Here is a 72,089-nt window from a genome sequence, read left to right on the forward strand (position 1 = left end):
ACTTCTGGCACCCCATGTTTTGTCAAAGGAGTACTGTGTTCCCAAGCGTTTTCTTTCTTTCTTTGTGTTCCCCCAAGCATTTTCAATGGCTGATATTTATGAAGTTACTCATCAGGCCTTTCATTAAATGTCCCCAATAGGGAAGCATTGCTGTTTGTTTCGTAGAAGGCCCCATCCCTGCTGTATGCGTCCATTGACCATAGTTATGGGGTCAGCCTTCTGCCAAACTCTCAACTCTTTTAACTTCCCAACCCCTTAGCTTCTGTGCTTGTCATATCTGCTTCCTGCTGTGCACAAGTCTAAGCATGGGGACTCGTGCCCTTCTTCCTTTCCTCCGGGCACGTAACATGTGCCTACTTCTGAGCGCTTCTTCAGTCTCGCTTGTCTGCTGAGTGCCAAAACACTGCATCAGAAAGTTGTGCAAATATCTATCTATGTAAAGTTCCTTTGGGTGCTAGAGGGGAAGGAGAGGAAGACAAGGATTATTCCTTCTGTTCTCAGCACCCAATCAGCAAAGATGGAACAATCAGATTATAATAGTGCGAGAAAAAACAAACCACTTACCAAGAAAATTAGGATTAAGAACAACTCTCCAAATCTGGCAACAGACCTTCAAGGAATAATCTAGAAAAACCTATGTCTGAGGCTCTTAAGTTACTGTTTTAGGCTGAAGGGTAATTCAAGACTCATCTATGTGACTGTTTATTGGACGAAGATCATGTTACTTTTTCAAAGTTCACTTGTTAAAAGGGACCTGTTTTGATCTATGGACTTATTAGGGAACACCCATTTCACTACTGTCAACTTAAAGAAACAACAAGGAAACAGTGACAAAATCACCCCAGCCTGGTTTCTCCCCCACCTCTCCTAGTTGTCCTGGAGACAGTTGTTGAATAAATAAGATAGAATATTTTTTGTTTTCCCTAATATAGCTGTGAATAATAATGGCCACCTATGTTCCAGCCTAGCCAAACACATCACATCCCTGCAAGTCCCAAAGGCAGTTTGAAATTCTAAGAGGGTCAAGTGGAATGGCTGGGGCTCCTGCCAGCATCGCATTGAATGATGTGGGAACCTTCAGGTCTCTCCTGCCAAAATATGTTTTTAAGCAATATGTATATAATAATGTATAATATAATTTTAAATTATTTTTTAGATTTTTAACATAATGAGTAAGAAAAGAGGATGCAAATACAATGATGATCTAAGAAGTGAATTTCCTTTTATTAAAAAAAACAAAAGCGATTACCTGGTAAAATGTGAGAAATGTAATGGTGAGTTTTCTATTTCGCACGGCAGGAAGAATGATATTTCAAAGCACTTGGAGACACAGAAACATAAAAGATATTTAAATACTGCTGCATCTTCCTTCAAAATACAGGAAATTCTTTTTTCGGAAAATAACTTATGGAGATGAAGAAAAGAAATTAGCATTAGCAGAAGGACTTATGTCTTTTCATGCTGTTAATCACAATCATTCCTTCAGATGTATGGACTCTACATCACAAGTTTTCAAAAAGTTGTTCAACAAAAATTTGCCTGTGCTAGAACAAAATCCAAGGCAACTGTGTGTAATGTGCTTTCCCCATATGCATTTTCAGAATTAAACAAAAATATAGAAAATAATTTTATATCCATATATTCTGATGCATCTAATAAGGATATAAAGTTATTTCCAACAATTATTAGATTTTTTGATTCGGAAACTGGAATAAATTAAAATTTTAGATTTCGTTTCTGTGCCTGGTGAAACTTCTGAAATAATTTTCAGTTCCATTATTAATATTTTGGGAAAAAAAACCAATTTAAAACATAAAATAATTCCATTTTGTGCAGACAACACAAACACAAATTTTGGAGGAAAAGTAAGAAGAGGAACAAATAATATTTTTTATAAATTAAACAAAAACCTTAATCAAAATATTGGTGTTGGTTGTGCAGTGCACATAATACATAATGCCATTCAAACAGCTGCTGATTTGTTGCCCATAGATGTGGAAAATATTGTTATTAAAATATATTCTTATCTCTATATATACACTGTGTGCGTTGAAATACTTCAAGAATTTTGTGAAACTGTGGAAGTCGAATATCAGAAAATACTTGGATACAGTAAAACACACTGGTTAGCTCTTTTGCCAGCTGTCAAAAGAATTTTGAAAATATACGATCCTTTGAAGTCCTACTTTCTATCATAGGATAAATGTCCTAGAATTTTAGAAGAGTTTTCTGAAAAAGAATCTTCAAAAATTTGCCTAGAGTTGGAACACAATCAAGCAGCTCTTTTTCAAAATGCTATAAAACTTACTGACGGTGACAAAATTTCAGTAATCGAAGTAGCAAATGAAGTTAATAATTTAACATTTCAATATCAAGAGAGTTAGAAAATAATTTTCTCCCATTAATTATCCGTAATAGTATAAGCCAGCTAGAAGAACAAGGTGCAATAAATCGTGCAGATATAATGAATCACGTTAAAAAGTCCTATAGTAACTGGATAGATTACGTAGAAGACTGGATGGTACATTTCAGTGATATTGAACATTTTCATTGGGCTACATTAAAACAACAACTTAATTGGAATGATGTGCAAAAATCATTCGATTTCGATCATATTACTCAAAATTTCCCATATAGTAATATTTCAAAAAATGATCTTTTAAAATAGGTATCATTACTTTAAAAATAAATTGATAAGGAAAAGATTAAATATGGGCATCAGCAAAAATCACAAAAGAGAACAAATGGTTAGAAATATTTTATCAATTTGAAACAAACCATGTTCCATACAATAATGCACTAAAAATTGTGGAATATGCGGATGCTGTCGTTACCAGGAACTAATGCTGTGACTGAATGCGTTTTTTTCTACAGTAAATAAAGTGTGGACATCAGAAAAATCGCAATTAAGTATTGAGACATTGAAACCATTTTATGTGTGAAATATAATTTAACGAATTCTTGTGAAAAATTTCATGACCTTTTAAACAACAGCAGCAATCTACTAAACAATTCACTCAAATGAGAAATATGCCAAAGAATAAAATAATACTATACATAATTTTTAATGTATTATATTTGTAAATTGTACTCATATTGAAATTAAAAATATATTACAATACTATTTTGTGTTCTATGCAAATTATTGTTGCTCCATATAGACCAAATTTTTAATCAAGAACACCCGCTCCCCCCCCCCCGCCCCTGTCAATGATGTTCTGCTTTACCAATGTTAAAACCTGGACACCTTATAAAAAGAGTAATACAGAACCCACAGATTGTGGGGAAATAAATCTTTAGCAGTGAGGAGAGGGAGAGAGCAGGGGAAGAGAAGAAGAGGAGATGACAACTGGACAACTGTGGCATTTTCAGGAATTCCCCATATTGATGCTCACCTGAGGAGACTTGAGTCTCAGTGCTGCAGCACTGGGAGCAGAACCTGAAATCAGTGTCTGAGTCTGAGAGGCATTCAGGTGAAAACCAGGAGAGAGATGGTCAAGTGGAGCAGATGGCATCAGATGCTGTCAAGTGTGCGTCTCTGTGGCCCCAGCAGCTGGCTTGTCAATTGGGGAAATTCCACTTGGGTAGCATGCCTTCCACCCACCACTTTTCTTTTTTTGTTTTCCACCATTTTTCTTTCAGTTCTTCTTTCTGTCTGGGCTTGTGTGTTGTTTCGATTCAAATGCAAATGTGTTTCAAATGCAAACAGAGCCATCCAAAGAGAACAGGTGTCAACAGGGTTTCCAGCCTAAAAAGATTAAGAATGAATCCATTGCCACTCCAGGCCCAGAGCCTCACCTCTAGGCCCCTCCCTCCACGTCTCCCTCATTATCTCCAGGCCCCACCCCTTCGCATAGACACCACCCGACCCCCCTCCCCAAGTGATGCAATTTCCTGCAGAACTCACTTCTGAGTGAGAAGGATCCGAGTGAGCATCCCACGACTTCCTACGGGTGAGTTTTTGTTTCTGTGCTGATCCCCGGCGCGGAATCGCCCGCAGGCCTGGCCTCCCCAGCTGTGTCTGGGTTCCTGCGGACGTTATGGATCCCGCACCTGGTGTTCCATTGTTCCAGATCGCCACGACCCCCCTGGGACATTTCCAGTTAAACCCTTTCTGAGCTGGCTACAGGCCTCTGCCTTCGGGCCCGGGAATATTCTGGCTGAATTTCTTGCTCAGAGATCCTCCTGCACCCTCACCTCTCACTCCAGAAAGGCGTGATTGGGGGTGGGTTCTTGCCAGGGCCCGGTCCCTTCAGTGTCAGGTCGCGGGCATGAGAGCATGGGGACCTTAGAGTGGCCTTTACTGAAAGGACAGGGCAGCCTTGCAGGCATCAGGTCACCCCCTTGGTGACTGAGGTCTGTATTAGAGTTTAACTTCTCAGCACCTTGTTTTGCAAAAGGGTGACAATAGCAGTGACAGCCCCAAATCTCGGCACAGATTAAATCCTCACATAGATTGCAGTCCCCTCAAAGAGTAAGCCTCCATTGAATGGTTTCTGCCTAGGAACAAAGGTAGTAGGTAATTGCCCTCAGGCTTTGGAGTGTGGATTACCTTCACCTCTACACAGGCAGCCCAGGGAGAAGCAGTCTTTCTTGGAGGTTTTTTGTCTGCGTGTGTGTGCCTTTGATGGAGGTCACCAAACTGTAGAAAGTACTGGGGGTCTCCTAAACCGCAGCCATGTGCTACAGTCTTGCCCTGACTGCATTAGTCAGGAGGCCCTGGACCCATTTGTAAACCCTCAATCTAAGGATGGAATATCTGTCATTGTGATGCATTCATTGGCCACCAGCCATGCTTTTGTCTGTCATTGTGATGCATTCATTGGCCACCAGCCATGCTTTTGTGAGTTTCCTTTGCCCTGCCCCTCCCCCAATCCCTCTTTAGCTCCCATCTCAATTGTGAACCTGGGAAGCCATTTCCTCCTCCTTTTGGTGGCTTCCCTTATTCAGATGATCTGTTTGTCTTTGTGCTATATTTGTCTCATAAGATTTAATAAATGTTCTCTTTAAACTGTATTTAAAATGGGGTCTCCTTTTTACTCTGTAACAGATCTTGCTGCATGATCCTTCTTAACCATTTCTGCTTTTGGAAACTAGCTTCTGCTCCGTTTTAGACAGTAAAAGGAACTCCAATCTCAAATATAATTTAAGAAGAACATTTATTAAGTTTTAAAAGAGACAAAGAGAATACAAAGACACAGACCTGTCACTGGATGAAGGAGATCGTTAGCACAGTTTAGGGAAACATTCAAGTCGAGAATCTAATTAAGTAAGATTGCAGTGTTGTACATGAGCTGGACCAGAACAACTGAGATGTGAGATTGAAAGAAATAGAAAAGTTTATAAACAAAAAAGAAGAAGAATCAGCGCAAGGACCAGCAGCCTGAAAGGGAAAAAAAAAAGCTTGGCTGGATGGTTCCCTCCTGCTTACAGACTTGGGTTTTTATAAGGTTTCATTAATCTGCTGAGCTGTACAGAAGCAGAACTTGCTGTTAAGCAGCGCAGCTGATCAAGCTGGTACAGAAGCAGACTTTGCAGTTGCACAATTTCTTGGTCCAGGATAGTTTTTTGCTGATTTTAAGAACAAGGGGCTATTTTTTTTTTGAGAATGCTGTAAGGCCTGTGGTTGCATTTTAGGACTGGGGCAGAATGTTTGCTTAGTATAAATGGCTTTACTTACGCTAACTTTTACAGCAGCAGAGGAAACTGTCACAAGTTTATGATTGGTGGAACTTCAGTACAGCATTGTTATAAATGGGACTACAAAAGCAGGGACAGGACCATAACTGAGCCACCTTCGTTGCCAGATAGAGGATTTTACAAGATTGCTCCAGGGCCATCTGACCCAGGCAGTCAGGGCTCAATTGATAAGCCATGGCTCCTGACTCTAGGACCCCCTGGACTGGCTGGAGATTGGTGAACGGTATCAACTTTCCAAGTTCCTCTGCTCCTGGGGAAATTTAATCTATATGCTTGCTTAAGGATCAGAAAGAATTCAGTGGAGGCTTAAGCTGCACAGCCATCTATATCCCTTTCCTCACTGGAGTGCTAAGACTTTACTCTCTACTACAGCTCCTGAGATTGGTCTCTGTGATGCTGTACCTTTCCACTTGGAGTGTGAAGAGCCCCACGTGGGGATGTTTCCCCTAATAAACCTCCACTCAGAGATTAGTTGTGTGAATGGCTCATCTCTATCAATGCTTTCCACCACCCCCTTTATCATCCCTTTTGACTCTTAGAGCAATGCTGGCCCAGATTTAGTGTCCACTCATTTTATAAACAGGGAATTTTGCTTTCCTTTTACATCTTTTGATTTGCAGAATCCAGAAATTATTTATTTTTAGGTCCTTTTTTGTATTAATCTGGAGAAATAATAGGCTTCAGTGTCTTGGTTTTGAAAATCCACAGGGTAGTACTTCTCTGTCCTATAGGGTCACTATGAGTCAGAATTGGTTTATTTTCGTAGTATATGCTCTCAAGGTCAGCACTTTTTTGTTAATTTGCTAAATTTAGCTTCTATATTTTCCAACTTATGCTTAATTGAGTTGGTCCTCAATTCCCCCAACCTCTTCTCCTCACAAGACTGAGTTTGAAATCATCAGTGGTGGGCCATACATCCACATCCTAACAGCTGCATACTTTGACTGAAGGACATTAAGTCTCATTTGCTAACTTGCTGACACTCTCCTCTCTATTTTTTTATTGCTTAAGCTTGCTATTTCTGCATTGGTCCCCAGACCCACCAGATTCAAAATTTTGGTGGGCTGCTGCCCATGCCCATATTGGATACCAGCAGGAAGTTCCCAGCTGGTCCATCCCCCTAGTCAGTGTGTACAGCTGTGATTGGAGCCAAAAGTGTTCCCACCCACTCAGGGTGTGTTGCTTTATAAACCAGAATCCGAGTGGTGCTTGGGGCCCAGATGTATTGAGAGCTAGCTGTTGCCTGTTTCTTGGCAGCTGCCTCCAGTAAAGCTTTTCATTTGATGCTTTTCGATGTGGCCCTCATTGGTCTCGAGGCCCGGATATAACAGTTTCTTGGAACCAAATTCAAAGTAGGTAAATACTTTTTATCCTTTTGATTGGTTTCATATGTTAACTATTTCACCTTCAATTTGTTTGAATTTACTGTGCAAGAACTGTGTCCTACTAATAGCTCCTCATTTTAAAAAATTGTGTCATAACTATTCCTAATAGAAGGCAAGATCCAGACATATAACTCATATACAGTAGATATGATCGTATTTAAAATAAGCTACCATTTTCTCTGTGCCCCACTGCATGGTAATGCTTGAATGTTGTAGCCTTTTAGCCAAGTGGTCTTGATAAGAAGCTTAATTTTATTCACTGTGACCAGATTGCCATATCACGGGCCAAAACTGCTTTCATTTCATGTAGCTGCTAAACATTTAACCACTGGATCAGTAGGACTTCTTCACTGACTAATTTAGATATGCCAAGTTCTCACCAGGCTTACATGTTTCTTATTATAGACATGGTGATTCTTAATGAGTATTGTTTTAGTTATTTAATTATATTTTCAACATAATGCCAATGTGCATACATAGACTTGAATATGCTATCATGTTTAATTTTCCCTTTGGTTTGGTACCTTGGAGCTAATTCCATCTTGTGGAAAATTCATGTGTTATAAAGCAGAAAAGTTCCATAGTGTTTCCAGAGTGTCACATTTGTGGAAGCAGATCTCCAGTCCTGTCTTCTTCCACAGTAATGCAGACTGTTTAACCCGTCAATCCTCAGTTGAACAGTGCAGTGCAAGCTGTTTGTAGAACCCTTCATTGTTTCTGAGCCCCCAAACTAACTCACTGCCACAAAGTCAATTCTGACTCACAGTGTTCCACTATAGGTGTCTGAGATTCAAAATCTATACCGGAGTAGACAGTCTCGTTTCCTCTTACAGAGCTGCTGGTTGCCTTGAAGTGCCAGCCTTGAAGGTAGCAAATGAAGCCAGAATTCTCTATCTCTCTAAATGAAGCAAACCAAGCAGATGCCATCAAATCCACACCAACTCCTGGAGGCTCCATGTTTGTCATTGCACAGGGATGTTGCAGAGGGGTTTCAGTGACAGGTTTCTCAAAGTGCATCACCCAGTCTTTCTTCCCTGGAGACTGACTGAGTAGAAACAAACGTCCAATCTTTCCATGAACACCTATCCATGTTAACCATTTGTAATGCTCAGGGACATAAAAAACTAAACAAGGCACACATGCTTGTTTGTACACACACTTTGAAAAGTCAGTACTGTGGTTGCTTTTTCTTTCTTTTTAAAATAATTTTATTGAGGGCTTGTACAGCTCTTACCACAATTCATACATACATTCATTGTGTCAAGAACATTTGTACATATGATGACATTATTGTTTTCAAAACATTTTTTTCTACTTGAGGCCTTGGTATCAGCTCTTCATTTTTTACCCTCCTCCCCTCATGAACCATTGATGATTTGTACATTATCATTATTTTTTCATGTGTTACACTTACCAGTGTCTCCCTTCACCCACTTTAGTGTTGTCTGTCCCCCTGGGAGGAGGTTATATGTAAATCATTGTGATCAGTTCCAAGGCTGAGTTTTTTAACTATAACATGAGAAACTACACACTTGAATCTGTCAAATTTCAAGACTCAGAAAAATAAAGTCCTTCTGTTAATTTCCAGCTCTCACAAGTTTCTATGTGAATTGTACAGATATACTGTAACCTAACTGGACTCTACAGTAACTTGAGAATGAAATTAATATCAACTTTAATAGATCTTGAATTGAGATGCTATATGTAAAATGCTTAATACTCTGAGTTTTCATGGAAGATCAAAAGGCATCCCAAAGATTTTTAAGATGTACAATATTTGAGGAATTATCAAAGATTTATTACATTATTCTGTTTAACATAAAATATTAGGAACAGATATGCCGTGAATTCAAAACGTTCATGGATAAATTCCATAACCTTTATCATGGAAGGGTCATGACCTTTTTGAAGGCCTTTTGTGCATTCGTGGCATAAAGGATTGGCTACCAGTAAGCTCCTTGTATTTTTCACTCAGGTTGCGGGCTGTGTAGAAACTATCATATTAAATGGAAAAATTAAGGATGTATCTGAGGTTGGGCTTAGCATGAAGGCTGGAAATCAACTCACTGTTGTCTAGTTGATTCCTACTCAGCAGCTGTTGAGAGCTAGGGTGAAAATTGCCCGTGTGTGTCCAAGGCTAGCGCTCTTTGTGGAGGTAGAACATCTCCTCTTCCTGCAACAGGGATGCACAAGTGAGCAGACATGTGAATCTCCTGTGTAACATGCCTGCATGTTTGTGTCATCTGGGCATGCAACAGCGTTCTTTGGGACTGATAAAGGCACAACACATTTGCCACTTTGCTCTGAGCCTCAACCCAAAGGTGCTCAGTTCCAGCTCCATAGATTAGCAAACCCAGCTTTAAGTGCCCAGAGACACCCACTCCACCAGTGGATTCCAGCTTATAGTGACCCTGAAGGACAAGGTAGAATTACTGACCTTGCAGTTAGCAGCTCACCACAGTTTCCATCAGGGATAATCTAGTGAATAAAAATGTAAATTCCAAGATGAGTTAATCAAAATTTAGCTATAAAAACTCTCTGAAATAAAGTTTTATGAAAATTGGGAGTTTTCAGGTGTTATATTATTTCTTTTATATTATACTATTTTTAGCACTTTTATTGTCAACTATGTGATAAACAAGAGGTCCATAAACTATCCATTCTTCATTTATAGGAAATGAAATCCCTGCTAATACATAGAAACCATTAGGGTTTTTTTGTCCTTCCAGTGTTCTACTGTGATCACATTTCTTACCTGCTTGGAGATTATGATTATATGCCTTTGAGAAGTTTTTATTGCAGTACATTATTATTATTATTGGTCTTATAATATGTTTCAATCTGTGTTAGTGCTGGTGGACTAGAGAAACAAATTCATAGACACTCATGTGTACAAGAAAGGTTTATATACAAAAGCAATTGAATATTGAGAAAACAGTCCCAGCCCCAGTCCAGATCAAGTCCATATGTCTGATATTAGTCCATATTGCCCAATTCCAATTTATAAAGTCTTCTTCAGACTCACAAAACACATGGAATAACACCAAATGCAGAAAGATCATAGGCCAATGGGTAGGAAGTCTTGTCGATCCGGTGGCACTATAAGCATCTCAGTGCTGACAAGGGGTCTCCACGTGATTCTCCAGCTCAGGGCACTAGCTTAGTTCCATGAGTCTTCTCAGCTGCAATGTCTCCAGGGAGTGAGCAGTGAGAGAGTGTTTCCACCTTAAAGGAGGAATACCAGGGCTCCCAGAATCAGGAGAAGGCCATGCCCACACAGAGGCCTCATTGACCTGATTGATGGGCTAGACTCCACCCCTTCACCATTAATCTTCTCAAATTGATAACAGATTCTATAACTACCACACATTCGGAGGTTTTTGTTTGCTTGTTTGTTTTTACCATTTGACTGTTTATTTTGGTTTTTCAGTCATAATTTAGACAGCAGTGTGTTTTGTCACTCAACATTTTCTACACAAAGTGTTCAGTGACATTGGCTACATTCTTCATCATTTGTAAAACATTCTCAGCATTTCTGTTCTTATTGTTCTCTTTTAGTTAATCTAGTTTCCCTGCTCCCTTTCATCCTCACCTCTACTTAAAAATAATTGTCCTTTGGTTTCATAGAATTAACTTTTTTAGTGGAGGAAAGTACTCACAGGCACTCTTAAAGTACTCTCTTATGAGCCAATCCATTATTTAGCTAAAAGGTGACTGCAGAGGCTAGTTTGGGTTCAAGGTTTAAAGAGTGTCTTAAATGATTTTTTTTAAAAGTGTCTCAACTCATTGTTTGTTTGTTTGTTTACTTGGTTTTCTTTTTCAGGAATTTGAGATACTATTGGACATTTTACTCCCATTCTGTCCAGAACTTAATTAGAATGATCTGTCATGGTAACCGGCACAATCCCATCTAGTTCTGGTTTCAGGGTAGATGAAACCAGACTCGATACTGTAGACTAGATTCTTCATTGAATCTTTGACTTCTATCTTTCACTTTAATGCCAGTTGAGTAAAGACCAATAATTTATCTCAGATGGCCACTCACAGCTGATAAAATCCCAGACATGACTCTCCAAAGTAGAATGTAGAATATTACACTTTTGGATGATTGATATATATATATATATTTTTTTTCAGAAAGCCAGTCTTTGAATTTCAAAAAAGCTGTGCCACACATTTCTACCGGGTGCTGATGGTCACCTGCCATACTCGCACGAGGTTATCTGTGTAACCTGCAAACAGAGTCTGGCCATCAGCAGACCAGGTCAGAGAGGTGCACTGGGGTGATTTGGCCTTGCTGCTGGTGCTGATCACTTCTTGCTTCAGCTCATCAACAATGATCTTGCCCTCCAAGTCCCAGATCTTGATGCTGGGGTCAGTGGCAGCACAGAGCCAGTAGCGGTTGGGACTGAAGCACAGGGCATTGATAATGTCTCCTCCATCGAGGGTATAAAGGTGCTTGCCTTCATTGAGATCCCACAGCATGGCCTGGCCATCCTTGCCTCCAGAAGCACAGAGGGATCCATCCGGAGAGACTGTCACAGTGTTCAGGTAGCCTGTGTGGCCGATGTGGTTCGTTTTCAGTTTGCAATTAGCCAAGTTCCACACCTTGACCAACTTGTCCCAGCCACAGGAGACGATGATGGGGTTGCTGCTGTTGGGCGAAAAGCGCACACGGGACACCCATTCAGAGTGGCTCTCGTCCTGTACGGTGCACTTGCAAACGCCCAGAGTATTCCACAGCTTGATGGTCTTATCTCGGGAGCCTGAGACAATCTGCCAGTTGTCAGAGGAGAAGGCCGCACTCAGCACGTCCTTGGTATGGCCAACATGGCGGCGTGTGGTGGTGCCCATTGTAAGATCCCAGAGACGTAGTGTTCCATCCCAGGAGCCTGAGAGCGCAAACTGGCCATCAGAAGAGATGACCACGTTGCTCACAAAGTGAGAGTGACCACGCAGAGCACGTTGGGGAATGCCATAGTTGCTCTCATCCCTCGTGAGCTTCCACATGATGATGGTCTTATCTCGCGAAGCAGACAGAATCATGGCGGGGAACTGTGGCGTGGTAGCGATCTGCGTTACCCAGCCGTTGTGGCCCTTGAGGGTGCCACGAAGGGTCATTTGCTCAGTCAGGGTGGCAGCGGGTGCGGGGGTCGCAGCAGTGACAAGGATGGCTCCGGATAGCTCCCACACCAGCTCCTGCTGCTGTTCAGCGTGGAAACAAAAGCTTGGATGATATTAAGACAAGTAACCTAGCTATCCCGTGAGACTATTTTATGTCCAAGAAATATTCATAACTGTGACACCCATGTCTTAATCCATAAACTGTGCAGTTTAGTTTTGCCTCTTTTGAGCTTTCTGTATATTCCATGATAAACTGTGTCTGGGTTCTCATTGATTTATTTTCTTCAGAATGCTTTTGAGTTTTTCACATGTTGGTTGTTTTGTCTTTGGTCTATCAGTGTTGACTCATAACACAAGTTTCCAATGTGTGATTGGCCCAGGCTATACCTACCTATTGTAGCGCTTCAAGGATTCAAGTGGTTCAAATGTAATTTTACTCTTGTGAATGTTACTGCCATTATTCTCGTCATTTCCTTTCTGAACTTCTGTTGCTCTGGGGAAATCACTTTCTGGTGAGAGGAAATTGTTGAGTTGAACATCATATCCAAGTTAAAATTTACTAAAAGAGCCGAAGTATTTAATATATTTTCCTGCCCAAAATGTGCATGTATAGTTATTCCATTTGCTTATCTGATGAAGTACTTTAAGGGCTTGTGATCCACGTGTACAGTGATTTCTTAGTTTGATTTTGTACTTCAAATCTCTTAAAACTACTACTGAGAAGACTTCTCATATTTTTGCACACTTAGTTTATTTTTCTCTGACAACTTACAGCAGATTTATAAACTTTGTAAAATTGCCTCAGGATATTTGTATCTTCTTTTTTATTTTTAAATTGTCTTATTTGGGGCTTGTACGACTCTTATCACAATCATATACATGCATCCATTGCATATCTTCTTACTCTTTTTTGTTGCCTTCTGGTAAATTGTTTTGAATGTTAATACAGATGAAATTTTCAGTCTATCCTCTTATGTTTTCATCTTAGTTTTTCTCTGTCCTGCTGTCATTATTTTTTAAATTCTAAAGTAGTATAGTTTTACATGATCATAATTATGTTTATCTATTTGGAGTTTATTTTTGCATAGGAATAGACTCTCCAAATTAGATAATAATTTGATAAATATCAGTCATTTTGCCTACCACTTAATTCCATATGGTGACTGTATGTGGTTCCAGAGTAAAACTACGCTGTAAGGTTTTCAGTGGCTAACCTTAGGAGTTGGTTGCCATATCTTTCTTCTAAGGTACTTCTGTGTTGTCTTCATCCTCCAATCTTTTGTTTGGTAACTGAGCACTCAGCTGTTGGTGAGTTGGTACTACTCAGGAACTTCCATTTAGGGACCCACACCTTAAAGTGTGAGTACTTGCTGTCAGAGCCTGATGTGTCATGAATTAGCTTCCCTTACAAATTGGTAGGCCTTTTCTAGGGCTGCTTATCTTTCTCTGTTGGCCTTTCTTGTGTTCCTGTATTGATACTTGATTGGGTAATGTGTATAATATATGAACAAAGGAGCCCTTTTGTCCAGTGGGTTACACATTGAGCTGCAAATGTGCAGGAGAAGATGAGTCTGCCTGCTCCAGTAAAGATACACTGGCTTGGGAGTCCTATAGGAAGCTCTACTCTGATAGCTATGCCGTGAGTTGTACTAGACGTGATGGCAGGGAGTTATGTGTGGACCAATCCAGGCCTTATTCTTTACCATTTATTGTTATTTAGGCTAAATGCAATTAAATCCACATTTTTGTGGACTCTTGTGAAGTGCAAGAAATTTTTGTGTGTGACAGTTTTGGAAACTAATCAGTTTGTGGAGGACAGTTGCTTTGGAACATGCTACCTTTTTATTGACTTCAGTCTTTTTGTATTCATTTCTTCATTGAAGTCTCAATCATACCTTTCTGACACCATTCATCCTTATTAATATTTATCTGATCATCCTGAGATTTGACTATCCTTAAAACATGAAATATACTCTTTCCTGATCCCCTGTGGTCAGATATTGTCCCCTCCTGGAACAAACTCTTTTTGGCTATTCCCTTAGTTAATTCCATCACATCCTTCAAATCACTGTTTTCAATGAATTCAATTAATTAGACGACTAATGGCACAAGATGAAAACCACCACTAGACAAAAGGATCCTATAGGCAGATACACAGCATGATAACACAGTAGAAATCAGGTGAGAGAATACCTATGTGTGCCTCCCCTCATTTTTAGGACAGTTGTTTATTCTGGGTGCTAAGTAGACCAATCAACTAGACTCATTGAAAAGAAAGCCTTTCTTGTTGTTAGCTGCCATCTAGTTTTCTCCAATTCATAGCAATACTATGCACCCATGGTGATGTAGTGTGTTATGCATTTGGTTGCTAACCACAGGTTCAGAAATTCAAACCCCTAACTGCTCTGCAGTAGAAAGATGAGGCTTCCTACTCCCTTAAGGAGCTGCAGTTTCAGAAACAAACAGGGGCTGTTCTATAGTGTATATGGGATGCTATATGCCAGAATTGGCTCAATGACTGATTATTTTTTTAATGTACAACAGAACAAAACCATGCACTGTGATCTCAGTACTCTGAATTCAATATGGTCAGCATTTTCCTTTGGGACTGGAATGGTGGCTTTGGGCTCTTCCCATATTGATCATAAACTTGAAAGTCCTCATTTGCATTTCTTGTAACTATTCCCTTTTTGGTTTACTTTGTTGCTAGTGCTTCTTCATGATCCATTTATTTTTCCAGTGTGGGAATTTTCATGTAAACTAATTGCTAATGAGCTTTTCATTTGGTGAGTGACAATGGAGCTTTATTTTGCCCTTATGTTGAGAATGGAAGTCTGAGCAACTGAAACCTAAATGTGTTTTTGTTGTTGTTGTTTACTATAATCTTTCTTTTAAACATTTTATTAGGGGCTCATAGAACTCTTATCACAATCCATACATATACATACAGCAACTGTATAAAGCACATCTGTACATTCTTTGCCCTAATCATTTTTTAAGCATTTGCTCTCCACTTAAGCCCTTTGCATCAGGTTCTCTTTTTTTTAAATGTGCATTTTTAAACTCATCACAGAACCCTTCTATGTTGTTAGAATTTTTTTTATCAAGCCAGGGTTCATGGGCTAGTGTGTCTTAAAGTGAGTGATCATTGTGTTAATCCGTACACAAGCTCCCTAATATAAATATGCATGTGTTACTGCTTAAGCTCCATCTCTGTTGCATTTCTCATACAATTGATAACCATTTAACATTGTGGTTTTGTTCTTGTTCATTGCTGTGGAGTCATTTTCAACTCACAGTCACCTCATGTGTCCAGGGTAGAACTCCATTGGTTCTGGAATGGTGTGCCCTCTCAGAACAGATTGGTCTTGTTTTGTTTTGATGTGTTCAATGCTGTGTCTGTTTTGCCTGGGTTTTAATATTACCTCAATCAACCTAATAATGCAAGAGCCAGATAAATGGGCCTGAGGTAAGCAGTATTATCTGAGATTCATGGATTTTCCAGGGAAATGAGTTCTAGTTGTCTGAATTGAATAGGCTGTTTTCTTTGTTTCCTCTTTGTACTACACAGAAGACCTCTAGATCATCTCTGTAATTGTAATTTATGACTGACAGAATAACCAACTATAGGCATATGAACAGAAATGTAGTTGCCAGGAATTTAATTGTAGACACATGGGCCTGCATGCTGACCCAGTTCAACAAGTTACCATTTGAGTAATACTGAAATTGTGATTAATGTTGGTGACTTTCTTCACCTGTTTCAATTGGAAGCAACATCTGCTTAAAAGAGACAAGAGGACTAAAAGCTAGTGTGGCAAAATATTTTTTGGAAATTGCTTCAAATTTGTAGTGGCTGAATAAGTGCAATGTTTTATCATGAACTGTTGTATGGAAGAGACCCTATTGATTCATTGGTTTAATTGATTGGTTGCTGACCATACCCTCTGTGGTTCAAGCATACCAGCCACGTCAAAGGAGGATGATGAGGCTGTTTGCACCCATGCAGATCTTCATTCTTGGAAACACTAATGAGCAGTTTCACTCATTGTTACATGGTCAAAATGAGTTAGAATTGACAGCACTACATTTGGGATTTTTTTTCATCGTAAAGGAATGGAATTTAGACTTGTGGAGACTTTAAAATATGTCACCTGATGCATTGCTGTGTACGAAATTCTTGAAAGACTTATTGGATCTATATCTACATTACACTGTCATAGCAGAATTGTAGAGTGACCATGGCAGCTCGTGTCACTGTATGATATATTCAGTTGGCTATGCTGTGAACTGTTAGCATCAGAGTACAGCCTTTTCTATGTTGTTGTTAGGTGTCATCATGTCCATTCTAGCTCATAAAACCTTTTATATAACAGAAGGAACACTGCCCTATCCTGCACCATCCTCACAAATGTTCCCATGTGTGAACCCATTTTTACAGCCCCTGTGCGAATCCATTTTGTCAAAGGCCTTTCTCTTCTTTGCCTCTCTCTCCCTTACTAAGCATGATGTCCTTCTCCAGGGACCTTTCTGTCCTGAAAAAATGTGGGAACAAATGTATGACAAGTCATAGAGTTCAGGCCCACAACGGAGAGAGTCCCACATCATGTTCAACTAATTGCCTTCCATGTCTGCAAATGGGAAAAAATCTTGGAGTGGACCATCTCAAAGCCTGGTGTATAAGTCCTAGGATCCTTGCACAGTTTAACAGTACTATGTATTTAAGTTCAGTCAACTTATAAGAAAACTGGAATCTAACTACAGTTTCTCAATCAGAAAATAGAAGGGCATGCTATTGGGATACTTTCATTTCCTGCTTTTTTTTCAGTATGTAACCTTAGTGTGTATTCATGTGAATATCCAGGTACTTTTTGAAGGGAGCGGTCTATAATAATTGCATTACAGTGGCTTTGTGTCTCAGAGTGGAAAACTTTTGATGATATCTGTATTCTATTGTTACCTATCTTTCACTTTGCTGTTTCTCTTTTCAATACCATGGCCTGTCTCCATGAAGCTACAAAATACTCAAGAGTGCAACCATACAGTGACTGAAATGTAGGTGTGTAACAGAAACACTACAGAAATTTTCATAATTCCCTCAATTAATCATCTCTTTCATGAGGTAATGTGTCAGCTTTTAGTCACCTAGAATTCTTCAAGAGGATATCATAAATCCAGGGCCTTGAGTTGCTACTTTGTTAGTTCATACCAGAAGTTCTCCAATGGCTAATGAGAAGCTAAAAGGAAAAAGAGAAATTCTGCAGTGTTTCCTAGTTGTTGTTATTGTTTTAATCATTTTATTGGTGGCTCATACAACTCTTATCACAATCCATACATATATCCATTGTGTCAAGCACATCTGTACATTTGTTGCCATCATCATTCTCAAAACATTTGCTTTCCCCTTGAGACCCAATATCAGCTCCTCATTTCCCCCTTCCCTTCCCACTCTCCCCTCCCTCATAAACCCTCCATGATTCAAAAATTATTATTATTTTGTCATATCTTACACTGTCTAACTTCTCCCTTCACCCACTTTTCTGTTGTCCATCCCCCAGGGAGGAGGTTATGTGTAGATCGTTGTAATCGTTTCCCCCTTTCTACACCTTTCCTCTACCTCTAGGTATCACCACTCTCACCACTGGTCCTGAAGGGGTCATCTGTCTGGGATTCCTTGTGTTTCTAGTTGCTATCTGTACCAATGTACATACTCTGGTCTAGCCAGATTTGTAGGGTAGAATTGGGATCGTGATAGTGGGAGGAGGAAGCACTTTAAGAACTAGAGGAAAGTTCTATGTTTCATCGTTGCTACCCTGCACCCTTACTGGCTCGTCTCCTCCCTGCAACCCTTCAGTAAGGGGGTGTACAGTTGCTTACCAATGGGCTTTGGGTCTCCAGTCTGCACTCACCCTCATTTACAATTATATGATTTTTTGTTCTGATGATGCCTGATACCTGATCCCTTCAACACCTCAGAAGCATCAAAGCCCACATGGAAGAAGCACACCAGCCTTTGTGGTCACAAGGTGTAGAAGGGACCAGGTATCAGACATCAAAGAAAAAAATATCATATCAATGGGTGCCCACCTTCCTGATATGATCACTGAATACAAATGTGTGCATAAGCAAACGTGGTGAAGAAAGCTGATTGTGCCCGGCTATCAAAAGATATATATAGCGTTTGGGGTTTTAAAGGCTTGAAGATAAACAAGCAGCCATCTAGTTCAGAAGCAACAATGCCCACATGGAAGAAGCACAGCAGCCTCGTTGTTGCCTTGCTTTCACTCTGTTTCATATTTTGATAAATATTCTGGTTGGTCCTGTGCAAGGAGGTGAATTTCTCCCTTCCAATGAAAGAGATGATTTGAATGTGGAATCGGGGTTTTAGTTTTGATCATTTGTCTGGCTTATGTTATGTGTTCTGACTGTTCTCTATTCTGAACCATAAATATAGAAAGGAGCGAGATTGCAGTTTTTCCCAGACAAACTGCAGAGATAAGCTTATTGTGCTAAAAGAATGCAGTACTTGAGATAGCGTGTAATTAGTGAGTAAGTGAGTCTAGTGAGTGAAGGGATGAGCTAAACCCTGATGGAAATCCTTAGTAGAATACAGACCCATGTGTCTAATCCCCATGTGAAGTCTCAATTTCCCAGGATGGCCATCTTCCCTCCTTTCATATTGGAGTGCATGGTACCTTGCTGAACCAGAATATATGGGATGTTATAGGACACTGTAGATGTTTGAGAGGTGGTTGTGGACTTCTTGGAAGAATGGGCATTGCTCGTCCTTTCTTAGAGGAAACTCTATAGTCATGTGATGATGCTAATTTTTAACAATCTGGCCTCAGTAGGTATGAATATTTTTATTAAACAGAAATAAGTCATTCTCATCAGTGCTAGTCCAATATTTTGGGCTCAGTAATGGGAATACTTTCTTAAATAATCAAGTGGAATTTTCTCTCAGGGGCATGCATGTCATGCCTTCCCCGTGAATATAAAGCTCTTAGTATCACATTAACTTTTTATATCAAGTGTGACTACAAGTCTACTAAGTTTCCTTACATGTTTTAAATGTGTTGACCTTCTTTAGTTCAGAAAGAATATGTGTGCCTTGTGCCTTGTAAACACTCTTTTTTACAAGTTTAACATGAAACTTTTATTATAAATAAGATTCACACCCACCAAAAAATCCAAATTCCTACAGGAATATAACATTGGCTCGCTGTCAGGGAAGTGTTGATTATCTTTCCAGACTCCTTGTGATGTGCCTTTCTCCAAGAGCAGTATGTCAGATACACCTTTTCTCCTTCACTTGACACCAGTGTGGTGGGAAGCGGTGTTAGGCTGGGTTGTCTAGTAATATGAAAGTATAGATGCTCAGATGCATAAGAAAGAGCTATACATCACGAAGTAAAATTTTATTAAGAGAACATCCCATCCCAGTCCGACTGAAACCCATGTGTCCAATGCTCGCTGAAGCATCTGTGTTGTGATGACTTCCCAACCATAAAATTATTTTCATTGCTACTTCATAATTGACATTTTGTTAGTGTTATGAATCAGGTGACCCCTGTGAAAGGGTCGTTCAACCCCCCCAAAGGGGTCACGAACCACATGTTGAGAACCGCTAACTTAGAGGGATGTTTGTCATTGGACAAGGCTTTAAGACCTTAGACACTATTCTTTCTGATAACTGGCCACCATCTAATCTGTTCGCCACACATTGCCATTTACTTACATTGCAGTGATCCATGAATGAGGGATTGAGTATTGAGCAGAGTCACATGAGAAGAACAAATTGTTCTTAGGTGAGAGCTTTGATCAAATGTAATTTCAAGATACTTGCATGCATCTAAGGTATACGTATACATTTATGGTCCACTATAGAGGCAGCATTATCAGCTTGAAAATAATGTAAGAATTTATATGGTAAATTTGGTATTTGTAAGAACAATAACAACTTGGCCAATGATGTAGAATCTGAATTCCTGTAGACTTTTACACTAAAAGTACACTTATTTTTTTAATCATTTTATTGGGGGCTCGTACAATTCTTATCACAATCCATACATACATCCATTGTGTCAAAAACATATGTACATTTGTTGCCATCATAATTCTCAAAATATTTTCCTTCTACTTGAGCCCTTAATATCTGCTGCTCATTTTCCCCACTCCCCCCACCTCTAAAAGTACACTTATAAGGATTCCAAATTTCATTGGCAGAACACTGTTGAAAACAATATGGATGTGACATACAGGAAAAGGCAAAACCATTTTCTGAACTGAGACATCATAGACAGCAAAGGAAATGTGAACACGGCCAGTATAAGGAAGTTCCAAGTTGTTTATCATTGTGTAAAATCAAAGCAATAGAGATTTGAACCAATGCCCAATGATCCAAAGTCCAGGACCTGAGGATAGTAATCCTCTGCTTCCTCTCAAGCTTGGCTGCTTCTGGTTAAAGTCCAAAGGAGTGTTTCAGGGTCTTTTCTCCTGCATCAGGTGTGTTGAAGGCAAAGTCCAGTTCACACAGTGAGGTCCTCAAAATCAGTCTTTTTGATGGGACCTCTGGTGAAAGCTGTATTTAAAAAACACACTGAATGGCAAAATCTGGTTAGCCTACTGCATGTGGCCTAGATTGCTTATAAGCAGAGAAAAAAGTTCTTCCCTAATTACAGGATTCATAACATTATACAAGGTAACTTCTCTCACTGGCAGCCTCTGCATGGCAAGTTGAGCATTTCTCTAAGGGCAAACGTTTGTCTAGGGTTTGTTTCTTAATGAAGTGAGACCACTCCCTTCAGACCTGCAGGTAACGCTTTCTTTTCTGGTCATGAGTTTCTATACTTTCTCTTAAATGAATATCGGCTCTGACAGAAGTGAGGATCTCTGAAGGCAAACAGTTCACACAGGATTATTTTAATTTATAAGAAGTGAGAAAGTTGAATTCATAGGTCTCAGGACATGGAAAATAATAATAAAGAGATGTTCCCTAGGGGTAAATAAGAGATTGAGAATTCCATGAGCACAACAGGAAACCCACCCTGGCAACTCATCTGTACCTGCCTCAGAGTCTGGTTCCTGTGCATATTTGATCCTGAGCACCCACTACAGAGATTGAGCCTTCTGTGAGACAGTCTTCAGGAAATGAAATGAAAGCCCCCAGGAAACAGGAGCAGGATATTGTTTGGGAACATTTGTAACTAATACACATAAGAATGTCACTAATGAGGAAACATTTCTTTCAACCTAATCCAGAAGGAAAACCATCCTATATATCTATGTATCTTACTAGAAAACATGAACACATTTTCATATATAAAAATACAACAACATGATAAAACCTAATAATGTAATTCCACTCCAACCACAATGAGCTTAATGAGACAAGGAAGAAACATTGCTTCTAAATTGCATCAGCATGTTTGTGCGGAGAACTGGAGTTCTCAGGACTAGCCAAAGCGCAATTCAAGACTAGTATATAAACGAAGCATAGGAATTTGTCTATGATAAAGGAGGCGGTTCTCTAATAGGTGATTTCGTATTGAGGTAACCTGGTCAACTTACTGGACATCTGTTGGGTTACACTGACATTTAAGAAAGTTTTTCCTACCTCTCATTTTTTGTTCCTTTTCTCAGGGTAAGATTGGCGTCTTAGCTGAGTGATCCTCCAGCCTCCATGGTCTTCTCTGCACTTTCTCTCTTACAAACATTTCCCCAATTAAGTGCATGCACTTAAATCTCACTGAGGCAAGCATACACACTTAGTAAAAGTTATTGACCATAAGAACACATGCAGACATGTTTTCCTAAATAGGGTATGTTAGACAGGGTTTTCTAGAGAAACAAAACCAGAACACTAATAATTTTATATATGTATTTATGTAGATATAGAAACCATAAGAAATAAACTGTTAATTAATCTATAAAGCAGTATAAATGGCACAGTGCAACTCACTCTGGTGAGACAGCTGTGAAACACTGGCAGTTCTTCAAGTTTTTAAGGCCGCTGGGCAGTCCTCTGTATAGCAAACAACAAGGCAGGTAGGTCACCAACAGTCAGCCAGATGACAGGGTCTGGTAGTCCCCAGCTCAAGAGATATAAATTCCAATAGTGTGGCAATACAGGTCTTGCGGGAACCTCAAATTAAAGTGACACAGTCTATGGGTTAGGTGTCCCACAGGTTGTGTAGCTTGCAAATTGAGGCACAGAGCAAGCAAGGCAGCCACACACTGGTCCGATGATCAAAAGGCAAGAGACAAGAAAGGCGAGGCTCGCCGAGCCATTTATCTTTCCACCCTTCACTTAATCCCACATGTGTTCATTAACCATGTTGGCACAGTAAATGTGTACTGTCTCATAGGGTATTCAATGGGATTTCCAAACTTGATACTGGGTCATCAAAGGGAGTCATTGTGGTGGTTAAACATGGTTAAAGCTGCTGCCTTTAGAAGGCTAGAAATGTTTTCATAAATTGTACATTATTTTACTCACTCATTGTAATACTGTATTTATTATAGGTGCTAAAATATACTCATAGATTACAGCCAAATAATGGGAGGATTAAAAAATTACCCACGGATTACCTTAATTCCAGTTTAAATGTAAACTTTAAGAATTGTCCTGGCGTCAATCTTCTTAAAAATTTTTAAACTTGGTATTACATATTGGGTATATATTGACTTAAAAATTTCTTTGAACATGCCAATAATACTTATACAACTAAAATGTTTTCTAATTTGGAAAGGAATTCTTGTTTAATGTGGAAACTATAAGGCTTAAAATATGTGTTTTATTGATAAAGTATATTGCTCTGGGCTTTCTTAGTGAAAAACCCCACAATATTTACATGTTACTTACTTATACCTTATGAATAAACATATCCATTTTCCCAGAAAGAAATCTTGGAGGACCCCTAGACACTGTTGACATTGTGAATACAAAATAACCTACTATTAGTTGTGAATCCCCTTAATTAAAATATCCTCAAATAAGCAGCACACTAAAAAGACATAATTAATTAGTTAATTGGTTTTCATTGGTTATTATGCTCTGCCACATGTTATAATTCTCTCTCAGTACTCATAAATTTAGAACATGACTAATTTTAAGCTGTCCAAGCCTGAAGAGAGAGAAGCCATATATAAAACTTAAGGGACAATCATGGTCGATCAAGGAAGAATAAAGTTAGACAAAGAATTAATTTACTAACATACAAAATTAGTCTGATAATGTATATAAACAGAAAGAAGCTCATCAAAGATTACATTTTCTAATGGAGCAAATATTCAGAACACGGTGTTAGGCTGTGGGTGGTAGGTGTACCCTTATTTGATGTTAAATATTATCCATGGTCTCTTACTCTCACGTAGCTTCCTGATTCTCTCTGGTTAAGTCCTTGTTTTTTATCAGTTTAATGAGTGTTTTCCTGCGTGTGTGAGTGTATGTGTGAGCAAAGGTGTTCTAGGACTGCCATGTGTTACTTAAGAAGGCCTCTCTGCAGCAACCTAAAGCAATCTATATGAGGTCCACTCTGCTTTCAGCTGGACTCACCCAAGGATGGCTATTCCAATAAGCAAGGTTCAAGGAAGATAGATCCTACTGATTTATTATTAATCATGCTGAAGTAATTACAAGTGATTACCATTTCATTTGTCTATAGCCTTTTCTTCTTGATTTCCCAGCTTACTCTCAGGACCCAGGTAGACCTGGAGGCAGGATCTCAAAAAGAAAAAGTGTAGTGGATCAACCTTGCTTGGATGTTATGTGCTTCCTGGAAGGTAAGCGGGCCTGGAACATGGGCAGGGGGACTTATCTCAGGGGAGGTATCCTCAGCCAGTATGTATGTAAGACAGGCTCAGACAGGAACCCTGCCTTTTGCCTCTGGAAGCTCAAAGGCATTCAGTCCTGTGCCAAAAGTAGAGATAATGAAACTCCCACTAATGACAACTTAGTTGCTGATTTGTCCACATTTGGTCTCCCTTGCATTTCAGGATATATTTAGATATCCATGCACCCAGGATGTCTCCCCAGCATTTAGCCCATTAGGTGAAAGAGGGATTGACCCGCTGTTTTTATCATGAGTAACTTTTTCAGGACTTCTCTTTTCTCTGAGTGGAGAGCCCCAATGTGCTGGGAGAGAGGGACTTGTTGGCACTGGATACACAGGGTGTTTGTGGGATTGACATCTTTCCATTTGGGGGTGAAGATACAGCACCCACTTGTGCAGGATGTCTTGTGAGGTTAAGTTCCTGGCTCACAGGAATCTAGAGCCATGGACACAGATATTTTAGGGTTGCCAACTCAAACTGAGAGGGGATGTACAAAGTATTCCTGTGAACCTTTTTCCTAGGTCTGAGTAAAAGGTAAATTGTTCGTTTTGAAAAATGGAGACAATGTTTCCAATGTAAGCACCTTTAATTTGCTACCTCTTCCATCTTGTGAGAATAGGATCACCTGGGAATAAAGGGATGGAGGGTTTCGATGGATGATAGAATAACCGATAATGAACTTGTTTTCTTTAATATGAGCTTCACCACATTTTCCAGGGAGAATACAGTTGTGATCTACAAATTAGTAACATAGTATAATTGAGCCCTTGGGCACCTTGCTTATATGGGAACACATCCCTGCATATGTCTAATAGCAGAGAAGGCTCCTTGAGGGCAGGACACAGTAAAACAGGTCCACACGAGAGCTTTGAGAACCCTTGGTCATGATATTGTCATATTTAAACATTTATATACTACTTTATTTTGCCAAGTGTAATGAACCATATGCAAATGATATAAAAGTTAACTGAGAAGAGACAATATATGTCTGATTCCTGGGTTTGCCTGTCTACCTACAGCAGTCCACTTCATTTAGGTAAAACGTGAGAGAGGAGACACCTCCACAAGCATAATTCACAACATGAGTTTGTTGATGGGTTTGGTTTGGGGTTCTTTCCAGGGATTTAGAGTGCTAGAGTCAGCGTCTGTACTTAAGATCAGAATCTAGGTCCTGGGATTAATCACTGTTCCCAGTTCAAGAACAGGAGGCAAGGGATAGATTTGGGAGATAAATATCATGAGTTAAGAGGCAGGTGTTATGGCCAGTTTAAAGGGTTTTATCATTGGTATACATGTGGTAAGCTCTTATGTGTACCAGTGTACATGCTCCTGTGTAGCTCAAAGTGAAAGGCAAGACTGGGGCCATGATAGTGGAGGGTGAGGAAATCTCAAGGAACTATAGGAATAATGTGTTTCATTGGAGCTATACTGCACCCTGGTTGACTCATCCCTTCTTTGTGACGCTTCTGTGATGGGATGTCCCATTGTCTACAGATGCGTTTTGGATCTCTATGTTTTGTGTGTTTGTTTTGGGTCTTCTGATACCACTTAGCTGATCCCACTGACACCTCAGGATCACACAGGCTGGTGTGATTCTTCCATGTGGGCTTGTTGCTTCTCTGCTTATTTAACTAGTTGGTCACCATCAGCTTTCTTCACATTTGCTTGTGCACCCATTTTTTTTCCTGCAGCAATCATGTTGGAATGGTGAGCATCACAGAATGCCAAGTTGTTAAAACAAAGTGTTCTTGTGTTGAGGGAGGGCTCCAATAGTGGTCCAAAGTCCATCCACGACCTCAGTGTATTGCCATATAAATACATGTACATAGGCCAATACCTCTATTTTTACTAATTAATGTATTACATATGTACACATTAATTTATGATGTATAGGGAATTTTTATTTCTTCCCCTTCAAAGTCATTTTTCTTTTTTTTTTTTAATGATTATTTTTCTGATTGGCCTAGCTAGAACATACAGTATAATTTTAATATGAGTGTTGAAAATGAACATACATATATTTGTCCTGTTTCTGAGGTTGGATGATATTTTTATCTCTTTCTGCTATATGTGACATTTTTCAAAGTTTGTTTTGTTATGAGTATATTAGCATATGTGTAAGACCTGTTTCATGTTAGATTTGTGTTTTTTCCTTTTAGTTTGAAAAGTCATGCTTTGTTTAGTATATATTCTGTCTCTTTAATTGAATAGTTTTCCCCCTATCAATTGGTATATTTGAATGCTAATTTTTTGTTTTTGATTAATCATGATATATACCGTATAGACTCGTGTATAGGTCCAGTTTTCTCAGCACATTTTTAAGGCAGTTTTTGTGGTAAAATTTGGTGCCTTGGCTGATTTTCGGGTCGGATTATACTCAAGTGTATATGATACTTAGTAATATGTCTGACTCAGATTCCAGTTCTTAAAGAACTTTTTCATGCAGATCCATTACCAATATTGATACAATTAAACATTGTATCAAGAATGAATGACTCAATGACTATTAGTCTACAATTTTCTTGAAATAGCTTTATCTGACATTGGTATCAGTTTATTTCTGGTCTCATAGAAAGTTAATAAGTGTTCTTTCCAAACTAATGTTGTTTCAACCCAATAACTCGAACTTAAACAACAAAACAGTAAAAAGGTGTTTAATAAGGGGTCTGATATCAAGGAATTCAAGAATAAAGAAAATATTTTGAAATTGACTGTGGTAGCAATTGTACAATACTGCTTGATGTGATTAAGCTATGTTATGATATATGCAAGCGCCCCCAATGAAATCATTTTTTAAAGGATTTATTCAACATATCTGAAAACTTTTGTCGTTAGCTACCAGATCTTCAGTTTTCATTTATCTTACAGTTAGGCTACAAGTTTCTCACGAAATTTTATTTTGACTCAACTGAATAACTGTCGATGGAAACCAGCCTCTAATAACCGAGGCGTCTACAGGTACAATTGTACGGATATAATATATAAAGATCATAGTAAAGTTAGAGAAGATAAGAGAGAGAATAAAATAAAGGAGTCGGACACATTTTGTGGTAGCATGCTCACCTCAGCTTCTCTTGCTGGTCCACATGGAGTTGGGAGAAGAGATAGGAGAGAGAGAGTCTTTACTATCTTGGGATATTTATAGGTAGCCATAATATATGAATACTCAGTAGTTACATCCATCACAAGGTGGGTGGCAACCACAATAAGGTCTCTAAGCTCACAGGTGAGAAAACCTAATACCTGCTTCAGGGCGGAAGGAAAGAGGGGGATGGGTGCCACAGCAGGAGAAGATAGCAAAGGAATGTCCACTTGTATAGGGAGATAGAATCAAACATGTGCTCACTTTAAGGGAATGATATTTAATGCAGGATAATGTACTTGGGCATTAACTTACCAAAGTGGTGGCTTTCCTACCGTGGAATACTAGCTTTCCAGATACCCTCTGTTATAAATTAGGGAATATAGTCCTAGTCATATTTCCCAAAGTGTTAATTTCCCACAATTATTGACCTTCTAAACAGCCTGAAACTTAGTGATTACTATGGATCCATAGCTCTGTTGGACCTTCTGATTTTCCAGCTGACACCTCAGTATAGAGGATTAAATAATTTACACTCCATTTGACAGACAAATAGCCAGTCACACCTAAGTGTGTGTTGCCATCACAATAAAGCCCAAGTTTGTGAAAATGTTCTGCCTTGTGTCATGCTGGGTGGACCTTAGACAATTTCCTTCAGCTAACCTCCAGAGGAATGGTTTAATGAAGTTTAGGAATTCCTCATTGATTTTGTAGTCACTTTGTTTGTTCTAATTTTTAACAAAAGAAACCCGTCCCTTTTATAAATTAGAGAAATAATAACTTGTAAATATAGCTAGCACATTAGCATGTCTTTGTGTATGTCTAGTGTGATCATTAGAGGTTTCTCAGTCTGTTGTTATTGTTAGCTATCATTGAGTCAATTCCAACTCCCAGGGACCCAGTGCATGACAGAAAAAAACACGGTCCTCTTGTGCCATCCTCTCAATTTAAGATGAACCCATTGTTGCAGTTTGTTAATCCATTTAGTAGAGGGATTACTTTTTTCACTGCCCCTCTATTTTACCAAACATAATATTCTTCTCCAGGTACAGTTCTCTTCTGATAACATTTCCAAATTATATATTAACCCTCACCATCCTTACCTCTAAGTAGCACTCTGACATTACATCTGCCAGAACAGAATTGTTTGTCCTTTTCGATGTCCATGGTACTTGGGATATTCTTGACCAGCACTGCAATTCAAACTTATTGATTCTTCTTCATCCTTCCTTATTCGGCGTCCATCTTTCACATGCATATGAAACCATTGACAATAGCATGTTTAGGTCAGGTAAACTCAGTCCTCAAAGTAATATCTTTGCTTCCCAACACTCTAAAGAGTCATTTTCCAACAAATTTATCAAATTTAATGTATCTATTGATTCACCATTTGTTTTTGTTTTGTATATAACCTAACTTTTTTTTTGCATAAACTAACCTTTTTTCTGGAAGGAATTAAAACTTAGATTAAAAATGTTGATCAAAGAGCCACCTGGTATTCAACCTTACTTTTCAATCAGCCTGCCTAAAACCTCTGAAACTGAAACCTGGATTTAAGACCTAGGGGAATGGTGCACCTTATATTCCACACATGCACGATGACTAAGCATGGAGAAAGTTGAGAATTGTGTGTTTTTCTACCAGCCTAACTTGCAGATTAGTTCTATAGGGGCACCAACCTACACCACTGTCAAGTAACTGCCACCTCACAACTCCCGTCCTTCAGAAACTCACGGGCTTGCAAAAGAGCAATACCAGTGATAACTATGTAGCCATTCAGGCTAATGCCTCCCAACTTTATTGCAGCATAACCTCTTTCCATCACATTTATTTTTTCTTCCTACACTTCCAATCTCCTGGTGAAGCATGCTTCACAAGCTCATGCCTAGACAATGGCAAATAAATAAGATGCCAGTCTTGGTGTATTTCTTGATTGTTAATATTTCTATGTTTACTTAGTCTATAAAGAAATATATTTCATTTTTCCTGTGGAAGGTGTTTCCCCTCCCTTCATAAACACACAATAATACCACAGAGAGGGAGAGATATAAAGAGAGCAAGGACATGATATGGAATATGTTGTTTATAGTAGAGAATTTCTGAGCTATTATAAAATCTTAAGTTAGGATTAGAACAGAATCGGACAGTCCAAGTGGGAAGTGATGGGCTTATTATGTTATAAACTTGAGGAGACTTCACAAAGTGAGTGGGATAAAGTGGAACTAAAGGTAATTAGTGGAAGTTTGTTACAAAAATATTGAATGTTCTTCATATTGATATGTCCATGAGATGAGATGAAATCTTTTGAGAAGTAAATGTATATGGTTAGAGAATGATAACAATGAGTAAAGCCTAATAGTGCTATGGAACTCATACTATGTGTCAAAATCACAATGAAATGAACATCCCTCAAGATTATAAGCCTCATCTTTCTTTTAACATGTATTTGATTGCTTAGGATTCGGATTAAAGAGATTATGTGGGCTCTTTTAGGACTCAGTGACTGATGTGGATGTTACTTTGGATTTTACCGCAGAAGAATGGGCAATGCTGGATGTTTCTCAGAAGTGACTCTACAGAGATGTGATTGTTGAAAACCTCACAAACATAGCTATTGTAGGTAAAAAGAACTTCATCATTTCAAATTAATTCCTTACTTACCAAATATATACAACAATGGCTTAGGAATACCTGGTTAGATATGCCAATTAAGTTAATTTTCTCTCCAGAACAATTATATCACAGGCTTCCCATGATCACAAATATCTACATATTGCAGTCTACCATTACTTTGTCTATTTGCCACACTGTCAAATCTTGCATGTTGTTATTCTGGAATCGACCCAACCAATATTTCAATTACTACCAGTATTATAAGGAAAGATGAGCAAATATTCAGGAATTAAATCCATGTGGTAAAGATGACTATGTTCTCAGCTAATAACACAAAATAGCCATCAGAATTTCCATTGAGTATGGGGGAGAAATATTTTGGTGATCTCCTTCAATTTTCCATGTAAGTCACTATGAGCCAAAATTGTCTTATCATCTAATAATATTTTACATATATACATATAGTTATGTTTATATATTATACATAAAATCAATTGTTATGTATGATATATAACACATCTATCTGTGCACAATCAATGCATCATCTGCACATCTTCACCCACTGCTCGTTTGTGCATTTGAAATCATAGTGACAGCATAGTACATGGTGGAATTTTGCATAGGATTTTTTGAGGATGTTAAACTTAATGGAAGTAGATCACCTCCTCTTATGTCTGGATAGCAGCTTTGTTTCAACAGCACCATCATTTAGGAGGCCAACACCTAATTCATTGTGTGTAGTGCTTAATCATTGGCCTGGTAAACCAACATTTTCCTGGGGAGAAAAATAAGGCCTTCGTCCACAAGAAGCTATAGTTTCAGAAAATTACAGGGCCATTTCTGTATGGTCCTATAAAGTAGATATGAGTCAAAATCAACTCAATCAAAGGCAATTTTGAAACATATGCTGGGAGCATAGAAAAGATCATAGCAAATGGAAATTTTCCACATTTTGATGCCCCTCTTATGTATTTGTAGATTAATGTAATATATGTGTTTATATATTATGAACATGTAGACAGAGGAACATGATCCTGGTGGTGCATTGTATTAACCATCTGGCCTGTAACGGAATGGAGAGTGCCTCTAGCATATCAGCAACACCCTATCATACATATGAAGCTGGCTATTCTTATAAAAATCATATTTATAGTCTATCTTATGGGGTTACTGAATAGAATGCAGTTTATATTTCTATCTATATTTACATGTGTGTAATTTCTAAGTATGTTCGTAATTATACATATATATGTATGTAGATAAAAATATATACCCTGTATGTATGACTTTGGTTATACTTTCTTTGTTGCATATCTATATATGATTGTGTGTGTTTGAATTTGTGTCTATCAGTAATATGTTAGCTTACTGCCACTATGTACTTGTGAATTATATTATGAATATTTGAAATATGTTTCTCTTATGTTCATATATAGAATCACTATATATTTCATTAACCCTGTGACCATTATTGTTGTATCACACTCAGATATTTAAATAATGGTTTACTAGACAATTGAGGGAGAAAATTGAATGTTTAGTATCCATGTTAATAATGAAATGGTAAAAAATGTCTTTTTAACTTTGTTTTCAACACAAGATATTTTCCAGTAAAATCTAGGGGAAGATATAAGGAAAACACTCTTCATGGAGTTTCCAGTGTTATGAATATAAGCAGTGTGGTAAGGCTTTTTCTCAACTACACATGCCTCATTCAACATAAGAGAATTCACAAAGAAGAGTGGCCTGGTGAATGTAAGGAAATGTGAGAAAACTTACTGAAATGACTAGCCACAATCAACATATGAGAACTCAAAGTGGAGAGAGGCCTTATGAATGCAAGGAATGTGAGAAAACTTTTACTAAATCCTCACACCTCACTCAACATATGAGAATTCACAGTGGAGACAGGCCTTATGAATGTAAGCAATGTAACAGAGCTTTTACTCATTCTACTACCCTCAATGTACATAAGAGAATTCACAGTGGAGAGAGGCCTTATGAATGCAAGGAATGTGGAAAAACATTTACTCGATCCTCACAACTCACTCAACATAAGAGAATTCACGATGGAGTGAGGCCTTATGAATGTAAACAATGTAACAAAGCTTTTACTCAATCGACTACCCTCAATGTACATAAGAGAATTCACAGTGGACAGAGACCTTATGAATGTAAGGAATGTAAGAAAACTTTTACTCAAAAGACTAGCCTCAATCAACATATGAGAACTCACAGTGGAGAAAAACCTTATGAATGCAAGGAATGTAAAAGAACTTTTACTCAATCAGCCTCCCTCAATAAACATAAGAGAATTCACAGTGGAGAGAGGCCTTATGCATGTAAGGAATGTGAGAAAACTTTTACTCAAATGATCAGGCTAAATGAACATATGAGAACTCACAGTGGAGAGAGGCCTTATGAATGTAAGGAATGTGAAAAAACATTTACCCGATCCTCACAACTCACTCAACATAAGAGAATTCACAATGGAGTGAGGCCTTATGAATGTAAGCAATGTAACAAAGCTTTTACTCAATCTACTGCCCTCAATGTACATATGCGAATTCACAATGGACAGAGACCTTATGAATGTAAGGAATGTAAGAAAACCTTTACTCAAATGACTAGCCTCAATCAACATGTAAGAACTCACAGTGGAGAGAAGCCGTATGAATGTAAGGAATGTAAAAGAACTTTTTCTCAATCAGCCTCCCTCAATAAACATATGAGAATTCACAGTGGAGAGAGGCCTTATCAATGTAAGTAATGCAAAAGAGACTCTTCTCAATCTACTACCCTCAAAAATCATGAAACTTCACTGTGGAGAGGGGCCTTATCAATGTAAGGAATGTAAGAAACCTTTCCAGCATTTTGTTTAGCTTCAGTCAACATAGTGGAATGCTCAGTGGAGAGAGGCTTTAGGAATCTAAGAAAACTTTTACTCTCTCTAATTGCCTCAGTGAATATATGAGACTTAAGTGGAGAGAGACCTTATGAATATAAGGAAAATGAGGGAACTTTTACTGTATTCTCACTGAACATATGAGAATTCACAGTGGAAAATGGCCTTATCAATGTAAGGAATGTGAGAAAACGGACTCAGTCTGCTAGCCTCACACAAAATATAAGAATTCACAGTGTCCTGAGGACAATATTGCTCTTCAGAGAAGCCAAAGCACAGAGAGAACTATAGGGCCAGCAACACTACAAGATATGGCATCCCTGACTGACTCCCCTCACTGACCCATACAGCTTCAGGGGACAACACTGGAGACCATGTGGGAATTACATCTGATCTGACCCCACCACACTGAGATGGAACACTAAGGGCCTACAACAGAACAGCAAGGGGAACAGAACAACAAAGTGACCAGGGAATACGAAAAGTGCCTTTGGGGCCAGGGTTTGACACCCCATGAGACTCCACCAGAAAAAATTCCTAAAGATCAACAAATGGACTTTGAATTATTTACAGGCTTTTCTCTTTTTTCATTCTGTTGTTTTTATGATTTTGTTTTCTTTTGTTGCTTTGTTTTCACTGTCTTGTTTTTTGTGCATATTATCTCTGCAGGCCTATCTAAATAAGGTAGGTGGGATAAACAATGGGGAGGAGAAAACAATGGGACTGATGGTTCTAGGGAACATGGGAGAAGGGGAGGCAGGGAAAAGGAAGTGGGTGTTAAAATCCCAGGGACAAGGGAATAACAATTGATCCAAAATCAATGGCAAGGAGGGTATAAGAAGCCTGGTAGGGCTTGATTAAGGCCAATGTAACTGGGAGGAATTACTGAAACCCAAATGAAGGCTGAACATGATAGTGGGATAAAAGCAAATAGGGGAAAAACTAGAAGGCAAAGGGCAATTGTAGAGATCTAAAAACAGATATGTATATGTGTAAATGTATATAGAATGATGGGGAAATTGCTCTAGGTGCATATATGTATAGGTTTAGTGTTAAGGAAGCAGATGGACATTGGGCCTGTACTCAAGTACTCCCTCAATGTAAGAACACTTTATTCTATTAACCAGGCATTCCACAATGTTCACTTTCCCAACACAATTGCTGAGGACAAAGTGGGTGCATGAGCAAAGATGTTGTTGCCAGGCTATCAAACAATAAAGCATCTGGCTGATAAGCAACAAAGTTCACATGGAAGAAGCACATCAGTCTGTGATCACAAGTTTTTGATAGCCTCTATAAGTTATCAAGGGTTCCTGAGGGAGGGAGCATGGAAGAGGGAGGGGAGAAAAGCAAAGAGCTGATACCAAGGGCTCAAGAAGAAAGAAAATGCCCCTTCCCCCAGAAGAATTTGTTTCAAAGGATGACATTGATTCTGCAGCACCCAGAGAGGGACATATCTCATCAGAGCACATGGCAGCAGATGAACGGGGAGGAGGAGAGACTGGAGAATGGCCTGGCCCACCAGACTGTGAGGAAGATGTTCCTGATTGGAGCAGCCAGTCCACAGAGAGGACAACAAGGCTGGCCCCACTATGAGACACGATGCCCCTCACTGACCCATGGCGCTACAGGGGACAGCACTGGAGACACAGTGTGGGAATTGCGTCCGACCTGATCCCACCACACTGAGGCAAAGCACTGGGGGAGTGCAGTGGAACAGCAAGGGAATGGAGCAGCAAGGTCCCCAGGGAATGCTGAAAGTGGACTTTGGGGCCAGGGCGTGCTGCCTCAACAGACTGGACTGGAAAACACTCCTAAAGCCAACAAATGATCCTTGAACTAACTACACGCTCTTCTTTCTTGATGTGTTTTGTTCTTTGTCAGTGGTTTGTTGTTGTTTTGTTGTATACTGTTGCTTTGTTTTCCTCTGTCTTGTTTTTGTGCATGTTATTATCTCCACAGATCTGTCTAAATAAGACAGGCTGGATGAACTATCTGGAGGAAAAATAATGGGACCAACAGTTCCGGGGGACTTGGGATAGGGGGAGGTGGGGGATAAGGAAGTGGTGATAACAAACCCAGCAACAAGGGAACAACATGGTATCTAAATTGCTGGTGAGGTGGGAGTGGCAGGCCTGGTAGGGAATGATCAAGGGTAAGGTAACGAAGAGGTATATCTGTAACCCAGGTGGGGAAGGAGCATGGTAGTGGAGTAGGAGGACAGTCAAGGGAAATAGAGGAAAGAGCTAGGGGGGAAAGGGCATTTATAGAGGTCTAGACAAAGACATGTACATGCAAATATATAGGAGGATGGGGAAATAGGTCTATGTGCCTATATTTATAGGTTTAGTATTAAAGTGGCGGAAGGACCTTGGGCCTCTACTCAAGCACTCCCTCAATGCATGAATACTTTTTTCTATTAAATTGGTATTCTATGATGCTCATCCTAACAACCACTGAAGCCGAAGCGGGTGAACAAGCAAATGTGGTGAAGAAAGCTGATGGTGCCTGGCTATCAAAATATTTAGTGTCTGGGATCTTAAAGGCTTGATGATAAACAAGCGGCCATCTAGTTCAGAAGCAACAAAGCCCACATGGAAGAACACATCAGCCTGTGTGAGCACATGGTTCCGAAGGGATCGGTTATCAGGCATCAAAGAACAAACAATTCATATCATTGGGTGCACACTTCCATGATACGATCGCTGAGGACAAACGGGTGCATAAGCAAATGTGGCGAAAAACAGATGGTGCCCGGCTATCGAAAGAGATAGTGTCTGGGGTCTTAAAGACTTGAAGGTGAACAAGTGGCCATCTAGCTCAGAAGCAACAAAGCCTACATGGAAGAAGCACACCAGCCTGTGCAATCACAAGGTGTCGAAGGGATCTGGTATAAGGCATCATCAGGAAAAAAAATAACATCTTACCATAGCAAATGAAGGGGGAAGTGCAGAGTGGAGACCCAAAACCAATTTGTCGGCCACTGGGGATCCTCCCACAGAGATGTCTAGAGGACGAGATGAGTCAGTCAGGGTGCAACGTAGCACTGATGAAGGATACAGCTTTCCTCCAGTGCCTAAATGCTTCCTTCCTCCCCTGCACCCCCCTCTCGCCCCCACTATCATCTGAATTCTACCTTGCAAGTCTGGATAGAGCAGAGGATGTACACTGGAGCAGATAGGGGCTGGAGGCACAGTGAATCCAGGATGGATAATACCTTCGGGACAATGGGTGAGGGGCGATACTTGGAGGGTAGAGGGTGAGTGGGTTGGAAAGGGGGAATGGATTACAAAGATCTACATGTGACCTCACTGGGGAATGGACAACAGAAAAGGGGGTGAAGGGAGATGCCAGATAGGGCAAGATATGACAAAATAACAATTTATAAATTATCAAGGGCTCATGAGGGAGCAGGGAGGGAGGGAGAATAAAAGGACCTGATGCAAAGGGCTTAAGTGGAGAGCAAATGCTTTGAAAATGAATAGGACAAAGAATGTACAGATGTGCTTTATACAATTGATGTATGTATATGTATGGATTGGTTTAAGAGTTGTATGAGTCCCTAATAAAAGGCTTAAAAAAGAAGAAGAAAATGCAGAAACTTGGTGAGTTTCAATAATCAAAACAAATGAAAATAAAATTACTAAAAATGGAGACATCGGGGGTAATGTATTTAAATATTTACTTTAAATAAAAAAACAAAAGGAAAAGTCATTTAACATTAGTAAACCAGCACAGTAAGTGGAAAACAGTTTCAACAAAAACAATAAGGTATCAACAATGAGTACTATTCCCTTAGCTCAATCAGCAACCAAGCTAAAATGTAGAGTTAAAATCCTTCAAAACTGGATTCCTCATCATCATCTGTATCCCAATGCAGAGCTTCAGCTGGTGTGAGGTCATCATAGATGCTGTCCTCACTGAGATCGCCATCATCACTACTGCTGTCATTTTCATACAAAGCAGTCTTCACTGCCATCCAAAGCATTACTATTACTACATTTCTGGAAGGCACGTCGCACCATGTCTTCTGGAATGTCTTCCCATGCATCTCGAACCCACTTTGTTGTTAACTCTGTTAGGATTCATTGGATTTCCTCCTTTTGTTAATTGGGCTTCACCAGATGACACCCATTCATGCCACATCCTTCGCACATGGTCTTTAAAAGGCTTATTCAAAGATACATCCAGAGGCTGCAGTACAGATGTAAGCCCACCTGGAATCACGGCTAAAGTAACTTTACTAGATTTTGCCAATTTTTTTATGTCATCCGGTAGGAGGGCTCTGAAAATATCCCAAACAAATGACGATGGCTTTTTCTTTAGGGCTGCTCCTGGTCATTGGTTCCAAATTTTTTCCAGCCATTTTTTTCCCATCTTCATCCATCCAGCCTTTAACATGTGCATGCACAGAAATTTTTGGTGGGAAATTGATCTTTTTAGGCAAGGTCTTTTAAAAATAATGACAGGACGCAGCTTAGTTCCATTAGCCAAACGTGATAGAACAAGGGTAAAGTGTTTTTTTTGTTTTTTTCATTTCCTGCGGTTTTGAGAAAAATGTTTTTTTCTCCTTAACTTGCCATAGTTCTGTTGATTGGAAGATCAAAATTCATGGCAGTTTCATCCATATTCTCAATATCTGCCAGGTCATAATTATAAATTGTCGCGCGCCAGGTCTTGCCAGCAAGAAAAGACACGTAACAACAGGATTCTTCCACAGGCGTTTAATGCGGGTTCAATTTTCAGACCCCGAAGCCTCAAACTGCTGCTGCTTATATACGCTCTGTGGGGACGTGCTGTGCATTGATTGGTGCGTTTGCCAGAACCTTCGTTTGCATACTCCAGGGTGGAGTTATGACTACGTCATCTCAGCAGCGCGCACGCGCTAAGTGGTTGTTTACCACTTAACTGGGCCACCGCCCTGACTGCCCAGCGCCATCTTGTAATGGCGGTGAGAGCTGCGGCTTCCCACATCTCCTCCTTTCTTATTTATTTTAAGCCTAATCCATCGATCAATCCCGGAGCCTCCAGCAGCTCCAGGAGATCAAGATGGATATAAGAACCCAAATCTGGTCACCCTGATGCGTGCAATGAGCAAAGCTCCACATGGTGCAAGGGCTGACCAAGATCCAATTTCTGTCACTCTTCCCAGTGCAATGGGACAATTCCCTTGGGGTGCAAGAGCTGACAACTTATGGGGGTTAATTTTCTTTTAACAAAGAAAGCCAAAGATCATGGGAACCACCCTGCTCAATCGCTAATAATGCCTGCATAATGATGACTTTGTCACATTTTTTCTGGGCCTTAAGCTTGCAGAGCAACCATAGCAACAACACTCCTCCACAGCATATAATTGCAGGAAATGTAAATACTCCCACCCACTCTTTAAAGTAGGAAAAAGCAGTAGAAAGCCAAGAAGTAAAATCTTCAACAGTTATAGGTTTCATTCGTGTGCCATTAAGAGTCGTAATTTGCATCCGAAGTTGTTCTTGAAGTTCTTCTAGCTCAGCTGTCCATTGTCCAGTAAGGTACTGGGATATGTTCTTGCTGCTAAAAGAAGACTCATTCAAGAATTTTAAAGGTGTTATGCACAAATTAGGTGTAGAAGAAATACAACTTAATTGCACCATGCTAGTAAGAGTGTCCACTTGTTGTTGTAGTGAATCAACTCTCTGATTCACTAGCAGTATTCCAGACATTAATCGAGCATCTGTTTTCTGAGCTGTGGATAACGCTTCTGATGTAGATTGCGTAATATTATTAATGACATTTGCTGTCATTACTTGATTAGACATAGCCAATCCTGCTGTAACCGCTGCCACAGCTGAAACCGTAATGGCTGTGATAATTGCTGCGGTAATGCCAAAATCTCTTTTTCTTCTATAAAGTGTGGCAAATAGGAAAGGCATTAGGATCTGCTTCAACAGGTATGGGTATCATAGTGGGAATTTTTACCATCAAAGCAAATGGCACAGAGCCATTCCAACATTCAGCAAGCCAACACTGACTGCTAGAGCTATTACATGAAGCTTCCCAAAAACTATTATTACTGTGACTAATGTTGAATGTTATCAAAAAGAAAAATGGGGCCTGAACACAAACAGGTGATGGCTTAAATTGTACCTTTCATATATTAACCATAGTTTTTACACTCAACTTCTTTGTACTGGTATTGTATATGCCTGTGACATTATACAAAGTATCATTAATTCCAAACAGTTTTGCAAAAGGAGTTACTATTGTAGATGCTCCACGCTGATTATACAATATCCATTCATACGGCCAAGTATTATCAGAACCAGTGGTATTAGTGCTACTATTCCATTTTGCTTTACCTAAAGCTGGAGTCATATCAAAACCTGGTATAATAGGTTTGTTCTGATAATTTGGAGACTGACACTGAGTAAAAGAAGGCAGAAAACCTTTTTCAGGTGAACAACTAGGTAATACGGCACGTCTGGTCACATTAGGTGGCGCTACTGATTCATTAATAGGCCCAGAGGGCCTGGATCCTTCACGAATCACCATGAGTGTTGTTATATTCACAACTTTTCCTTTCTCAGAGGTACCATTTCCACCTGTAGCACCTTGTACAACCTTCGTAAGGGTAGATATAATATTATTAAGTGCAGAGTCTCTAGAAGGATCCACCCACTTGACTAAAGATCCATTTCTTACATATATACAAGGTGCATTAGTATTAATGGTAAATAAATTCTGCACACTTGGCGCACTGCAACACAATAGTGCGAGCCTCTGCGCGAGTAATTGGAAACTTAATGCGTAGGGTGGCAGCAGGCACATGATACAGCGCATGAAAGTAGCCGCCAATACTGCAGCAGCCAGTCCTGCATTTGTCAAAGGACCGCCAACTTCCCTGCAAGCCTTCATCCATGCCTGCAATCCTTTGGACTTCCATGGCGTTATAACTGTTCTACATTCTTTAGTACACTGCTCAAAAACTAGCTGCTCAATGAGAGGCATGGCTGTGTCTTGATCTCCAAAATTTTTTCCTGCTGCTTCCAACATTCGTGCCACAAAATCTGAAAAAGGTTCGGTAGGTCCCTGTACAATTTTTGTTAAGTTGCCCCTAACCTCTCCTTTATTAGGTAAAGTTCTCCATGCTTTGCTTGCAGCAGAATTTATTTGCTGATATACTTGCAATGGATATGCTGTCTGATTATTAGCCCACCTCCCTTGGCCTGTAAGCATTTCAAAATCCCATGCTGGCTGCCCTGCCACAGCATTTTCTCTAGTCTGAGCTGTTAATAAATCCTGCCATAAAGATTTCCATTCCAGGTATTGCCCTGTGGTCAATACTGCTTTTGTTACAAATGTCCAATCGGCAGGAGTCATAGCATGGCCTGTAAGCCTTTCAATTAAAGATTGAGTATAATTTTCACTTACCCCGTAAGCTCTCACAGCTTCAGCTAAGTCCTTCACTTGTTTGTGTTCTACGGGTGTATGATAACGAGCATTATTCTGGTCCTCAAACACTGGATACATTTGTTGAATTGCTCTACGGGTATTGGGTGGGCAGAAGGAGTAGCCACACCCTTTCTGCTTGTCTTCCTTATAAGGAGGTGGTGCTGACGGGCTCACAGCTGTCTTCCGTAGAGCACTATACTGCCCTCTTTTGGTCGCTTTTAGTGCGTCATACCGACCTTCCTCATAGCGAACAGCTACCTGCTCTAACTGCTCCTCCTCCTCCTCTGATAGTTCCAAGAGTTCTAATTCTCGCCACGGATATAAAGGCTCCGAATGGCAGGCACAGTTTTTCTTTTGCTGATCAGCTTCCTCCCCTAATTTTATCTGCGCAGTTTCTTCCTTTTTGGCAACTCTGTGCTGCCTTTTCCGAGTCTCCTTAGACTCGTCCCGTTCTGTTTCTGACATGCTTTCCTGAACGTCCTCCAAAGCCTGCTGTCCCTGTTGTAATGGCTGTCTACACTCTTTATCCTCAATACATGCTTTTATTAACTTCCAGATGGGTCTAGTTCCCGATTTCAATTTCCCTTCTTTTGCAGCTCGGTCTACATCCCAGCCCAGTTTATTCCAACTCGCCAAAGTTAGAGAACCTGTAGATACAAACCACGGTGCTATCTCATCCACATTTGTTACAAACTTACGCAACGTTGGCTCTGAAATTTTTAATCCTCTCTTCCTTAATAAAGCATCAAGCGCTGTAACCATGGTGTTTATTGCTACGTTCCCCATATTCCCTACTTATGTAGACAAGAATTTAACACACAGCTTCACACGGTTTATGTGCAAGATAAGAAGCAGCAGGCTGTCCGCCGTTGAAACCGAAAGTGAAAGTATTAGAATGCATACAATAGTTTGCAGCTTTAGCAATCGTTCAGGCTCATATCTCTCAGAACTTACCTCTATAATTCCGTGTGGTTCTGAATCCTCCCTGGTGGGGGGTCTCCGCTCCTGCCTTAGATGATCGTAAATTTCGCGGGTTCTCGGCACCAATTGTCGCGTGCCAGGTCTCACCAGCAAGAAAAGACGCACCACAACAGGATTCTTCCACAAGCATTTAATTTAACCATGGTCTTTATTGCTGCGTTCCCCATATTCCCTACTTATGTATACAAGGATTTAACACACAGATTCACAAGGGTTTATCTACACCCGATTTAAAAAGCGGCAGGCTGTCCGCCATTGAAACTGAAAGCGGAAGTGTTAGAGCGCATACACCAGTTCGCGGCTTTAGCAATCGTTCAGGCTCATGTCTCTCAGAACTTACCCCTACAACCCACGCCGTGTGGTTCTGAATCCTCCCTGGTGACAGGGGGTCTCTGCTCGTGCCTAAGGTGGCCGTTAAATCCCGGGTTTCGGCACCATTTGTCTTGCGCCAGGTCTCTCCAGCAAGAAAAGACGCGTAACAAAAGGATTCTTCCACAGGCGTTTAATGCGGGTTCAATTTTCAGATGCGGAAAAAGACCCCGAAGCCTCAAACTGCTGCTGCTTATATACGCTCTGTGGGGAAGTGCTGTGCATTGATTGGTGCGTTCGCCAGAACCTTCGTTTGCATATTCCAGGGTGGAGTTATGACTACATCATCTCAGCAGCGCGCACGTGCTAAGTGGTTGTTTACCACTTAACTGGGCCACCACCCTGACTGCCCAGCGCCATCTTGTAATGGCGGCGAGAGCTGCGGCTTCCCACATCTCGCGAGAGCTGCGGCTTCCCACATCGCGAGAGCTGCGGCTTACCACAATAAATCCTTCTTTGTTTTATAATCAATGACTGGAATGACATACAGTAATTTTTTCTTCAGCGTCTTGTGGCAATTTCTGGTAAATCTTTGTTCTTTGTCTCAAACATAGGCCAAACCTATTCAGGAAGTGGGTACACTATCCTGCTGATGCAGTAAATTTTTCAATGCCTGGTGCTTCATGTTTGTCATCCTTAGCCATTTGTAAAGCACGTATGCAGATTAACATGCGTGTTACACAGTAATCATTTTAACGACACTCCATAACCCATTTATGCAATTCACTCTCTAAAGCCCCATAAAAAGACATTAATCCACTACGAGCTTTTTTAGCTTTTGGAATCTGTTCCATTCAGCCTTCATTTTCCGCCACTCCCCCACTTGCTTTTCATCAACACAGAATTCCCTACTGTTATTGCTCTCTTCTGCACTTGACACAACCTTCATTTTGAAACCAGCCTCATATGACCAGTGTTTTGGTTCAAGAGTATCCATTTCTAATAGGATTAAAAAACAAGACTTTGACAAAGAACTTTCATGGTAATGCAACCCCCCTCCGCGACGTGTTAGCCAGGAGGAGGGGTGGGGAGTCCGTGTGGGTGGGGGATGCAGGATGTGAATTAACACAGAGACCAGAGGGGAGAGATGGAGGGCAGCCACAGACACATCCTTACCAGTTCAGCTGCTGGCATAAATGAATCATTACGGGTGCTTCTGCGATTTGGAGCCATCCACGTCATAAGATGGCTTTGATTGGTTAGATGTGAGTAAGCAAACATTTGAACAAACATTTACTCTCGATTTGTTTCTCTGGTACCTCACTCCTAAGGTACCATAATGTGTTAGTCTGGGTACTTGAGATAAACAGATCCACAGAAACTCATGTATAAGAGTTTTATATACAGGTTAACTGAACATCAAGAATACAACAACATAAATTTTCTGACTTATTTTCTTTTTAATTATATCGGCATTTTATTTTTGTATCTCATCAATATATTGGAATTTTGAAATGATTGATCCATTATTTTCTAACATTTTCAATAAAGATGTTATTAGAAAGTCAATATCACTTATTTTCTGAACATACAATCTTTTTCATGCATTAATCCTTAAGAGGTATATGGCTGCCATGTGGTACATGTATTTATTACATAACGATGTGTCAGCTTGCTTTTAAGGGCCTGTGGCAATCTGAGCTCCCATCAGTGATATTTCAGTGTAGTTCCTTCTAAAATAGCAGAGGCTTCTTTCTAGAAAAACACAAACCACTTGTATTTTATGTGATACAGGAGAGGGAATTCAGTTAGTAAATCACTGCACAGGGAACTTCATACATATTGAGGTGGTGAAGTTGTCTATAGCCAGCTTACATAGAACAAAGTTCAATGTGCTGTGGTCCATCAAGGATACCACCGCCAGCCTGGTCTGAAATCAGGCACATAAGAACTTTTCTGTCTTGTTTTTTTTCCTCAGGAAGTAATTATGCTCATGCACTATACAATGGATGTAAATCCTACTATAAACCACAGTTCCCGATATCATGTCTAATACACTACTGCTGTTAGGGAATAAGAGTTGAACATGTTAACCTGAGTCAGAGATAATCAGCCATGTATATTTCAGTATCCTAACATATCTGAAGTAAGTTTTATGTTCTTGGCACTAGGGTAATCTATATATGGCCATGTTTCAGTGGCAATTGTCCCTTAGTGTATAATGGGGCTCAAAGTTTCTGATCCAATCAGGAGAGTCTTGATGCTCCATTCAAGATCCTGGCTTTATTTTATTTTGAATTTCTTAGGCCTCAACTTGTCCCCAATTTTTAAATCATCACTTCCACTTAGTTCTTGGATACATGCATTATATTCGTAAAAGTGAGGGGTACCACATCATCTATTGGAATTTCTCCATCCTAAACCTGTAAAATATTTGGATCCTTTCTCCTGACAGACAAATCACCTATCTTTCTTGTAAGGGAGATTCCCAACATTGCAATGGTCTTTATTTTGTCTTTTTACTGTTCTAGTGTGTGAGGAGAGGTCAAACACTTACAGATATCCTCCCCAGGGCAGTTAGTCACCAGACTACAGGGTAGGTCTCTAGGGCAGTTAATCAACCAGACTATATGGCAGGCCTGACTCCCTGCTACTGGGGACAATAAACTATTCCTCCTTGAGGCCTGTGACCAAGCGTTCTCACCCTACCAATAATGATCTCTATCAACTGAGTCAGTGAACAGGCCAAACTGACTCTGTGACATGTATTGCATGTATGACCCTAGACCACCCCTTCTCATTACTGTATTACCTATGGCATAACCCCTCCCTGTGATGTATGTACTCATCTGAAATTAGGGGCTTGCATGTCCCCAGAGAATGTAAGAAGCCTGGGCTAGCATTAAAAAAGGACTCTCTCCCTCCACGTGGACCATCGAGAGGAGCTGAGGTGAACATGCTACCATGAATCGTTGTCTGACTCCATTTACTTCAATACTTCGCTTCCATCTCTCATGCTCTCTATAACTTTACTCTGATCTTTACTTATTATCGCTGTACAATTGCACCTACCGGACCCTTAATGATGTGTTAGGGGCTGGCTTCCCTTGACAAATGGTGCCCATTATGTGGGGCCCCGTAGGAAAAGACCTCTTTTGAGTTATATCCCATGTAACAATTGTATGGCCTCATCGGACAGTGAGGGTGAATCGGGACTTTTTTATTAGTTTTTTTTTTTTTAGTTTAGTTTTTAAGTTTGTTTTAGTCCGAGTGAGATATGGGTCAGTCAAAGAGCAAGGATACAGAGTATGGTATCACTCTTTGCCACCTCTTGAAGAAACAATGTAGTGGTAAAGAATAAGAGAATGAAAGAGTTTCTTGAATTGGTAAAGAAATTTAATCCTTTTTTCCGGAGTCAGGAACCTTCGATATGGAGATCTGGGAAAAGGTAGTCATTAACTTAAGAAAAGCTCACAGGGAAGGACAGAACATACCCATGGAGACCTGGGATCTGTGGGTGCAGATTAAAGCAGTGTGGGAGCCACTGCAAGGTGAGAGAGCAAAAGATGAAGACCAGCATTGTAGTGAGAAACCTCTAAGCTATGCAGACTTAAATCAGTTTAGAATCAGACAGAATGAGTTTCAGGCAGATGAAAAGAGTTTAGGTGTAGTTAGGAAAATGAAGTTTGAATCAGGAGATAGCAGAGTAGAAGCATCTGCCCCACCAGAGTATAACGCAGGGAATCACAATACTATCAAGCAAGCCAGTGCTGGAGGAAAGAGATTAGATCCAAAGGAATGCAAATAGAGAGATTTAACCTAGCAAGTGAGGCTGGGAAAGTGAGAGGCAAAGCACCTTTGCTCTCACGGGTGGAGAAGACTATAGCTCAAGAAGCAGACTTAGAATTCAAATAGCTTATCCTGTTAGAATTATAGACAGGGAGTCTGACGAGCAACACCTCAAAGGGAGTCAAGAAAGGCGACATACTGCCTTTCCCTTTAAGCTACTGAAATATCTCAAGCAAGCAGTATCTAGTTATGGTCCAGATTCACCATTTGTAATTGGTATGATCAAGAATATGGCAGATATGGAAAACGATCCCAGCAGACTGGAAAGCTTTGACGTAAGTGTGTCTTTCCCCTTCAGAATCTTTGCAATATCAGATGCTATGGAATGAGGCAGCCCTCGCACGAGCATGCAAAAATGCCGAAGTGGGCATAGATATAGGAGTTCATCAGCTGCTAGGAGATGAGAATTATATCACAATTGAGGCACAGTTAAACTTTGATAAGCAGATTTTTACTCAAGTTCGAGAAGTTGTCTTAAGGCCTGGGAGAGATTAATACCATCAGGAAGCAGACGGCCTAGTTACACAACAGTCAAGCAAAGGAATGATGAGCCTTACAAAGATTTTATATCCAGGTTGCAGGATGCTGTCCATAAGAATGTAACAGACAAAGGGGCAGCGGATAATCTTATTCTTAAATTCTTAAATTAGCATTCAAGAACTCAAATACGTATGTCAGGCTGCCATACGTCCTTTCATAGAACAGAGCACACTGTTAGATTATATCAGGCTTTGCAAGGATGTAAGGACAGATGAGCACAGAGCTAACCTTATGGCTGCTGCTTTGGCAAGCTATGCCAGACCCAAAGGGAGATGCTTTACGTGTGGTGCAGAGGGACATTACCAGAGAGACTGCAGGAAGATATCACAAAAGAACAGGACGATTCACAGCGGAAAAGACCCAGGGAAAGAGTCCGAGGGAACTGGACTGTGCCCCTGCTGTGATAGAGGTAGTCACTGGGAAGACTGTGGGCATTCAAAGTTTAGCAATGGAGGACATTTACCTGGAGGTAAGGCCCTGCCAAAAACCGGACAGCGGGGCGTGCTCCGAGCCCCTTTGAATGGAGCACAGGGTCATAGAGGAAGGAGCTTGATACAGATCCCACCTACCAAAGCATGGGAGGCAAGTTGCCGGCCTGCCAGAGCAAAGATCTTAAAGAGAAACTGCAGGCATCCCCCAGTCTCACCGCAAGAGAACAAAACTAGTCAAACAGGCAAAAACTCAGCCCCTGTTCTGGCTGCTGTAACCTTGATTAACCAAGAGGAAGCTCAGAAGCCCTCACAGCAGTTTGCTGATTCTAAAGAACAGGAGCCTCTTATTGAAAGAGTAATACAGTTGTTATCAGGAAGTTTTAACCTAAGTATTCAAGAAATTAAAGTTGATACTGGAGTTGATCAGAATTGTGAAGTAAAGTCAAGAGCTGTAATTGAATCAGAAATTAAGAGCGGTTATTGGGGTTCGCCACCTAAAAGAACTATGAGATGTTTATTAGGAAAGTCTAATGTAAATTCTCAAGGTGTTCTGATTGTTGCTGGAATTATTGAACAAGATTATGAAAAAGTTAAGGCAGTGATGAATTCTGATATATCATGGTTTATAAAAGAAGATCGTTTAAGCCAATTTTTGCTTCCTTGCATTCCTAGAGTAAAAATGTATGTCTATCAGGAAAGAGTACTTGAGAAGTTCGACCACCCTTTAAATCAAGGTGTCTTCTGGAATGCTGTTGTGGGGAAACACCAGCGCCCCCACATGAAATTAGAAATTGAAGGGAAAAGGTTTTTAAACTTTGGATACAGAGTCATTGCTTTAGGGCATTCAGGAGGGCCTAAGACCCTCCCATTAACTTCCCCTAAATCCAGCTTGGAAGGAATGAGTGAAGTTAACCAAGAGCGACGATTGCAATGTTGTAAAATCATACAGTGTAAGAAGCCTGAAGGACAAAGCAGCTTAATTGAGCCTGTAACCTTATTGGTAAACTTGGAGAAAAAATGTCTGCTTGGCAAATTAAAGAACAGCTGAACAAATTTATTAAGAATTTTTTCAGTCTTTCAAAGTATTATAAGAAGTTCTCCTTAATTCTCTGAGAGCTGAGAGGGAAAGTTTAAATATCAATGAAGGCTATATAACTAGCCCTTATACTGAGTCAAAGGCTAGCAAGTTAACTGAGATTGCTAGCAATGCTTTAATATTTACACTGTCAAAACAGACGGGGAAAAAGAGGAATCTTGTGTGTGACAAAGTTCATTTAGACATTTTAACCAAAAAAATTTTCTCCTTACTAAAAGCTTGTAACAAAATTAGGTCAGATAAACACATTTTCACTTCTACAGAGAAAATTGATCCAAAGAAATCCGATGATGATGCAAACCATGTTTGGGATCCAGGTCCATTCACCTGGATAAAAGGCTATGCATTTATGTTTTTACAGAATAAAGTTGTTAGACTCTCCTTAGAAGGACGCAACTACGTTTGGAGAAAGATGGACAAGGAAGAGATGGAAAAGCCACCCAATATTAATCACAATTCCTTTTTCAGGTTAATTACACGCCAAAGAGAGGGGCTATTTTGTTTATATTTTCACAGGCAAAGGAGATAGGTGGATTTCTCTTCAGCCAGCAAGGCCCAGAAGAAAGCAGGGAAGCTGATGTGTGACCAGACCCTGTCCTGTTACTGAAGTTATCCAAAACATCAAGAAGACCTCGCAGATTCCTGAGAATGGCGATTACTGATCATTGAGATATTTCTTCCATTGCTGATGCTTTCTAAGAGAAACTGTGGGACTCTATCATAGCAGAAGTTTTTACACAATAGTGACTGGACTATTACTGCAGACATTTGCTGAAAGGTCAAGATTTTGAAATGAAAGTGCTCGCAGTGCCACTTGCCACAATTGTAAACTGTTCACTTGCATCAACCACACTCTGCTTGTAAACCTTTCAAAAGACAGCATCCTCATCCTAAAGAGCAGAATGGGGGTGTGGATCCTGGTGGAGATGAAGTGCAGATGGGAGAGCAGTCCGGAATCGTCCTTCTTGATGCAAGTGGTGTCGGAGATGCTGAGGAGACCTCGCCAATTCGTGGGAATGCTGGTCGCAGCTATAATTGGACTCATAGCCATTGCCACCACTGCTGCCGTCACTGGGGGAGGGCTACAGGAGTCCACCAAAACTGAACATTTTGTGCAGAAGTGGCACGTGGACTCACATCCGCTCTGGGCCACTCAGGCAAAGGTGGATGATGAATGGGAGGTGGGGGGGAAGTAGCGGAGCTGCAGCAAACTGTCCAATGGTTGGGAGATCAAATCATGGACTTGCAACATCAGTTAATGTTGAAATGTGATTGGAATGTAACTGACTTCTGTATAACCCCTTATCCTTATAATAAGACTTTGCATGATTGGGATTTGATTAGGAAACATTTGCAATGGTTTAAGGGAAACATTCCGTTAGATGTTGATCAGCTTAAAAAGATATTTTCTATACATTCAAAGACAGGCTTGAGCCTTCTCCTGGCTCTGACATAATTAAGCAGTTGGTGAATGGCATGGAAGGATTGGACCCCTGTGCTTGGGTTCAAGGTATTTCTCATGGCCTGGGTTTCAGCCTAACAGTGCTGCTCATTATCACAATTTTTGTCCTGGCTATCACGTGTTGCTTCTATAGAAAGCCAAGGCATATGAAGGAGAATCATATGGCCTTTATGGCACTTTTGAAGTTTGAGCATAAGGCAAATACCGTGAAGATCAGAGAACGGGAAGAGAGTGTTTAAGGACAAATCCTTCATTGTCTCGCAAAGGAGCCTGGAAGGCTAGGTTTCTAGTGGTAGAGGGGGACCTCCACCCTTGTGAGTTATAGGTAAGTCCTAATCACATTCTCATGGCATTGTCCCTCAATTTACTCTCCTTATGGTGCTGCTCTGAGGTTATCTCTTACAAGCATATAACTGGTTGCTGTGTTGCCAGCAGCTTTAACTATAGAAGCAGACATTCCTATTTGGCTCTACTTCTTCCCGCCACGGCATCCAGCCCTTCGCATGCCTTCCTCCAATACCAGTTGGGCATAAGGGGTATTTATCCCCAGTGCATGGATTCAAAATATTTCTATTAAGCCTGAATTTTTGGCTATATTAATTGGATCATGAAGTTTTGCCTTGACAGCTTTTAATGTATAGAAAATAACCATGTCGCCTATGTGACTTTTGAATTTTGTATATGAGTTAAAGGGGGGACTTGTGGGGAGAGGTCAAACACTTACAGACATCCTCCCCAGGGCAGTTAGTCACCAGACTACAGGGTAGGTCTCTAGGGCAGTTAATCATCCAGACTATATGGCAGGCCTGACTCCCTGCTACTGGGGACAATAAACTATTCCTCCTTGAGGCCTGTGACCATGCGTTCTCACCCTACCTATAATGATCTCTATCAACTGAGTCAGTGAACAGGCCAAACTGACTCTGTGACATGTATTGCATGTATGACCCTAGACCACCCCTTCTCATTACCTATGGCATAACCCCTCCCTGTGATGTATGTACTCATCTGAAATTAGGGGGCTTGCATGTCCCCAGAGAATATAAGAAGCCTGGGCTAGCATTAAAAAAGGACTCTCTCCCTCCACGAGGACCATCGAGAGGAGCTGAGATGAGCATGCTACCATGAATTATTGTCTGACTCCATTTACTTCAATACTTCACTTCTATCTCTCATGCTCTCTATAACTTTACTATGATCTTTACTTATTATCTCTGTACAATTGCACCTACTGGACCCGTAATGATGTGTTAGGGGCTGACTTCCCCTGACACTAATGAACAAACACTTGGTATACTTTTTGATATGTATGTGTGTGGGTTACTGACATATGATCATTTTTTTCTCATTAAAAAATGTATCAGGTTAAGAAGTTTATGTGTCTTAGTTAAGAGACGTGTGTAAAATAAATATAAATTCTTATTTTATTAAAGAAATTCTCCACTCAACATGGCTCTCTAATACTTACAACTCAGGGGAAAACACGGCTTGTATATAGAAACTCCTAGTGAACTCGACCAATTTCAAGCAGAATTTAACAAGTAGGTGGAACTGAGCCTTGGGAAATCAGATGCTTGAAATGAACTCTGGGTGCTTCAATACTATTTTGACTTAAAAATCATTTTTGTAAAAACCATAAAAGCCTCCCAGACCCCAGAGAACATGAAATGCAGTATAGCAATCAACCTCAGTGGTTTCCAGTCGTCAGCTTAGTTGATTTACCTCATGACCTCCCCCTGATTAACCCCCCCATGGCCCCCAACATTCACACTTCCATTCCTATGGCCTATTTCCTCCCTGGGACCCCTGATTAAGGAGGAAAAGCATGGCAGGGCACAGAATTCTCATATTTACTATTTTCCATATGACAGTCCTTTAAAACAGGGAAACAGATTGTCAACAAAACAAGAAGTCTTTGTTGTAAACCCAGTAACATGGATCTGCTTGGCTCTCTATATATGATATAGTGAGTCGATAAATCATTCTGGTAGATTACAAGATATACTTTTCATATCCTCCATACACCACTACCTCAAGACTCGCTCCCCATTCTCAGTCAGACACTTTAACACAGATGAACAAGTACTAGCACACCTCTTAAAATTCCCTTTTCCAATTTATCAAAAATCATTCCTAACCAGAAAACCACTTGTGATTAATACTGTCATATAAACCTTACTTTTTGTATAGCTCAAGTACTCTATTTGAACATTTCAAATCTATTCTTGCCATCCACCCAAACCTATCAGTTCTTCATCATCTCCACACAATATAATTTTCAACTATTACCTGATCTTTCTCCTCTAACCCAAAGAGTCAACCCATTTCCCTCTACACAACCCAGAACACTGCACATCATCCACTACTGGAGCACTATGCCAAACAAGCAACAACCAAAAGCATTAATCATTTAAAAAAATCAAGATAACTTCAAGCTTAGATCACAAACAAACATTGTTGAATGAGGGGGGTCAGAGCAGAGACTCCAAACCTGCGTGCAGACAGTGGGACATCCCTTCACAGAAGGGTCACAAGAAAGGGATGGGGCAGGCAGGGTGCAGTTTAGCACCCATGAAACATACTAGTTCTCGGGTTCCTTGTGATTTCCTCCCCACTATCATGACCCCAGTCCTTCCTTGCACTGTGGGCTAGACCAGAGGATGTGCAAAGTTACAGGTAAGAGCTTAGGACACAGAATCCAGGAACAGAAATGTAAGTAGCGATCCCAGGAGGACAGGGGGGAAGGTGGGGGAAAGGGGAGGAAAGGGAAACCGATTGCAATGATTGACACATAACCACACAAATCCACATATCAAGGGGACAAACAACAGAAACCAAGGAAGAAGAGAGACAGAGGCCAGTGTAGGATAAGAAAATAATTTATAATTTATCAAGGGGTCATATGGTAGGGGGAGGGAGGGAAAAAGAGGGGCTGATAGCAAGGGCTCAACTAGAAAGTAAATGCTTCGAAAATAATGTTGGCAACATGTACAAATATGCTTGATGCAATTGATGTTAGATTATTATAAGAGCTGTAACAGCCCCCAATAAAATAATCTTTTAATTTAAAAAAAATCAAGATAACCAAAAGCCATCAACTGAAGATTACCCCAACCAATGGAATTCACACAAAAAAATCACCCACTGAATTACCCCAAAGCGAATACAGAAGAATGATGTTTAGGATCATATAAGAGATTTGGGGGTAAATCTTGAAAACAAAGGTAGAAATTGAGATTCTAAGCACCTCACACACAAAAGAAACCCAGAAGTTAAACAACGAGATAACAGAAAATATATGTTACAAAAACTGACTCTTCTTGCTCTTCATCGCATCCATTTCCCTCATGATACCTGATTTCCTGCGATCTAGGGGCAAAAGGAAGCCTGCTTTCTCACTTGTGGGTACCAGCCTGCTCTGTTATCACTGAGTCCCTTCCCAGCCCCTCCCAGGCACAGGACTTCACTAGACCTTGCTCTGAAATCACCATATACCAGGCAAGGAACAACCGATGTGCCCTGTGGGTTGACAAGACCACAAAGCAATGACTTGTCTACTCTGTGAAGTCAGAGTAGTGACAACTCACACTATGTTGTTTGGGGACCACTTGCTCACACGTGTAGGCTGTGTAGACCCTGTGGAGAACTGAGACAGAGCTTACCTGTGACAAAACCTCAGTCATCTTGGGAGGCCTCTACCAGCTTGCGAAGATGGATGCCCTCTGAGAAACCCTCATGGAGTCACTGGTTCCATGAACACTGCGACTATGCATGCCCCCTCTGACTATGAGGGACATGAACCCAGGTGCTAAGGCAAGTCATTCTGGGGCAAGATGGTAATTACATGTTCTAAAGTAGGAGCAGTACAGTCTACCTGAGTTCATAGGGTTTGCAGAAGAGTTGCCTCTGATAGAATGGACTTGCTCCTCCACCTTGTTGTCTATCTTCAATGGTGCCTTAGGCACAGCAGGGCACTGACTGGGACCAGCCATGGAAGGACACTAATCATTGGAGGTGGGCACTTTGCAGCTGTGCTCACCCTGCCCCAATAGTTCATAGGTCAGGAGAAGTTTATGGGTCATGCTGGCTGGCAGTTGGGCTCAGGCTCAGGCTCTGAAGCTTGAGTAGAGCTGGGGCTTCTCCCTTGGTCTCACAAACATGCAGAACCCACCCAGTCTCTGTGAGGACTGGCCCCTGGGTCATTAAAGAGTGTGAGGGACTCCGTCTGGGCTTCTCCATGAAAGGAAAACCTTAGGAGGGCTGCTGCCAAGCACACAGTCTGAGGCCTTCTAGAAGAAAGCCAAGCCCGTCGGACTTCTAAGCTTTGGGGACCCAGGTGGTCTGCAGGAGCAGATTCAAAAGCCAGGACGGACAGGGCACTTGGGCAATGGCCAGCCCCACTGAATCAACACAAAGGACAATCTGCAATGCAACCCTATTTTCATACTCGATCACAACCTTTTTGTTTTTCCTTTTTTAGAGCTGAGTTTGATACATGTAAGCAATGATCTTTGTATCTTTCAAAATCTGTGCCTATTTTACATATCTGGTAAAAGCTACATGAAGTTTACTTAATCTATTTTAAAATTCTATTTCTACAAAGTACAGAAAGAGAACAAAAAAGCAAATTTATGTTGTTCAGAGTCAGGAATGGTTGGGGACCTGAATGGGTTCTATGTACAGTTAGTGATAATACATTGAGCAATACACTCAAATATATGTGCACTTTTCTGCTTGTATATATTGTTTCAAAAAAGAATTTAAAAAAACACAACCAAATAAAACTAATTCCAGAGAAGAGAGCAGTGTTGGTGGGACAGAGTCAGAACAGCCCTGAAGGCTGTAGGTGGTGGACAGGAATCCTAGGCTCTTCCAGAACAAGGCAGTGTGTGTGTGGATGGGGTGTGGGGTTGGGCTGAGCAGAGCCATTACTTACCAGGAACTGAAAGCTGTTTGCGGGTGTTCACAGAAATTGGCAACTCTAACAGCTAGCATTCTTCTGATGCTGATTCGCACCTCTGAGAGAGTGAACCTTTATGTGGAGCAGCCATGGATATCAGAGGAGCAAAGAGGAGCAGCATGTCAGTGCAGCATGATTAGGGGAAGTGCCAGGAACCACTCTTCAAGGTTCCACACAGGGTGGAAGATGGGCCCTGCGACCTGGAAGGTGGCCCACCGACTGGAGGGTGTGGGAAACATCCATCAAAAGCAAGAAAAAATGATAACAGCCCAGAACCAGAACGCCCTGCATATTTGTCTATCTTCTGCAACTCGAGCAGCTCTTGAGGACAAGAACATACACTCGAAGAGCATCTGTCTTGTGTAAATGTAGGGACTTACAACCCAGCTGAACAACTTCTATAGAGATAGACTTAATCCCAGTACGTGAGAGAAAAAGCATGGTTATTCTTAGCATCAGCAACTAGAATAGTTCATATAGTAGTTGATTTATATTCAAGACAACCTAAGTATTAGCATTTTTCCCTGATCACAGGGCACATTAAAGCACAGAGATAGTCAATAAATCATCCATTGTCACTGAACATGGCCCCAGAATGATTTACAGATCCAGGCCTGGGCCGCAGAATCAGACACCCATGACAATTTGCTGTATTGATTTTTCTAGGCTCATAATGGATGTTGACAGAAAAGGGATTATTGAGTTATACTTGACTTTTTATTCATTTCTAATGATGCAAATACTTCATCTCCATAACAGAGAAGCAAACAATTCATCATCTATAAAACTCAAGTCAGAAATGTGTAAATGTACACCTGGCAGAAGCTGACACCATGTCTTGCAAGTCTTGCCAGTCTAGGTCGAATGTCTGGACTAGCATGAGTATCTTTTAATAAAAGCTTGAGTTTGTACATGCCTCCCTATTTCCTCAATGAGTTTTAGTTGTTTACTTAATTTCTAACACTAGATTGCATGCATATTTATGAAGATGGTATCCATTCAGAGGAGCTGTGACAAGCTCTTTGAGGACATGCATGAGTGGTGGGCACCACAAATTCCTCCAACTCTGCATCAGGCCCTGGCAGTACAGTCAACAAAAGGGGTTAGCGCCACAACCCTCAGGGACTGTGCAGACTGGGAACAACACAACGTTCCACCCTGAAAGTCTTTGCGGCCTCAGAGGTAGCTGGATCATGACCACGACAGACAGTGCAGGCTCACCGACCTGCAAGGTATAGCTGATTCCATGTCAATCTGTATTTCTTGACCAGTGTGTGCCTAAAGACACCCCTATAGTCAATCTCTGTATCCAAAGTAGGATCACAGTGACAAATTCTGCAAAGATAGTCCAACTGTAGCACAGAACTAGAGGCACAACTGTTTGTCTCTTTTCTGCAAACCAACCAGATCCCCATACATAGGACCATAAGCTGCACCTCTAAGCAGCCTGAACCTCTCTCTGTATATGCCTTACCTCACTCCAAGTCACACTCTGCCCTTGAGACTGCTGAGACCAGCTAGGAAATGTAGGGAGAAAAATGTGTGGAGAAAAGTAGGAAACGTTTATCAGGATGCATAGGATAATACATATTTCAGGACACATTTCCCACACATACCACAACTCTCAGGAATGTGTGGGAAACGTGTTAGGAAAAAATGTGGGAAATGTCTGTCAGGAAATATGTGGGAAATGCCTGTCGAGGGATGTGTGGGACACATGTAATATTTTAGAAAGCACCTGCCATGTTTCCTGTGGGATATATCTATTGGAATTCCTGTGGGAAACATCTGTTAGGATACATACAGGAAACATCTGTCAGGAAAAAGGGGTAAATATCAGCCAGGAGACATGTGGGAAATATCGGTTCAGGAGACTTGGGAGCACATCTGTCAGGAGATATGTTAGACATGCATGTGTAATACCTTTAGGAAACATCTTTCATTTTTTATGTGGGAAAAATCCGCCAGAATTTATATGGGAAACATCAGTTAGTATGCAAGAAGGAAACCAGTCAGGACACGTGGTAAATATCAGTGAGTAGACATATGAGAAACATCCGTCGAATCATGGGGTAAAATGTTAGTCAGGAGATGTGGGAAATATCTAGCGGGAGACATGTGAGAAGATCCTGCCAGGATACATGTGGGAAACATCTTTTAGGATAAATGTGGGAAACATTTGCCAGAAGATATGTGGGAAACCCCTGTCAGGAGATATGTGGAATACACATGTCACCATACCTTTACAAAGCATCTGTCATGTTTCATGTGGAAAGTATCTCTCCAAATTCATGTTAGAATACTGACTCAGTACAGATGCAGAAAACATATAGACATCAGTCAGGAGAACTGTGGGAAACATATGACAGGAGATATGTGGGAAACAGTTATCATTGATGTGGGAAATATATGTCAAATATGTCAAAATTTATGTGGGAAATGAGTCAGTATACATGGAGGAACTATCTCTCAGGATATATGTGGTATATATCAGTCAGGAGATATGTGGGAAACATATGTCTGGAAATATTTAGGAAATCTCTGTGAAGAAACGTGGGGAGCATCTGTCAGGATACATGTGAAAAATATGTCAGGAAATATGTGGAAAACACCTTTGAGCAGATATGTGGAAAAAAATGCCAGGATATATGAGGCACACACATGTGGCAAAACCGACAGAAATCATCTGCCACGATTCATGTGGGAAATATCTCTCGGAATTAATCTGGGAAACATCTGTCAGGAAACACGCAGTAAATATCAGTCAGGAGACATGTGCAAAACATCTCTTGGAAGATATGTGAGACTATTCTGTCAGAATACACATGGGAAACATCGGTCAGAATACATGTAGGAAACATGGAAGGAGATATGTGGGGAAATGGTGTCATAATACATGTGGAAAACATCTCACAGTATAAATGTGGGAAAGATCTGTCTGGGGATATGTGGAAAACACCTGTCAGAATATATATGGGATATACATGTGGTGATTTATTTAGAAAGCATCTGTCATGCTTCACGTGAGAAATGTATCTCAGAATTTATCTGGGAAAAACACCTGTCAGCATCTATGTATGAAACATCTGTCAGAAAATATGTGGTAAATATCACTCAGGAGACATGTGGGAAACATTTGTCTGGAGACATGGATAAACAATTGTCAGGAGATGTGTGGGATACACATGTCATGATACCTTTAGAGAATGTCTCTCATTTTTCATGTGGGAAATATGTCAGAATTCAAGCGGGAAAAATCTGTGTGTGTGTGTGTGTGTGTGTGTGTGTGTGTGTGTGTGTGTGTGTAAAGATGCTGCTGGGGCTCCCAAGCGTTAGCTAACAATGTCTCCCTGCAGCAACTTAGAGCAATCTACCTAGAGTCTAATCTGCTTCCAGGTGGACTAAACCAAGGATGGCTACATTATGTTGATTTACTAATCATGCTGAAGGAGTTACAGGTAACTGTGATTTAACTGCTTTATTTCCCAGCTCTCAGGACCCAGGTGAGGCAGATAATTCAAGGTGCTGAAATTGGGGTATATCGATCTCAGATCAGGCTGTGCTGTGTGGAAAGACAGTGGATCATCCATGCTTGGATGCTTTCTGTGTCCTAAAGGTAAGAGACCCTGGAACCTGGGCAGGGGGACCTATCTTAAGACAGGTACTCTCAGCCAGTAAATATGTAAGACAGGCTCAAGGAGTGTGGGGATTAGACCAGCTATCCCGCATAAAGCTGGGTCCGAAATGAGGCGTGCGGATGAAAGGAAAAGAAAGAGATATATACAAAGTATGGGATCGGGAGAACTCCACTCTGATGGAATGGAGTCTCCTGTATATTTGAAGCTTGGTTTTTATACTCTTCTTACACAAGGGAATTGGTTACAAAATAAACATCAAAGAACTTAAACATTCCTAAACTCTTATCTATGCAAATGTTACTTAACTAGTCACAGTTTCTTAACCTTAGAATAAAAGCACTAGATTCAAAGACAATCACACAGATATGCAAGATTCAAGAGAGCCTCAAAGAGATCATAAATAACTGAGTTATCCCTCAATGCTTTTAGCAGCAAAGTCACAAATAACAGTCATTTCACAATGCTTTTGTCTGCAGAGATGCAGGGAACTAAATAGTCACCCATTAGTAAACACCTTGATCAGCCAAATGCTTCCTACATATCCCCCTTCTATATTATTAAAAATGAGCAAAGCAGGACTGCGTCTGTACTTCCAGTCCTTCAGACTTTGCAGAGGGGGGTAACTCCATGAACTCGATTCAGCTCAAGGCTGTTCAGATGAACTTATGCTGTAATTCATGCTAGCATGATTTGAAGATATTGCAGACAAGGTAGTAAAATGCAAAAAACTTCCAAAAATTAATAATAATAATAATAACATATTCCTTATATTCATGCAGAAACAACCCAGGGTTAATTATCTTATTGTTAAGCAAGCACATTTGATACACATAGCAACTCTGTCTTCTGCCAAGTTAGACATCCTTGAGAAAATTAAAACACCTCTTTTTCCAGACCTTGCATACTTTCTTGTTCTTGACAGCCTGTTCAAAACTTTAAATTACAGAAGAAATCAGCAAATACTGACACAAGTCATGAGAATTTTCATCCGTTTTAAGGCTGAGTCTTAATGACCTTCAACATCTTTCTCCCCTCCCCCCTTTTTTATATACTTTTGGCAGGGAATAGTACTATAGATCGTGATGATTAACATTTCGTTACAGTCTGAAGGAAGTGTCCATAAGCTTCACATTTCCAAAGTAGTCTCTATTTTCCATTCGTCAGTATTTTTTTGAGTATTGTCCTGTTTGCTGGACCAATCGATGATATATCTCTCTTTTGTGATGTTATATGGTATGGGCTTGTCCATGAGGACACGATCTCCACAATATGGTTTTATTATTCTTTTGAGTCTCTAGTCCACAAGAAGAAAAAGACTGCGGAGTGGATGAGATTACATTTCCTTCACCTTGTACAGGGATGGAGGGTGTCATTAATCCACACTATGATTTCCAGACCTCCCAGATAGCAGGATGTAAGAGTGGTGGATCAGGAACTTAAGCGGAATACTGCTCACTGTGTGAAGTCCTCAAAGCACTTGGAGGCAAATTACCATCTGCATGGTTTCCAAACTGCACCAACTTCTCTGGCAGTCACCTTGCTCCATCAGCATCCTGTGGGAAAAACACAAACATGCCCTCACCCCCAAATCAGGAGGGAGCTGGCTTTTGCTATTTTCCATTAAGTAGATCTTTCCATTTTACATATGCTTTGTCTTTATGTTTAGGAATCTTTTTCCAAAGGCAGTCAGCAGCAGACTGACTGTGTATATCCAAATTTAAATTTTTTAAAATAAAGTATGATTAATTAAATTGCAAGGAGTGGAAGGGCATATCTCCCCCTTTTTCATTTTTTTTAAATGTCGCTTAATAGTCCCATTAGCAGGTTCCTTGAGGATTAGAAGAGATTCCAGTTATGTGTTTAATTCAAAAAGTGACACAAAATTGAGTAAATGCTTTACTAATATAAGCAGATCCATTATCTGTCTTTAAGCATTTAGGTACACAAATTATAGCAAAACAACGTAACATGTGTTGAATAACTAAAGACGTTTTTTCACCAGTCATAGGAGTGGCCACAATAAATCCAGAATAAGTGTCCACCATAACGTGCAAATAACCCGATTTACCAAATGAAGGAATGTGAGTAACATCCATCTGCCAAAGATGTAATTGAAAAACTGCTTTGACTGCATGTAGCTCAACTAAGTGCAGATTGAGCTGGAAAATTTTTAAACATAGTATATTCTTTATAAGAAATAGCTGCAGTTCCAATGGAGGAACCATCAGTAAATATTGTAAGGATATGAAGTAAGGGTTTATTTTTATAAATACTGGGGAAAATAAATAAATGTTTTTTAACAAATTGTAATAATTTATCTGGAGGATAAATATTGTACACCAATCTACAAAACTCAGCAAATGCTAATTCCCATGAAATCACAACTTTCCCATAACCAAGAAGTTTTGGGTCTGTCATAAGGTATGACTATAGAATTAGGATCTTTTTCAAAATATTTAACAGACTCAGATCTATCTTTCATCACGAATTCGGCTATTATTTAAAAATAAGGATTTAGAATTCTTTTTCTTGAAGAAGCTAAATATACCTACAATAATGGTCCTTCCTGCCATAACACACCAGATGTAAAAGTACCAAGGTTTACCATAATTAATGTACATAATTTGTTGTTCTAGAATACGTAAATTTACTAAATTTAAGGTTTGTTCTGCTAATGGGTAAATCTTCCGAGTCGAATTTGGATTAGGATCTCCTTTTAAAACATCAAATAAAGGCTTAAGCTCTCCAGTACTTATTTTTAAATATGGTCTAAGGTAATTAAAATCTCATAATAATTTTTGAAAATCATTTAAAGTTTGTAAGTGATCTTTTCTTATTTCTATCTTCTGAGGTATCACAAAACCTTTCTGTAAAATATGTCCTAAATACTTGTAAGTTTCAATAACTTGTACTTTTTCTTCTGCTATAACTAAAGCCTTTTTAATGCTTCTTGTAATAAGTCAAAAATAAAGAGAACTACCTTTTGGTCCCTATGAGCCATCAAATATAGTGAAGCCATCCATATAGTGAATTTTATACACCGATGTTTCAGAAGTTCTTACTGACTTTATAGCTACAGTTACAAACTTTTGACATAAGGTGACGCTATTAGACATTCCCTGACATAAGACGCTCCACTGATAATGCTCCATACGTTCTTTAAAATTAACACTAGGAACACTAAAAGCAAATCTTTTATACTCTTTGGAATCCAAGGGAATGGTATAAAAACAATCTTTTAAATCTAAAATGATCTGATATGTATTGGCTGGAATAGCAGAGGGGGAAGGGAGCCCAGGCTGCAGGGCTTCCATAAATTCCATAATATCATTAATCCTACTTTACTGATTTTCCTTGCAAAGCAACTGCTATAGCAAGCCCTGAGTACAGAAAGGTTTAATGTCCCGGCATAATCTGATATAATCAGACAACTTGCTCTTTATTCTAAAAGGTCTTAGCACTACTTTGCATTTTAAAAGCCAATTGTTTAATTTTTAATACAATTCCTGATTTTAATTACACAAAGGGATAAAAAATTAGCACATACTTGAAGGTTACACATCCTACAAATGATGGCAATATTTTCCTTGAGAGAGTAGTTTCATTGGTATAATTATTTGTTAAATACTCAAAAAAGACAACTTTAAGCAGTAATAAACACAAGCAAAAGTGATTCTACCCTTAAACTAAACACTTAGAAAACCCGTTTTGCACATACAACTGAAAGAGTATGTAATACTTACACACACACACACACACACACACACATTTTGTTCACACAAACAGCTTATATTTGCTGTATTTTGAAAACTCTCAAGAAATTGATTTTCACAAGTCATCTCTTCCGGACAAACACGCTTGAGCCAGCTGTTATTAGTCTCCTGCCCAAAACACATTCTCTCCTATCGTGGCTTCTACTAACTTCATAGTAAAATGAGCCACAGAAACATATTGAGAACAAGCAGTTTTTAAATCTTATAATTTCGAATGAAATGGGGGGGAACATTCGCCCGTCCTTGAGCATTCTGTCCTCTAACTGGATAACATCCTGGAATTCCAAAATTTACTCCCTGTTATCTTGCTAATGACTCATACTCTTGCTCCCAGTCTACGGCCTTTGTTTCATCCCAGCAGGACTCCAGAGTCTCCTGCAAGGGGTCTCAGGTTGAAGCTTCTCAGAAAAGGCAAAAATTCCTACGTCTTCATCATAATAACAATGTACTAACTAGTCCTCCAACTGCTCCGACTCGTCCTCTGACTGCTCGGCATGCCAGGATCAAGGGGTTCCTCATCCTGGCTTTCAAAAGCCTCAGATTCACTTTCCAATGGCTTCAGTGGTGGAGGGGGAGGAGCTGGAGGCTCAGCAGCAACTTTTCTTTCAATTTTGTTTGAGCATGCAAACAAATTATTCTCCCCCACGAAGTCCCTCATGCCCAGCTAAATTCCACAGACTAAACGTGCCTCTGGGAACCTTACTAGGTCCATTAGCAGTATCTTTCAACAGTTGCCCTATTTTTTGCCAAGTTACAATATTTACAGTCCCTTCCTCAGCAAACCAAGGACATATCTTAACCACAAAATCTGAAAACTTCTCTGATCTTTGGTAGTTTATTTTTGTTCCTCTGGCTTTTAACATATTTTGAAGCATATTTACATACATTTACTAGAAACCTGTCCCATCATTTATTACGCCCGACTTTTCACCACTTACCCTTAATTTTCTCTGTAAAGTTTCACGACCTTGCTTCTCAGTGGTGTCCATCACGGGATCCTCGGTTTTCAAAGCCCCACGTTGGGCGCCATTAATTCGGAGATTAGACCAGCTATTCTGCATCAAACTGGGTCCGAAATGAGGCTTGCGGATGAAAGGAAAAGAAAGAGATATATACAAAGTATGGGATCGGGAGAACTCCACTCTGATGGAATGGAGTCTCATGTATATTTGAAGCTTGGTTTTTATACTCTTCTTAAACAAGGGAATTGGTTACAAAACAAACATCAAAGAACTTAAACATTCCTAAACTCTTATCTATGCAAATGTTACTTAACTAGTCACAGTTTCTTAACCTTAGAATAAAAGCACTAGGTTCAAAGACAATCACACTGATATGCAAGATCCAAGAGAGTCTCAAAGAGATCGTAAATAACTGAGTTATCCCTCAATGCTTTTAGCAGCAAAGTCACAAATAACAAGTCATTTTGCAATGCTTTTGTCTGCAGAGACACAGAGACGCAGGGGACTAAATTAGTAAACACCTTGATCAGCCGGATGCTTCCTACAAAGGAGGAACATTGCATTTTGCCTCTGGAAATCCCTGGGGTTGAACTCAAAGGTATTAATTTCCAGGCCAGCATCAGAGAGAGTGTGGCCTGCTGTTGTTATCAGGAGTAACTCTTCGAGGACTTAGGTCTTCAGAAGTGGAGAGCCCCAGTGTGCTGTGAGTGGGAGTTCCTGTCACTGGACACACAGGGTGTCCCTGGAATTGACCCCTTTCCAGCTTGGGGATGAAGATAGAGCTCCTACTTGTAGTATGTCTTGTGAGCTTAAGATTTTAGCTCACGGGAATTTCCAAGAGACATGGACCCAAATATTTTTTTATTTAAATAATTTTATTGGGGCTCATACAACTCTTATCACAATCCATACATAAATCAATTGTGCAAAGCTCTCTTATACATTCGTTGCCCTCATCATTCTCAAAATTTGCCTTCCGCTTGGGTTCCTGGAATCAGCTCATTTTCCTTTTTTCCCTCCCCCTCCCTCATAAACTGTTAATAATTTATGTTATTATTTTTTATCTTATCTTAAAGTGCCTGGTGTCTCCCTTCACCCACTTTCCTGTTGTCCATCCCCCAGAGAGGAGGTTACAAGTAGATCTCTGAGATCGGTTACCCCTTTCTAGCCCACCTTCCCTCCTGGTATCACCACTCTCACCCTTGGTCTTGAGGGGTTTATCTGTCCTAGATCCCCTGTGTTTCCAGTTCCCATCTGTACTTCCTTATTGCTACACTGAACCCTGAGTGAATCATCTCCTCCCTACTACCCCTCTGTAAGGGATGCCCAGTTGTCTACAGATGGGCATTGGGTCCCCATTACACGCTCCCCTCATTCATGATTTTAATTTTTCCCCTGCCTTTATGACTTGAAACCTGATCCCCTAGGCCCTTCATGATCACACATGTTGGTGTGCTGCTTCCATGTGGGCTTTGTTGCTTCTGGGCTAGATGGCCAATTGTTTACTTTCAAGCCTTTAAGTCCCCAGATGCTATATCTCTCAATAGCCAGGCACCATCAGCCTTCTTCACCACACTTACTTATGTATACACTCGTCTTCAGCATTTATGTGGGGAAGGAGATCACACAATGGTCGTTTTTGTTCCTTGGTGTCTGCTGCCTGATCCCTTCAACACCTCGTGTTCACATAGGCTGTGTGCTTCTTCTCTGTGGGTTTTGTTGCTTCTGAGCTAGATGGCCGCTTGTTTGTCTTCAAGCCTTTAAGACCCCAGACACTATATCTTTTAATAGCCAGGCACCATCAACTTTCTTCACCACATTTGCTTATGCATGTGTCTGTCTTCAGCAATCATGTTGGGAAGGTAGGTATCATGAAATGACCATTTAGCTGAGCAAGGTGCTCTTGTATTGAGGGAATCTAGGCAAGGAGGCCCAATGTCCACCTGCTACCCTACTACTGAACATATAAATATATGCAAATAGGTCTATTTCCCCCATATTCATAAATATATTTACATATGTACATGTCTGTATTTACGCTTATATGTATGCCCTTTGCCTCCTTTCCTCTATTTCCTTCTATTTCCTTATGTTTTGCTCCTGCCCCACTACCATGTGCAGCCTTCATTCTGGCTTCAGTAATTCCTCTGTTACCTTGCCCCTGGTCACTCCCTACCAGTCCTCCCATCCACTCCCTCCACTGGTTTTGAACCAGTCGTTCCCTTGTCCCTGGGTTGGCCAACACCTCCTCCCTTTCCCTACCTCCCACACTCTCATGTCCCTCCAGGACAGTTGGTTCCATTATTTTCTTCTTACATTGTTTGTCCATACTATTTTATCTAGGTGGACCTGCAGATATAGTAATATATGCATAAAAATGTGAATGGCTTTGACAGCACCAAAGTGGTACATAAAAACATGGCATCTACGGCAAAAACATCAACAATCTACCAAACAAAAAAACCACTGACATACAAAATTTAAGAGAAAAAAAGAAAAAAACAAAACAAAAAGACAGCAAAAAAAGAAGCCTGTTATTAGTTCAAGGTCTGTTTGTTGACCTTTAGGAGTGTTTTCCAAACAAGTCTGATGGGGTGCCATGTCCTGGCCCCAAAGTCCATCCTTTATACTCCATTGGGACCTCCTTGCTCTGCTTACTCCATCTCTCCATTGCATGCCCCGTGTTTTGCCTCAGTGTGGTGAGGTCAGCTCAGTCGCACATCCCCCACTGTGTCTCAGGTGCTGTGCCGTGTAGGATACTCAGCATATTAAGGTGTAAGGGATAATGGTTTGGGAGCTGGAGATTAGCAGTTAATGGTTAGAGAGTTTAAAGCCAAAAGTTATTGTGTTTTGAAATGTAGCCTACAACTTTAAATATATTTATTAACTGTAGTATTTATGGTATATTTGGAATCTTGTTATGTAAAATATCATTAATTTATGATTATTAGAGGAATTAGTATTTCTTCTCTTTGGAAGCCTCTTTTCTTTTAAAAAGTATTCCTTTTATGATTGGTCTATCTAGAAAATACTATAGAATTTTTAATATGATATTTAAAATGGAAATGTATGTTTGTCCTGTTTCTTAAGTGGGGTAGGGTATTTCCTCTAGGAGTGAATGATATTTGCTGGTGAGTTTTTTAATGAATATATTAGCACATTGAACTATACTTGCTTCATGTTACAGTTGTATTTTTTCCATGAAAAGCCTTTGAATTTTTTAAAATAAATTATTTTACTGAGGGCTCTTATTATAATCCATATATCAATTGTGTCTAGCACATTTGTACATATGTTGCCATCAGCATTTTCAAAATATTTTCTTTCTACTTGAGCCCTTGATATAAGTTCTTCTTTTCCCCCTTCCTCCACCACCTTCCCACGCTCGTGATCCATTGATCAATTTTAAATTATTATTGTTTTCATATTTTACACAATCTGTTATTTTCTTTCACCCACTTTCTGTTTTTCATCCCATGGGGGGTGTTATACGATGAACTTTGAAATTGGTTCCCCTTTCTCACCCTTCTGGCCCCACCTTCCCCCTACCTTCATAGTATCAGTACTTCCATTAGTGTTCTGAGGGGTTTATCTCTCCTGGATTCCATGTGCTATGTTGAGAGCTCTTATCTGTACCAGTGTACATGCTCTGGTTGAGCCACATTTGTAATGTAAAATGGGGGTCATGATAGTGGGGTGAGCAAGCTTTAAAGAACTAAAGGAATGTTCTGTGTTCTATCAGTGTTATACTGCACCCTGGCTGGCTCATCCTTTCCTTGTGACCCTTCTGTGAGGGGATGTCCAATTGTCTACAGATGGGCTTTGGGTCTCCAATTGGACACCTTTTGTTCCCATCGATATGATTGTTTGTTTGGGGTCTTCTGATGCCTGATACCTGATCCCATGAACTCCTCGTGATCACACAGGCTGGTGTGCTACTTCCATGTGGGCTTTGTTGCTTCTCAGATAAATGGCCTCTTGTCTAACTTCAAGCCTTTAAGATTCCAGACGCTATATCTTTTGATAGCCATGCACCACCAGCTTTCTTCACCACATTTGCTTATACATCCTTTTTGATTTAAGTAATCCTACTGGGAAGATGGGAATCATAGAATGCCAGGTTATTAACTTGCATTGAGGGAGGACTTGAGTAGAAGCCAATGCCTTTGACTTTTTAAATGTTCCTATTTTGTTTTCTGTGCCTACTTAGACAGAGTTGACCCTCTTTTCTGTCAGTGGGTTTATTAGAGTGCTTATTTTCCATGTAAAATATGCTCTGGGACAAATTTCAATTCATCATGGTATATAATCATTTTAATATGTTGTCTGAATCTGTTCCAAATATTTTAAAGAATTTTTAGTGTATATCCATTATCAGTATTGGGTTACAGTTTTCTTGCAGTATCATTATCTGACATTGGTGTCAGAATATTTATTGGTCTGATAGAAAGTATTGGTAACCAAGGGCTCAAGTAGAAAGAAAATGTTTTGAGAATGATGATGGCAACAACTGTACTAATGTGCTTGACACAATGGATGTATATATAGATTGTGATAAGAGTTGTATGAACCCCACATAAAATGATTTTAAAAAAAGAAAGTATTGAAGTAGTGGTAAGTGTTGTCTCACAACCATTGTTATATTTACAGTCAATTACTTGAACGTAAACTACCAAATAGTAAAGCGGTGTTTATTCATACCATCACAGTACTCTGTATTAATCTTTAATCTATGGTCTGATTATGCTAGAAGTTTCTCATGGAATTTTATTTCAACTCAATTGATTATATCCCTTGCAAGCAACCTAAAACTCATTCAACTACCATTGATCCCAGGCACTGGCTGAACCCTCTGATCTTTCAGCTGACTCCTCATTTTGGAGGACTACATGATTTACACTCCCCTTGACAGACAAATAGTCACTAACCCCAGTTTGGGAAAAACAGGTGGGATCTATATTTTAAAAATGTGAAAAGAAGTCCCATTTTTAGCACTGTCATGTAAAGAATTGTCTTTTGATGCGAAGTTCATGGATTGTTCTCCTGCTGGGACCACACTTTACAAAAACACTGTGTTTTTGAAACATGATTAGATAGCAAGATAGAGTATCTTAGCAATGTCATCTTAATAAGGCTTGGTTTATTTTTTTTTAATTTTTACTACTTTATCAAAACATGTCCCTTAGGTGTGTAGGATTCATTTTTAAAATTCTTTCCTAGAAACAACATACAAAGGAGAGGCACGTTGTCTTCCAGTCACTTCTGGAAGAGGCTTCTGGGGCTGAGAAGGAGCTTCCTTCTCATGGTGTCTCACTGGTTGTTTTTGGCCTTGGCGTGTATTAAGATGTGATATTTCAGGTTAGTCGACTCAGCAAACTTCTTGTTCACCTAGGACCTGTCTCCCGTGTGGATCTGCACGTCTGTGCACAAACTGAAGTCCAGGGAAAAACGCTTCGCACAGCCTTCCAACGTGCACTAAAAAGGTTTGTCTCTAGTACGAAGCAATTGGTGTTGTCTGGCTTTGAGCTCTTGACAAAAGCCTTGCCACACTCGGCACAGACGTGGACGTGGGGCCCTGGGTGTGCAGGTGCTTCCTCCTGGCTGAGTTGCCCCTGAGCACCTTCAGGCAGCCTTTGTGAGGGCAAGCTATTGTTCTCTGAGCATCAGCTTCTTGAATTTTTCTTGGCTTCATTCTGGCAAATTCTGCCAGCAGTTTGGGGTCCAAGAGGTAGATGCCAGGGATCCCTCCAGGCGGGAGCATCTTTCCCATCATGTACTCCGAGTTGTCAGGAGGGGAGTTCTCCCCAATGATCTGCTCCCCAACCAGTCTCATGGTCAAGACCTTTTTTCATCTGACTACCATAGGGTGACGGAGAACGAGTCGTCCAGCATCTTGAATGATCCGCACCTGCTTCTGCTCCCACTTCTTGTTGCCCGCATCGCCCCCGCCGCCCGACGAGAGCTGTCGCTGCTGCCGCCTCCACGGTGACCAGGTCTGCTCGATGTAGTCCTCATCGTCCTCGTTGCCAACGCTGGCCAGCGCTGGAACTGGGATTGGAATCTGGCCCTCGAAGCCTTCCTCTGCGCCCACCACCAACTCACACGTCTGCACCAGGATCGCCTCCTGGTGGTGGTGCACCTGGCTCAGGTCGTCAGTGACCTGTGACCTTAGCGACCTGCGGCCATAGTGCGATCATGGGCTGTCAAGCGCCAGGTCTCGCCAGCAAGAAAAGACGCGCCACAACAGGATTCTTCCATAGGCGTTTAATTTTTCATAATGCGGTAAAAGACCCCGAAACCCCAAACTACTGCTGCTTATATATGTTCTATGGGGACGTGCTGTGCCTTGATTGGTGCATTCGCCAAAACCTCATGCATTGATTGGTGAGTTCGCCAGAACCTTCGTTTGCATACTCCAAGGTGGAGTTATGACTACGTCATCTCAGCAGCGCGCATGCGCTAAGTGGTTGTTTACCACTTAGTTGGGCCACCGCCCTGACTGCCCGGCGCCATCTTGTAATGGCAGCGAGAGCTGCTGCTTCCCACATCGCGAGAGCTGTGGTTTCCCACATCTCGCGAGAGCTGCGGCTTCCCACATCTCCTCCTTTCTTTTTTATTTTAAGCCTAATCCATCGATCAATCCCGGAGCCTCCAGCAGCTCCAGAAGATCAAGATGGATATAAAGTCCATTGATCCATCCTGGAGCCTCCAGCAGCCCCAGGAGATCAAGATGGATATAAAAACCCAAATCTGGTCACCCTGATGTGTGCAATGAGCAAAGCTCCACATGGTGCAAGGGCTGACCAAGATCCAATTTCTGTCACTCTTCCCAGTGCAATGGGACAATTCCCTTGGGGTGCAAGAGTTGACAACTTATGGGGGTTAGTTTTCTCTTAACAAAAAAAGCCAAAGATCATGGGAACCACCGCGCTCAATCGCTAAAAGCGCCTGCATGATGATGACTTTGTCACGTTTTTGCTGAGCTTTAAGTTTGCAGAGCAACCATAGCAACAACACTCCTCCACAGCACATTATTGCAGCAAATGTAAACACCCCCACCCACTCTTTAAAGTAGGAAAAGGCAGTAGAAAGCCAAGAAGTAAAATCTCCAACAGTTATGGGTTTCATTCTTGTGCCATTAAGAGTCGTAATCTGCATCCGGAGTTGTTCTTGAAGTTCTTCCAGTTCAGCTGTCCATTGTCCTGTAAGGTACTGGGATATATTCTTGCTGCTAAAAGAAGGCTCATTCAAGAATTTTAAAGGTGTTATGCACAAATTAGGTGTTGAAGAAACACAACTTAATTGCACCATACTCGTAAGAGTATCCACTTGTTGTTGTAATAGATCAACTCTCTGGTTCACTAACAGTAAACCAGACATTAATCGAGCATCCATCTCATGGACTGTAGATAAAGCTTCTGATGTAGATTGCGTAATATTGTTAATGACATTTGCTGTCATTACTTGATTAGACTTGGCCAATCCTGCTGTAACCGCTGCTGCAGCTGAGATAGTAATAGCTGTAATAATCGCTGCAGTAATGCCAAAATCTCTTTTATATCTATAGAGTGTAGCAATAGGAAAAGTATTAGGATCTGCTTCAACCGGTACGGGTATCATAGTAGGAATCTTTACTATCAAAGCAAATGGCTCAGAGCCATTCCAACATTCAGCAAGCCAACACTGACTGCTAAAGCTATTACATGAAGCTTCCCAAAATGTATCATTTGCATGACTAATGTTGAATGTTAACAGAAAGAAAAATGGAGGCTGGACACAAACAGGTGATGGCTGAAATTGCACTCTTGATATATTAACCATAGTATTTACTTTCAGCCGATTTGTAGTGGTATTGTATACGCCGGTGACATTATATAAGGTGTCATTAATCCCATACATTCTTGCAAAGGGAGTCACTATAGTAGATGCTCCTCGTTGATTATACACCATCCATTCATACCATGGCCAGGTATTATCAGGACCAGTGGTATTAGTATTACTATTCCATTTTGCTTTACTTAAAGCTGGAGTCATATCAAAACCTGGTATAATAGGTTTGTTCCGATAATTTGGAGACTGACATTGAGTAAAAGAAGGCGGAAAACTTTTTTCAGGTGAGCAACTAGGTAATATGGCACGTCTGGTTACATTAGGTGGCGCTACTGATCCATTAATGGGCCCAGAGGGCCTGGGTCCTTCACGAATCACCTGAGTGTTGTAATATTTATCGCTTTTCTTTTCTCAGAGGTACCATTACCACCTGTGACACCTTGTGCAACTTTCATAAGGGTGGATATAACATTATTAACTGCACAGTCTCCAGAAGGATCCACCCAATTGACTGAAGATCCATTTCTTATATATATACAAGGTGCACTAGTATTAATGGTGGTAAAACACAAACTATATGCCAATGTAAAATTACTTGCATTATATACTTTAGGAGGCTCCCCTCTAGGTGTAATACATGGTATTCCCAAATCACATTGCGTTGATAAGAATAAGGGTAATACTGACGCATTCGAGTGTATGGGAATAGGTACAGGCCAAGTTTTAGCTATGGCCCATAAAAAAACTCCTTTAACTATTGGGGTCCATATTACCATCAGTATCAGCAACATTATTAGGTTGATCATCGTCTTCTTCATTCTTCCTGCTCCCACGATCTTCATCCTCCTTAATTAGTCTCACCAGTCTCTCTGGCACCCAGATGGGGTTTTCTTCTTTCTGTGGAAAAACACAAATTGCTCCCCTGGACCTGATTAATATGGGGTCCGGGCCATACCATTTGTTGTCTAGGACATTTTTCCATCGGGCCATTTCCTTTGGTGGCTTTGGCCATTGTCCATGTCTGTCTGCAGCTGATTGGCCTTTCTCATCCAGATTTTAAAAATTTAGAGTAAAAAGAGTTAAAGATAAGGCCATTCTAGGGGTAGTGACCGTCACGGCCTCTATTCCCCCTTTTTGTTTTAATAAATATTGTTTTAAAGTACAATGACACCGTTCCACAATTCCTTGCTGTTGGGGATTATACGGCAAGCCCGTGAGGTGTTTTACTTGCATTTGCAAGCAAAACTGTTGGAACTTGGTAGAAGTGTATGCAGGCCCATTATCCGTTTTTAATATGGTGGGCTTGCCCCATGCACTCCAGGCTTCTAAGCAGTGTTGAATTACCTGGCTGGATTTTTCCCTGTTAGGGGTGTTGCATGTACAATGCCAGAACTGGTGTCCACTGACACATGCACGTACTGCAACTTTCCAAAAGCAGATACGTGAGTAACATCCATTTGCCAGATGTCGAGAGGACGGACGCCTCGAGGGTTTACCCCAACCGAGGGTTTAGAAATAAATTCTGCACACTTGGCGCACTGCAACACAATAGTGCGAGCCTCTGCGCGAGTAATTGGAAACTTAATGCGTAGGGTGGCAGCAGGCACATGATATAGCTCATGAAAGTCTTTAGCAAGTTCAAAGTGGGGTTTAGTTAACACAGGAAAAGCTCTTGTAGCTTGATCAGCCAAATTATTACCTTTTACCATGGGCCCTGGAAGCAAGCTATGATTACGTATATGCTGAATATAAAATGGGTGTTTTCGTTGCAAAATACATTCTCTAATTTGAGAAAAGATGTCTGCTACCTTACTGGATTGCTTAATGTAGCCAGCAATTTCCAGCTTAGATACTGCGTTGACTACATAATGGGAGTCAGATATGATGTTAATTGGTTCCGTGAATTTCTTAAAAACTTCTAAAACCACCAAACATTCTACTAATTGAGGTGCATTAGCTAAAAATTGCAATGTAGTCACTTGATCATTTATTACATAACATCCTTTACCTGTTTTAGAGCCATCTGTATAAATGTCTAAAGCTTCCTTAATGGGGTTGTTAACAGTGACACGGGGAAAAATTACTGGATGAGCAGTCACAAATTGCAACAAGGAATGTTTAGGATAATGGTTGTCTATTAGTCCATTAAAACGGCATTTAAAGATTGCCCACTCATCTACACAATG

General features: G+C 40.4%; 1 protein-coding gene and 1 pseudogene across 1 annotated transcript; both read right to left on the reverse strand.

The window, feature by feature from the left end:
* Nucleotides 1–11,264: 11,264 nt before the first annotated feature.
* LOC142427655 (small ribosomal subunit protein RACK1-like) lies at nt 11,265–40,537 on the reverse strand. The gene is made up of 3 exons (XM_075532825.1): nt 40,309–40,537; nt 12,601–12,718; nt 11,265–12,312 (listed from the first exon to the last, which is right to left on the reverse strand). Exons 1-3 carry the CDS (start codon nt 40,535–40,537, stop codon nt 11,265–11,267), a joined length of 1,395 nt encoding a protein of 464 aa, XP_075388940.1.
* A 26,846-nt stretch (nt 40,538–67,383) lies between these two features.
* LOC142427657 (transcriptional repressor protein YY1 pseudogene) overlaps nt 67,384–72,089 on the reverse strand; it is a 9,444-nt pseudogene continuing 4,738 nt past the window's right edge.

This window comes from Tenrec ecaudatus, chromosome 15 (genome assembly GCF_050624435.1).
Source record: "Tenrec ecaudatus isolate mTenEca1 chromosome 15, mTenEca1.hap1, whole genome shotgun sequence".
In the NCBI taxonomy this organism is placed as follows: domain Eukaryota; kingdom Metazoa; phylum Chordata; class Mammalia; order Afrosoricida; family Tenrecidae; genus Tenrec; species Tenrec ecaudatus.

What these genes read in the sequence shown, in the direction of transcription:
- LOC142427655 (XM_075532825.1), bottom strand. Translation starts at nt 40,537, where the DNA reads ATGTCAGAAACAGAACGGGACGAGTCTAAGGAGACTCGGAAAAGGCAG. An exon ending in AGCTGTTCGCTATGAGGAAG is followed by an intron (nt 12,719 to 40,308) that starts GTCGGTATGACG and finishes TCCTCTCACCAG; the next exon opens with AAAGTGATTTCCCCAGAGCA. An exon ending in TCCTTGAAGCGCTACAATAG is followed by an intron (nt 12,313 to 12,600) that starts GTAGGTATAGCC and finishes ATATCATCCAAG; the next exon opens with CTTTTGTTTCCACGCTGAAC.